At 45.5% G+C, this 60,948-nt stretch overlaps 1 protein-coding gene across 5 annotated transcripts; it reads right to left on the bottom strand.

Annotated features, from left to right (window-relative positions):
* Positions 1-8,430: 8,430 nt before the first annotated feature.
* UACA (uveal autoantigen with coiled-coil domains and ankyrin repeats) lies at positions 8,431-59,903 on the bottom strand. Of its 5 annotated transcripts, none has more exons than XM_079952999.1 (19): positions 59,604-59,903; positions 30,996-31,129; positions 28,304-28,392; positions 27,176-27,240; positions 25,879-25,936; positions 25,071-25,141; positions 24,867-24,973; positions 23,606-23,787; positions 23,069-23,109; positions 22,247-22,336; positions 20,440-20,547; positions 20,182-20,214; positions 19,452-19,550; positions 18,839-18,875; positions 17,807-17,859; positions 14,183-16,909; positions 12,628-12,720; positions 11,606-11,671; positions 8,431-11,092 (listed from the first exon to the last, which is right to left on the bottom strand). In XM_079952999.1, the coding sequence occupies exons 1-19, from the start codon at positions 59,724-59,726 to the stop codon at positions 11,021-11,023; spliced, it is 4,248 nt and encodes a 1,415-aa protein (XP_079809125.1). In that variant the 5' UTR covers positions 59,727-59,903; the 3' UTR covers positions 8,431-11,020. The 5 variants fall into 5 exon arrangements, with proteins under 5 accessions (XP_079809125.1, XP_079809123.1, XP_079809122.1 ...); XM_079952997.1 differs by having other exon boundaries at positions 12,628-12,780; positions 14,183-16,906; positions 59,604-59,899; XM_079952996.1 differs by having other exon boundaries at positions 12,628-12,780; positions 59,604-59,899.
* Between the last annotated feature and the right edge of the window lie 1,045 nt (positions 59,904-60,948).

Here is a 60,948-nt window from a genome sequence, read left to right on the forward strand (position 1 = left end):
GGTGAGAACTTCAGTACATAACATTTTCTATCTTATATTTTGGAAATATACATCCAAGTTTTTTTTCTTTTGAATTTTTTTGGGGCTCCCAAGAGAGTGGGGCCCTAAGCTATAGCTTGTTTAGCTTATACATAAATCCAGCACTGCTCATAAGGTGGGTTTGTTTTTCTTCCATCCTCACCTTTCTGCAAACACCACAGGGAGCCTTAAAGTTTTATTACAATCAAGCTGGATTTCATATTCAGTTGTTAAATAAAAAGTGAGGCTGAATCCATTTTTTTAAATAATAAAAAAACCCCTGGGGAAGGTGTCCAATAATAAAACAGAAGTAGAAAAATGCAAAATGGAAGGGGCAGGATTAAGCCTTGGAAGATGGACCTAGAAGCTATAACCTCAAGAGGCTCTAGTGCTGGAAGTCTGTGACACAGGAACATGTCTATTCACTCAGTACTGTAGCAGGCGGCTCCTTATAGAGACATAGGAAGGGATTGAAAATAAAACTCTTCTATGATTCTAGAATTATCATTACGCCCTTATACAGATCCATGGTATTCTCTCTCTCTCTCTCTCTCTCTCTCTCACACACACACACACACACACACACACAAGATAGAAGTGGGAAAACAGCGGGAAGCCTTTGGAATACCCTATCCAACAAGGTCCACCTGGAGAACTTGCTATTTTTATCATTATTATAAATATTTTATATTTATCGTTATTATAATCACCTAGTGGCTTACACACACAATTAAAAAGAAACCATCAAATTTATAAAACAATGTCCCCACTCCCGAAAGAATTCTTTTTTCCACTAGGCCTTTGTTGTTGTTTAGTCATGTCCAACTCTTCACGACCCCATGGATCAAAGCACGCCAGGCACTCCTGTCTTCCACTGCCTCCCGCAGTTTGGTCAAACTCATGCTGGTAGCTTCAAGGACACTGTCCAACCATCTCGTCCTCTGTCGTCCCCTTCTCCTTGTGCCCTCCATATTTCCCAACATCAGGGTCTTTCCCAGGGAGTCTTCTCTTCTTATGAGGTGGCCAAAGTATTGGAGCCTCAGCTTCACGATCTGTCCTTCCAGTGAGCACTCAGGGCTGATTTCCTTAAGAATGGATACGTTTGATCTTCTTGCAGTCCATGGGACTCTCAAGAGTCTCCTCCAGCACCATAATTCAAAAGCATCAATTCTTTGGCAATCAGCCTTCTTTATGGTCCAGCTCTCACATACATCACAACTGGGAAAACCATAGCTTTTACTATATGGACCTTTGCTGGCAAGGTGAGGCCTTTAAGAACTGGGAATTTGGCACATTTTTAACTTAGAGAAGTTTGATTCTCATGTCTATTTGGATGAACTGTTGCTGTTTTAATTTGGCATGTTAATAACAGTAAAATAAAGCATACACATTTTAAATTTACTGTGTTAATAAAATATCTTAAAATTGTTATTGCAAAAATGCACTTTTTGTTTTATGCTACTGCCTAGGGAACAAATTTATTTTTAAGGTGCAGGTTATAAATTATGTATAGTAAATAAATAAAGAAATCAGGTTGGTCACTCTGGGAAACGGGATATTCTTTCCCTCTCTCATATTTGAGCTATATTGTATCTTTTTAAAAAATAAAATAAAAATAGTATTACATCCCAATGAGTTTTAAAAGGATGTTCCCTAATTTGACAGGGAGATATTAAGAGGTGCCATTATATAAATGATGACTTCATTCATGTTTGGCAGAAGTGCTATGTGATTAGCTATTTCAGAAAGAACCCTGTTATAATCGCTTTCTTCTGTCATCAAGGAGATTATAGGGTAAATTTGATAATGAGTCCTTGAGTTCAAGAAAAGATCTCTTGCAGGTAACTTCTTAATAGCAGGAAATGACAGAACAAAAATAAATTGAATGACTGGTGGCGCTGGGGATAGGGGGAGAAGGTGGGATTGGTATATTATATTACCTACTGTATTTTTCGCTCTATAACACGCACCCGACCATAACACGCAAATAGTTTTTAGAGGAGGAAAACAAGAAAAAAATATTCTAAACAAAATAGTGGATGTATGATTTTTGTGGTTCGTGCTGTGGCCACAGACATGTGATCTGACAGTGAGTTTGGAGTAGCCCAATGCAAAAATCCTGAGGATCCATGTGGATCCGTGCTTTGTAACCACGTTTTAAGTGGGGAGGGAAGGAAAAGCACTCAAGGGACAAGGAGCACACATGGGGTGTGTGGAGAAGGATGCTGCTAATAATGAAGAAGAGGGGTATAAGGGGAGAAGGATCCTCTCCTCTCCCACTTTGCTTCTTTAAAGCAAGCAGGCTTAGCGAGCTGAAAAACTTTGCTGTTATTTAGCGAGCTGAGTGGGGAGGAGAGAGGGACAGAGAGCCTGCTTGCTTTAAAGGAGCCAACCGGACAGGAGCCGCTTACACTCGTGTAAAAGGCTCCTCTCCTCTCCCACTTTGCTCCTTTAAAGAAGCAGGCTCTCTGTCCCTCTCTCCTCCCCACTCAGCGGCTCTTCTCCCACTTTGCTGTTTCAAAGCGAGCCACGGAGGAGGGAAGGAAGGGGAACCATGGATCCTCTGCTCATGACTGCAGCAGATCCCCCCACCCCGCCACCCATAGGCATTCACACCATAACACGCACAGACATTTCCCCTTACTTTCTAGGAGGAAAAAAGTGAGTGTTATGGTGCAAAAAATACGGTAATTAGTGTTGAAGTTCTTAAATGCACCTGGAAAGGGAAGGTAGGAAGAGCCCATCAGTGGTGAAGAAAAGCGGAAACCTTGGATCGTAACCAATACCTACACAGAGCAGCCGCACTGATAATCAATGGGCAAGTCAGTAAGTGCACTGATTTCAAGGGGCTTACTCCAAGCATGACTTACAATGCAATCCCATGTATGAATCATTAGAAGAAAACTGAACTGTTATATGAAAGCCAGCATGGTGTAGAGGTTAGTGTGTTGGACTAGGACCTGGAAGGCCTGGGTTCAAATCCCCGCTAGGTGATCTTGGGCCAGTCGCTTCCTCTCAGCCTTAAGGTAAAGGGAAAGGACCCCTGGTGCAGCACTCATCTCCCTTTCAGACCAAGGGGGCTGGCGCTTGTCCACAGACAGCTTTCCAGGTCATGTGGCCAGCATGACTAAACCACTACTAACCACTACCGTGACAAATGCCAGTGTGCACAGAAATGCCGTTTACCTTCCTGCCGGAGTGGTACCTATTTATCTACTTGCACTTGAACGTGCTTTTGAACTGCTAGGTTGGCAGGAGCAGGGACTGAGCAACGGGAGCTCACTAACGTCGAGCAGATTCAAACCACCGACCTTCCAATTGGCAAGCCCAAGAGGCTCAGCGGTTTAGACCACAGAGCCACCTGCGTCCCTTTCTCAGCCTTAGTCTACCGCACAGGGTTGTTGTTGTGGGAATTAAATGAAGAGGGGGTGTAATGGTTCTAGGGGTTGCTCGTGCGTAAGTCGTCGCCACACCTGGCTGAGTCACCTGGGTGAACCCTTTCTGTCCGGACAGCCACTCATCCGTGGCTGTCTCAGTCGTGGGCAGAATCCGTCAGTGGGCGTTTCTTGAACTTCTTCCAGCAAAGAAGTTCTTTGACGCCAAGTCTCCGCCTACTCTCCCTGTGCGGAAGTCTTCTGCGCAGGGAGGGTGTGGGCAGTGGAGGACCCGTGCTCTCCCCACTGGTCATGGAGTCTCCTCACCGATTCCCCTATCTGCCCCCCTTCTCCGCTGGTGCTACGCTGATTTCCTTCCCCCGCAGAGGGGCTGCCTCTCTCCCTCCTGGGACGCTCTCCGGCATCCCTCTGGAGCCCTCCCTCCTCCTCTGGCTCCGATGGCAGTTCCCTGACAGGGGGTGTAACCACGTACACCACCATGAAAAGGGTTTAATTGCAAATAATAAAAACATTAAATGCTAGGGTCATACTGATGTGAGAAGGTATGCGAGGCTTCTTTTCCCTTGGGTTTCATAGTATTGCAACCACATCAAATTAATTGGAACTGGATCTTTTGTATTTTAAAGTTTCGGGTTTTGAAATCTAATATTGAGGAATATCACTTGGGGCACCAAGGGAATACAAATGCCAAATCCTCTTGTGGGATCAACAGGGATCCTGGAGATTGATCTGCAGTCTCTCTCAAGACTGTCCCAGGCAGGTGATTGTGCTGCTAAATCATTCCCTTTGGGAATGGAGGTAGACAGAGGAGCAAGTGGCCCCAGCAGAAGCACTTGGGCTGGTCCTGTGTTCCAGTGACACTCAGGCTCTCTTTTCTCTGGTACAGTGGTACCTCGGGTTAAGAACTTAATCCATTCCGGAGGTCTGTTCTTAACCTGAAACTGTTCTTAACCTGAAGCACCACTTTAGCTAATGGGGCCTCCCGCTGCCGCCGCACCACTGGAGCACGATTTCTGTTCTCATCCTGAAGCAAAGTTCTTAACCTGAAGCACTATTTCTGGGTTAGCGGAGTCTGTAACCTGAAGCGTATGTAACCTGGAACGTCTGTAACCTGAGGTACCACTGTACATCTTTCTTTCCATTTCCCCTTTCCCTGTTTCAATGTAGAAACACTGACCTCTGCTGGCCATCACATGTTCTTGCTCTGTTATTAATCCCTCTTGTTCAATTCTCCCCCACTTTGAACTGGCAACTGCAATTTTTTTTACAAGCGTCATTGGCTTTCTGGGCCCAGGAACACATTTGCAAGCTGGAGAAACTGTTGTGGGTGGCCCCCCCCCCCACACAAACCCAGCACTCCCCACGACCTATTCTATCACCTATCAGTATCACACCCCTCATGTAAGACTGAGGGCCAGGGACACTGATCTTCCCAATTTGCCTGCTTGGAAAAACAAGCCATAGAAGATTTTGCACAGAAATTGTCCAAGAGACGAGAGATGGGAAATTCCAAAGTCAGCTGAGAACATGTTGCAGGCGGCCAGCTCTAACACAGTGGGGACACGGGTGGCGCTGTGGTCTAAACCACTGAGCCTAGGGCTTGCCGATCAGAAGGTTGGCAGTTCGAATCCCCGCGATGGGGTGAGCTCCCATTGCTCAGTCCCTGCTCCTGCCAACCTAGCAGTTCGAAAGTATGTCAAAGTGCAAGTAGATAAATAGGTACCTCTCCAGTGGGAAAGTAAACAGCATTTCTGTGCACTGCTCTGGTTTTGCCAGAAGTGGCTTAGTCATGCTGGCCACATGACCCGGAAAAACTGTATGTGGACAAAAGTCAGCTCCCTCGGCCAGTAAAGCGAGATGAACGCCACAACCCCAGAGCCGCTCGCGACTGGACTTAACTGTCAGGGGTCCTTTACCTTTACCTTTTTTAGCTCTAACACAGAGCCACCTCCACAGAGAGCTGTTTGGAAGCCCTGTTTTTTTTTATGCTACTTGCCTGAGATAACAGATAATCACCACACACAACAACCAGGCAGGGATTGAAACTAACAGTTGCACATGTCCATAGTTGCAGGATGGCGTGTACTTTTATACAAGATGAAAACCGAATTTGAATCCTTTATTTGGAGTCTTGTAGTTCTCAGTGTTCAGTTTCCAGATTTTGTTTCTAAGACGACTTTAAAGAAAAATACGTCTTACTAATATTAAGGCAACATGGTTGAACAAAACTTGAATTCAGTTGTTTTCTGTTTAGGCAGAGAGCTGCATTTGGGATCCCAGACAGCAGTGTGGGAAAATATTAAACAAATATGGAACAAATATAATAACAAGTTTTCCCGCAAGCAAACCAAGAGGCTTGCTTCTAACTCTAGTGTGAACTTAGCTTACATTGTCACCAAGATATTGCTGTCATTCTCTGGTGTAGACATGCATGGACAACTCGGCTACTCTTCAAAGGTGATGACTTCATAGGCAAAAAACTTATAAGGAAGATAAATAACATAGAATCAAAATAGGAAGGGATACCAACCGTCAAACAGTTTTGACCATCATAAAGTTCTTCCTAATGCTTAGTTGGAATCTCCTTTCTTGAGAGGAATGAATGCATTTGAGAAATAGTCCATGTTTTGAATATTCCCACACTGGCAGTAGCTCAGGGCAAGGAGAGAGTGAGCCTGAAGAACAGGTTTAGTTACCAACCACCCCACCCCCCTTCTCAAAACACACACTGAACTCTGGGCAATTAGACTACCTCCATTTCCATTCAAATACAAATTAAGCCAAGTTATCATCAAAGAGCCGATGATGACAAGGATCAAAGCAAAGCAACAACTCTGGGAAAGATTAAAGAAAGTAAATGGAAGAGATTTTGAGAGAGATATTTAAAAGGCGTAAATGCAAATGATGAAGAGAAAGAGCAGGCCATTCAATTAACTGCGTGTTTGCACACCTCTCCCAGATCAGAGGGAGAAGATCCACTCTGTACTGATGAGAGCTTGCAGGGTGGTTAAAATAACACCTTACACTTAACACAGATCTAACAGCCTGGCAGCGAAAGCAGTTAAGAGGAATTATTTGGAAGAATCTTAAGACAGCCAACAGTTAGATATAAAGCCAGGCCAGATATGTGACGGTTTAACCCCAATGTGGCATATTTAAGAGTGAGCATTAAAAAAAAGACTTGCATAGGACCAGAGTTTAGTAGGATGACACCTGCTTTGCCTACAGAAAAGTCCCAGGTTCAAAGATCCCAGGAACTTCAGGGTGGGCTGAGAAATGCCATCTGTATGGAATCTGGCTGAACTGGTACCAGTCAGTGTAGAAAGCACTATAAAAGGAAGTCTAGGTTGCTCTGTCTGTATTCCACTTGGATTCTGCAATGCTGAATTCTGTCACTAGGAGCCAGCATTCACCCCTTTTCACTTATGGAATGAAGCCACGATCCAAGTATTTTAGTGATGTTTCCATGGATCCCAGGCCCTAATACCAATCACTCCTCTCTGCACGTTAGGCTGCCTTCTCATAATGTTTAATGCAAAAGCTGTATTTCCTTTGCAAATCAGCTTTTGCATTTCTAGTGCACACAGACTCCCTCATGCTTATTTATTGATCAAGCAAACCTAGGCCCCAGGGAGCTCTTGAATAGTAATATATATATTAAATAAGGTGAACAGCAACATCCAAGTGTTCCCACACAGGTTGACTGCTGAATGCAACAACTTTCATCTGATGAAAACTGCTTGCCAGAAACCTCACATTTCCATGACTGCCGACAGCTGTTTTCCAGCCTCAGCTGGGAAGGTGCCTTCCACAACCCAGGGTAGAATTGGGGCTGGCAAAGGTGAAGCCTAAAGCACAGCAACCAGATACTTTTCTGTGGCCAGGGTAAGGCCAGAAATCCAGAAGACACCTCATGTTTACACCTCAGGCCTGGCCCATCCAGAGACTTCACACTGCTGGCCAATGACTGCTTTTGCACAGTGGGTTCCTTCTACACCTTGAGAAGATGGGACACCTGGGCATGGACAGCCTGGTGTAACTCACTTAGAAAAGGTCCCAGCCTCAGGCCAGCAGATTCTTCTCATTTAAGCCCCAAAGGTTTCCAGTGAAATATGCCTGAAGGAGTGTCTCCACCCCCATCGTTCTACCCAGACACTGAGGTCCAGCACCGAGGGCCTTCTGGTGGTTCCCTCACTGTGAGAAGCCACATTACAGGGAACCAGGCAGAGGGCCTTCTCGGTAGTGGCGCCCTCCCTGTGGAACACCCTCCCATCAGATGTCAAAGAGAACAACAACTACCAGACTTTTAGAAGACATCTGAAGGCAGCCCTGTTTAGGGAAGCTTTTAATGTTTGATGTATTACGGTATTTTAATATTTTGTTGGAAGCCGCCCAGAGTGGCTGGGGAAGCCCAGCTAGATGGGCAAGGTATAAATAATAAATTAATATTATTATTAAATGCTACCAAAGGAATTGCTATGGGAACCACTGAATACTAGGTCGAGACATTCCAGCCTCAAAAGACACAAAGGCACTTAAAATAAATAAATCTTAAGGCTTCTAAAATCTTTGCAGATCAGCTTTCTTTGGAGTATTTAGATATTTTTATGTTGCTTTTCTAAATTCAGTTTTTCGGTAAGCTTAATCCCATTATGCTAAAACAGTTGGAGGCAGCAATGCTTCTGAATGCCAGTTTCAGAAGAGCACAGGAAGGGAGAGGGCTCTTGTGCTTGGCGATTCTGCTTGTGGGTTTCCCACTGGGGCATCTGGTTGGCTACTGTGAGACCAGGATGCTGAACTAGATTTCCTAATTCAGTAGGCTCTTATGTGTTGGATATTTTATGGTATTTCAATATTTCATTTTAAGCCACTCTGAAGTGCAGAGAATAAATCTCCTCCTCATCTTCATATGCCAATGCTCTATGGTTCTTCATTTCTTCTCCCAAATCCACAGTCAAACTCGCTTCCCCCAAGCAGCCCATAGTCTCAGTGAGGGATAGGAAACACTCAGCAACAATAACACAGAAGATAAAACTTTATTGATATGTAGTGTGGGAGAGAGAATAAAAATACACAAAATGCCTCCCAGAAAAAAGGAGAGTTACAATACCCAAACTGTCAGGATTAGTATATCAAAACCAATCAGTTACTGTCCAGTTGTTTTTGGTAAAGAAAATACTGCTGATAAAAAGAGCACAAAGAACACTTGGTGAACTGGGTTCCCCCACCCCAGGGCCCTTCTTCAGAAAGAGGCAGTGACTGGTAGTTAACAGCAGGGTGTGTTCACTGATGTCCTCTGCAGATTCTGAAGTCCTGCCCCAAGGCTACCCAGTTAATGTTCATGCCCTTCTGGGGAGTTCAGGACATAAGATGCCCCTTTTGGCCTCTCAGTGGAGACGGCCAGCTCTGCAACAAGGAGACAATCCTGCCCCTAGGAAGGGCGGCTTATGCTTGCAAGCCAATTAATGATGTTGAGAGTCAAGTGCCTGCTATCTGCAAATCTGGAAAGTGAAGGCAACTGGGCTTGGCTTGCTTCATGGTTGGAGGCACTGGTTTCTCAAGCATGTGCAACATGTGCTAAGAGGCAAGGCAACCTGCAGCAAGCTCTGCCTCCAGGAATGGATGTCAGGTGGGAATGGTGGAGGAAGGAGACACCACCCTGTGGGAGTAAGCAACGGCGCATGCGCTCTGCCTGAACAGTTTCCCAGCAGCAAGCAGGTTTGCCTGGAGATTATTCCCAGCTCTGCAAAGTACAACCGCCAAACTGGCATTTCTCTAAAACAACCCCCTTTTAAATATTTTTTCCGTTTCAAAAGTTTCCGTTTCTTCTTCCAGCAACCCAGGTTTCTGCTTTCAGAATTATTGCACATTTACTTAAAACAAACTATCAAGCCTTGTAGTGTTTATTTGTTGAAACAAACACACACACACACTAAGCTGAGTTACACCTCTCATCCTAACTACACTTCTCCCTGCATAAATAAAAGCCACCGTAGTGATTTATAGTACATAAATTTACAAAACAATAGTATTTAAAACGGAAGAAAGCATCTTAAGAAGTCACTACGAAATTGAATGTCAGTCAAATCCAGCTCATGAGGAGGCTTATTGAGTGATCTACACTTTTTGCATATAGGGAGAAAAGGTCTAGGGGCTCAATCCAACCAAGTCATACTCAGAGCAGACCCACCAGAGTTAATTGACTTCAACGAGTCCACTATGAATACATGACTGGATGAATACAAGCTCCTTCAGGCACAACACCCACCAGGGACATTATCTTGCACCCGGGGATGTCCAAAAGGATCACTGGGCTTTGCATGAGAACATGGGATTCTCATGGACTTGTTCCCTAGGAAGGTTGGCTGGGAGGTGCTGGCAGCCACTCCAAGAGACACAGGTGACGCTAGCCAGCTAGCTGCCAGGCCAAAGGGGAGGGGCCACACAATTTTCACAGAGAAACCAGTACATGGAGGAAAATTTGCTTGCTCCTATGTGAAGCTGCAACCACCAGTGGTCACCTTTCCAGGAGAGGCTGCCTCTTTCCTTGGCACGAGGTTCAATGAGCCTTTTCAAGCTCAGCCATTGGTAAGAACAAGTGACCCCTCCCTCCCAGCTTGCAAAAGACAGCTGGGCCAAATACACTAGGAGTAAAAAAGCAAATGGGATCACAAGGTCATCTTAAAAAGCAGGAGGCACGTGTGTTCGTCTCCTTGTTTTTGCAAATGTTTGCTCTGAGTTTTCTCTTTTTTTCCCGACACCACTACACCTTTTTTTTAATTGCAGGAAATGTCCTTTGCTTCTGAAAACAAGATGGAGAATTCTCTAAAACAAACGTGAGGCTGCTGCATTTCAAGATAAGGCAATAGCTTTTCATTCACGTCTTCCTCAGCCCTGCTGCTCTTGAAACTATGCGTAAATCAGTAACAAAGAATCTGTGAAAAAATATCTCTTATAAAAAACACGCAAAACCGTTTGTAGGAGATGGGTTTTTTTGCTCATGAAGACAGAACTAGAAAGGCACGACTCCTTCTTAAAATGATTTAAGAAGATGCAACTCGGCCAGCCAAGCTGCAACGATTCGGAGCGTGGCCCTTGCAGCCTCCTTGACCGCTTGTTTCGCCTGACTGGGCTAGAAATACAGTCAACCTGATACAGACCCCGAAAAATCGCCCCTGGGTATAATCCATTCAGAAAAGAAGAAGAGTTACAAGATTTTGGCCACACTGACTTGGTTTGGGGCCCCCACTTTTGTTCACACTTTGCAGTCGAGTGAGAGTGGGTTTTGTTTGGACAGGAAAAGAGCAAAGAGGGGTTTTCTTTCCCGATGTTTTATAACATTTACGTTGTCAATCCGACATTCAGAAGAACTTTGCTTTTGTCATCATTTTGACTACCCAGATATCTAAACCGCAGGCATTTCACCTTTCAAATTCTAAGTTTAGTAGGCAAACAATTAATAGCCCCTTTGCTTTGTTTAAAAAATCGGGACTGTGTAAATATAGCCCTTTTTTCTGGATCAAAGCAGGAAGGAAGGTGTGCTTTCATAGCTGTAGGCGCCTTCAGACCAACAGCATGACACCCCCTTCCCACCCCGACCCCCACCCCTAACAAACAAGCCCTTGCCGCATGCGGATGATCTGGAGTAAGGCAGCTTGGACGTCTTCATCCATGTGACCCTGAAAAACAAAGAGGAGAGCTGCAGAAAACACGGCAGAACTTGGAACTTTTCGGTGACTTTTCAGTTGCAGTGACAAAACCTGTAGATCCCAAGTGGGTGAATTTTGTTATTGTGTTACTATCTTCCTTAGTGAGTTGTGCAAACTGCTATTCTGAATAATGGTTTTTCTAGGGTAGGGCAGTACTGGGGATGAGTTTATGGAACCAAGGAGGAGCTTGCCCCAAAAGCTTTGGGAACTACTGTCCTAAACTATTCACTGGCTCTGGCTGATCACAGAAGGGAGCAGTGGGTAGCGAGAGACGTCCCTCCAACCCCAGTAAGCTGTTCCTACTGAGTAAGAGAAACTGTGGCGGAACAAACAACACAGGCAAGCTGTGGAACATGCCCCCCACCCCTCCATGCTGCCTCCCTTGAAGATTTATCTAAGGCAGGCTCAGCAGGCATCAGTCAAAAAGGGTGCGAAAAGATCACCGCCCAACACAGCAGGCGGCAGCAAAAGCAGAACACGTACCTGCACAGCACTGAGAAGGTGCGTCCGATATATTGAGATGACCTCCTGGTGCTGCCTCTCAGCATCCTAGGATAAAAAAGCACACCTGGTCATTCCCCGGAGTTACATTCTCAAAGTTTAGTCTGCTTCGCTAGCCCCCTTGGGGAAGGGCTGTGGTTTACGGCAGGCAGAAGGTCCCCAGCTCAATCGCAACGGCATCTCCAGGTAAGGGTGGGAGAGACTGCCTGCCAGAAACCCTGGAGAGCCACTGCTGCCAGTCAGTGTAGACAATACTGGGCTAGGTGGGCTGATGGTCTGACTCCATCAGGCAGTTTCCCATATTTCCTAGTCTTGGAGAGAGGCACAGCATTACAGGGATGCTGGCACCCTACTTCTAAGGCCAACAAAAACCCCTTCATTTCCTAAGACGCCATGCCAGGCATTGAGCTGGGAAGCAGAGCTCACGCCATCCGTTCTGCTCTATCAGGCCTCCTCTCCCCTCAACTGCCATCTGGGGGCAGCCATTGCCTCAGACTGCTGCCGTGGGAGAGCTTTGCTGATTGCCCAGCTCCATCAAGCACCTCCTGCCCCTGAACTGTGCCAGCCAGCCATTATAGGAACAACTGTTCAGAAACTGGTGCCAGAGTTCAGGGTTTTTGTTTTCCTCTTCCCTCCGTGTTCCTTTTCCCTTGTGTGTCATTTATTTTTTAGACAGTAAGCCTGCAGGTAGGGACTGTCTCGCTTTGACTTTATGTAAGGCTGAAGAGTCAGGAACAAAGGTTCTAAGTAAATGCATAATAAATAAATTGCCCGCACACTTTCCAGCTTAGCTTTGCAACCGCAAAGAACAGAAAAAACTTTTTTTAAAAAATGGAAGCAAAGGTTATTTGACCTTAAACTGTTTGCCAGCATCATGCAAGACCACAGCTCAAGGATGGTCACCACACCCAGATATGCTGTCCTCGCCTCGCCCCCAAGCACCAGAACCCTGATCAATGAGAGAAGTTTCAGCTACCACCTGACGGCTGCAGTTCACTACTTACGGCCAGCTGCTGCTGAAGGGTTTTCACCTGCGTCTGGAGCACTTCGACCTGCTGGCTCTGTCGCTTTGTGGGGAGGCCGCTGTTGTACGTAAGCTGAGAGAGACCGTTAAGGGCCTGTTTTAGCCGCTCCACATCATTAAGTAGCTCAGTTATCTTCAAGAGAGACATTGCCAAAGTTCAAACGGTAAGCCTTTCCTCTGCGGTTCCTCAGCAACATCTACTACAGGGATGGGGAGCTTGTGGCCTGACAGATATTTGGATGGCTACAACTCTCAACATCCCTGACCACTGGCTGTGCTGGCTGCAGGGGCTGATGGGAGATGGAGTCCAGCAGCACCTGGAGAGCCACAGAGGTTTCCCATCCCAGAATTACACTTGTGTGATCAAAGCAAAAAAAGAGGTTGAAAGCTGCTTGCTTCCAACCTGTATTCTGCCCTGCCTGGAGCAGAGCCAAGCAAGCAACAGAAAGATCACCAAAACCATGGCCCTTTGCTGGGGGCTGGGGCTGGGGGGGGGACAACAATGTGCTATGATACCCCAAAGTCCCCAAAATTCAAGTCACCAGTTTGCATGGAAACAAGGACTGTCTCGGGGCCAGGAGCTGTGCATGGATGCACATTGCAAAGGTCTATTAAGGAGGAAAAACCAGGGTTGTCAAAGCGCAGCACACACATTGTTTTGTCTGAGCTAGAGTGGCAAGAAGGTGGCTGTGCTTGAAGCAGTTCAGAACTTCACTACTTCTATTATCATTATTAATCTGCTCTTCCCCACCACAGAACACAGGCTGGTGCACAATACGATAAATGCAAGACGGCAAAAATAACTAAAATATGGATAATTTAAAACATAGGCTTTTGAACTAACCAACAGGAAAGAAGCCCGTTTTGAATTCCCAATGAGCTGAAAGCCACAGGCAGCACCTCATCAGATCAACCAGCTCTGCAGGTCTGCCTCTCATGCAAGGAAATCATGAATTCATTGTTATTTATTTTATACAATCATAGAGTTGGAAGGGACCCTGAGGATCATCTAGTCCAACCCCCTGCAATGCAGGAATATGCAGTTGTCCCATACAGGGATCAAACCTGCAACCTTGGCGCTATCAGCACCATGCTCTAACCAACTGAGCTATCATGTCTGAATCCATTTCCAATGCGGCTTAAAGGGTGCAGCCCACCCCCACTTCAACCAATCAGCCTGCATTTAGCTTCCAAGTTGATTTGGGCAGGATTTGGAGGTTGTCTGCATCTACTACAGGACCACCTTCACTAGCCTGGAGCCTTATGTTTTGGACTACAACACCCATCAGCCACAGCTGGCAAGGCCGTACATCCCTGGGGCTGATGGGAGTTGCAGTCCAAAACACTCAGAAGGCCTAGTCTGGCAAAGGCTGCAGTGCAGCAGTTCTTCCAGGCCTACCTGCTCCCCCAGCTAATGTCAGAAGCTAGTCCAAGCGCTGCCTCTCCCACCAAGGGATTCATTATCCTCTGCTTTGTGCCTTATATGATGCAAGCCGGCCTTTAGCCTACTGAGTCCGCCCCCGTGCCCAACTCACCTTGTTGTCTTTGGCTTCCACTTGCTTTGCGGACTCCTGGATCCTTTTCTGCAGCTCTGCGATGGTGCTCAGGGACTTGTCGCACCTCTCCTTCTGGTCCTTGATCTCCTGCTCAATGCTGAAGTTCCTGGACTGCAGGGGCTCCTTCTTGTCCTTGGTGGGCGCCTCCTCCATCCTGGCTTGCTGGGCTGCCTCCAGCTTCCGGCTGAGCTCGGCCAGCTTCTCGGCCATGCTGCCTACTTGCCCTTCCAGCTTGCTCTTCACCATCTTGTGCTCCGCCATCCCAACCACCTCTCGGCTCTCCAGCTCCCACAAGGCTTCTTTGGCGCTCTGGATTTCAGACTGCAGCTTGGCAACCTTCTCTGCCCTCTCCTGGCTCTCTCCCTCCTTCTCTCTTAAGGCGGATTTCGCAGCAGATGCTTCCCTCTCCAAGCCTTCCTTGATGCGGAGGTGCTCGGCTAGAGGCACAGAGGCGGCCTTGAGATCCGCCATCTCCTGCTGCAGCTCCTGGGATTTCTGCACCTCCTGCTGGCAGCTGGCCTCCTTGCTGCTCAGCTCCCCTTTCAGCTCTTCGATGGTGCGGCCGAGCTGCCTCTCCAGGGCTTCCACCTGCTCCAGTGGGACGTATTGGCCGTGGAGGCGGCTCTCTGCTTCGCGGGCCTCGGAGCGTTGCCGGGCGCTCTCCTCCTGAAGCCGCTCCTTCTCACACTGGATCTCGGCAAACTTCTGCTGCAGCTCGCACAACTGCTTGTTGAGGCCGTCCATCTTGCTGGCAAACATGCGCTCCATTTCGTGCGACTTCTCTGCCAGGACATAGTTCTGCTGCAAGTCGTTCTGGACGCTCAGGAGCCTGGCCTTCAGCTTCTCGTTCTCCTGGCTGTATTTCTTACCTTCCTCCTCTCTCTCTCGGCGCTGCTCCCTCTCCTTCTGCAGCTGGCTCCTCAGTTCTTTTGCCGTCTCCTCAAAGCAACGCTCCTTCTCTTCGAAACTGGCAAGGGGGGCATATTTGGACTTGATGCATTCCTGGATCATGTCAAGCTCCTTCTTCTGGGCCTTGATCTCAGCATGCAACTGGGCCACCTCCTCTTGCTTCGCCTGGTATTTTGCCTGCAATTTGGAACTGTTCTCCTGCAGCTCCTGAATGTTTTTGTGGAGGGCGGCGACTTTTGCCTCATGCTCCCGTGCGTTTATGTATTCGCCTCCTTGCACTTGGCTTTGCAGCATTCGCAGCTTCCTCTTCAGGGTCCCGTTCTCATCGCTCACCCTCACAAACTCTTGCTTGACACTTTCCATTTTGTCCTTCAGCTCCAACAGCTCTTGGCCCGTCCTTTCGAGAGTGCTGTTCAGCACCGCCTTGACCTCCTCGTGAGTAGCCACCGGCACGTACTGCTCTTCCATGGTCTCTTGAAGAGTGGCATTTTTGGACGCAAACTCGGATGCCTTGGCTTGCTGCTCCCTGTACTTTTGGCTGAGCTCGGCGAGTTGCCGCTCCAGGCCGGCCGTGGTTAGCTTCAAGGCTCCCATCTCCTTCTCGTGCTTCTCCCGGGGGATGTAAGCCGCCTGGAGCTGGCCAACCGTCTCCTTCAAGCGGAGGTTTTCCGCCAGCAGCTTCTCCGCCTCTGTGCTGTGCTTCTGACACTTCTCTTTGCTCTCCGCCAGCTTCTTGTTCAGCTCCCCAACCGTGACGTCGCTCGCCCGCTTCACCTCCTCGCTGATCTTCAAAGGCACGTACTGGCTCTTCATCTCGCTCTGGAGGGCCTCCACTTGCTGCTTCAGCAGGCTGTGGCCTGCCTTGGCCTTCTCCGCCTCCGCCTGCCAGGCCTGGTTCTGGTGCTTCAGCTCCGCCTGCACTCGCTCCAGCTCCCTGGCCTTCTGCTCATACCTGACCTTCAGCTGCTTGTGCTCCTCTGGCCTCACATACTGGGCAAACTGGCCTCTCTGGCCCTCCAGCTCTGCCCTCAGCCCCTGAGCCTCCGTGCGCAGCTTCTGCTGCTCCGCCTCCGCCTCTGCCAACCTCCGTGCCTTCTCCTCCACTTCGCCTGAGAGCGAGCTCTTCACTTTCTCCAGCTTCTCCGCCAGCTTGGCCGCCGCCTCCTTCAGCTGACCCTCTGCCTCGCAGGCCCTCCTCTCCCGTTTCTCATGCTCCATCTTCAACATGCTCAGCTCCCTCTGCAGTTTCTTGTTGTCATCCACCAGCCTGGCCTCGTCCCTGCGGAACTCCTCCACCAACAGCTCGTTCTGCTTCAGCTGGTTCCTCAGCTTGCCCACCTCAGCCGAGGCCCCCTCGTACTTGGCCTTGGTGTCCTTCAGCTGCTCCTTCAGCTCCTCCACCGCCTTGCTGCCGGTAGCCGCCACCTCGCTTGTCAGGTGGTCCTTCAGGGCCAGGAAGTGCGTCTGCATCTGCTTCACTTTCCCTTCCGAGTCAAACATCCTCTTCTGCACGTCCTTCAAAGCGTCTTCCAGCTGCTTGATCTGCTGGTCCGACTCCTGCTTTGTTCTCTCGCACTCCGCTGCCAGCGCTTTGCACTCTGCCACCTTGTGGGAGAGCTCCAGCTGCAGCCTGCTCACCTCCCCTCGGGCCGCATCGTAGCAGCTCCTCAGGTTGCCCAGCTCCCGTTTCAGAGCTTCTGCCTCGGAGGCAGCAGGAGACAGGCTTGGGCTCAGGATCTCCAGGGGCCTCACCATGGATCTACTCTGGAGGGCAGCTGGCGCTGAGGCAGGGGCCTGCTAGAAAACAAGGAGACGGACTTCTTAAGACTCCAGAGAGGGGCTTCTACCAACACACACACACACACACACACACCCCTCTTTAACTAGCTTTTATGTAGGGCAGCATTTCCCAAACCTGGGTCTCCAGCTGTTTTTGGACTACAATTCCCATCATTCCTGACCGCTGGTGTTGCGAGCTAGGGATGATGGGAGTTGTAGTCCAAAAACAGCTGGAGACCCATGTTTGGGAAACACGGATGTATGGCATTAGAGCTTCCCTACAGCTCAATGGCAGAGTACATGTGTCTTGTGTACGGAAGGCCCAGGCCCATTCTCCAACATCTCCAGTTCAAAGGTAAGTAGATCTCAGATAAGTGGGCTGCACAAAGCCTCTGGGGGGTCACTGCCATTTGACGTTAGGGATACGGAGCAGACAGACAATAGGCTCATCCCGGAAGATCCTTAAGGGCTTCCTCTGCTCCATTAACACATTTTGACTGTGTAATGGATCTGTCACAGATCACAGTAACTGAGTTACTAAGCTGAGGGCAGAAGCTCAATTTATCTTGCTAATGGGGCAATTGCAACAAGCCTCCCGCTTTCCGCTGATTCCCAGCCAAATAAGTGTGACATCCAAGTAATGGATGAGCCTGTTGTTCATTTCGCTGGCTCTGCCAGAGGACAGTTGCTGGCCCACACCTTCCATTTCTGTGTAGAACACAGCAAGGCTCCCACAGGAGAAGGGACACGGAGCAACTGGACACCATGACGGCATTGTGGAGCCCCAAGAGACGGCCCAGTGACCAGGTGCACCAAGGGCATTTTAACATGCTCAACATCATAGGAAAAGTAGCCACATTGCAGATGCCCACATGGCATTCCCAAATGCACGAACGAGCCAACAAATTGGAGTACCTGTGGTTCTGCAGAATACGTGGAACCCTGCTTCAGCAAAACATCTTCTTTCCCTACAGAAAGACAAAATAAAGAGCTTGTTCAATCTAACCTGACAAAGTACAAATCTGCTATATGTTTAGAAGGTGGAACTCAGCCTGCACTATTAAAAGTTAAACAGACAGCTGCTTCCTGCAAGGCCCTGTAGCCAGGAGCTGAGGAGCTGGGATGTCATAGAAAGCAGGGACACCCCCACTGCTGAGGGTCAAGGGAACCAGGCCTCAGGGCAGCATCTATGGAAAGGGAATGGAGAGGCAAGAGAACCACAGAGGCTGGAGGACCACAGAGCAGCAGGCTGATTGGGGCCAACCAAAACTATAAATCTCTCTGGTCCTGAAAGCACAAGATCTAAGGCAAGGTGGGGAATCTCTTTCAGCTCAAGGGTCACATTGGCAACCGTGTGGGTGGGGCCAGAGGAAAAAGCAGGTGGGCAACAGATGTAGTTGACTTTTGTACTGTCTGTTATCTGCATTCCACCCGCACAAAAGTCAAGAGATTTACTCACTGACACACACATCCCTCTCCAACCCTAATCCAAACAAGCAAGAGGAATTATCTCACACCAAGGTCACCTCCCAGCCAGACAAAAGCACTTGAGGAGGGGGCAGAGCATTGTCAGGGAGGGGTTGGCTTGGGTCAAAGAGTTGTGGCCAGGGGAGGGGGATGTCCTAAGGAGAGCCCTGTGAGCGAGGCAGAGAGGCCTGGACAGCCACATTCGATCCCTAGGTCTGAGGTTCTCCATTCCTGCTCTATATCATCATTATTATTAAATTTATGAATGGGACATATGTCCCAAGGTAATTTACACACAGGGCAGCTTACAACATTAACAGGTATGGTCAATGAACTTTATAGCCCTGCTGCTTCCGTATGTCCCCAAATTACCCACTTTCACTTGACTGCCACAACTGCAGATAGAAGGGCACAAAAACTCCACAATGTTAGCGCTCAATTCCCTTTCTAAACGAGGTATCAAGGAACAGCAATACTCACTGTTACCAAAACTGTTTCCAGATCCCCCGTGGTCACCCTGAAATCAAAACACACAGACTTTGGTTCAGAGAGATAACAGATTAACCGTTCACAAGGGTTCAGGTTTTCAGAATGAAACTATTTTTTTCATAGTCTTAATCCAGAGAACTTTCCTGAAATGGATATGATACTTAATACCTTCAAAGAATAACAGAATTGTAGATTTGGGAGGGATCCTGAGGGTATTCTAGTCCAACCCCCTGTAATGCAGAAATCTCAACTAAAGCATGCATGACTCATGGCCACTCAACCTCTCCTTAAAAAACAATCTTGCTCTATCTTCCACACGACAGACCTCCAGATATTTGAAGATGGGCAACATATCCCCTCCCCATCTTCTCTTCTCCAGGCTAAACATACCCAGCTCCTTCAACCATTCCTCATAAGGCTTAATTTCCAAACCCTGGATCATGGTCACCCTCTTCTGCAGACCTTCCAGTAGAGTCTGTGCAAGAGTGGACTGAGCCCTGTAGCTATAGCCTTGTCACCCAATAACACGGCTCCCAGTTCCTGCTAACTTAGTGGAGGGCTGCTTGAAACGGAAACTGGCTTCCCCACCAAAGGGTGAACGTACCTCATAGAATCTCAGCTTTGACTTCAGAGCTTCAAGCATCCGTGAACTTTCTTCCTGCTGCTTCTCCTTTGCTGTCAGCAGCCTCCTGAGCTCATCTTTCTGAAAGTGAACAACAAATCAACATGGAACATACTGGTAATGTTTAAGCACTAAGAAATATGAATATGGAAATCCTGCAGGACAGAAACATGACACTTTCCAGCCTACCGTAGCTTACAGAAAAATAGGAAGCTGTTTTATATAGAGTAATATAGGAGAACCATTGGTCCATCTAGCTCAGTGCTGCCTACACTGACTGGCAGCAGCTGCTCTCCTGGATTTCAAGCAGGACTCTCTCTCAACTCTACCTGGAAATGCTGTCAGAGGTGAACCTGGGACGTTCTGCATCCAAGACAGATGCTCTACCCCTGAGCTGCAGTCCTTCCCCTGTAGATCTGATCCATGCACACAAGCATACCCTCCTTTCTGGATTCAGCCTGCAAGGAAGGTTAGCCCCCATGACTCTTGCACTGGCTTTAGGGAGTGGTATGAGCAGATCTTATAGTGGGTACGGTGGATGCCAAACATGTTATCAGAACTGACCCCAAAAGCAAAGTTCCCTTCCTTCCTTTTTCATTTCAAATCAAATGTTCAGTTGTTGTTTAAGAGAGATGGAAGAATTTTTCCCCTCAGGTTCAGATTTCTCAACAAATAAGTTTAGGGTGGGGAAAAATAAAGATTTTTTCTTTACCTCGCTTTCGAGATCATCTGCGACCATTTGCTCCTGCAAAGAACAGAAACAGCCATTGGAATTGTATCTTGATTTATATTGTTATATAACATTGTCAGCAGGAAACCTGGCCAACCTCATTCAGTATACCAGTCTGTAAAATGGGGATAAAGGCAAACAAATGCACCGTAAACCCATGAACACACCAGCCCATAAATGCACCAGATCACCCTGGAAGGGCCCTCTGAGCTGCTGTCATTGCAAACTGTGTTCCATTACCTCATTCAGCTGCAGCTGCAGACCATTGATTCTGTCCAATAGAATCCGGTGCTCCTGCTGGATCTCCCTTAGCCTGCCTTTCAAGTCTTCATTCTCTCTTTCTAATTCCTTAAAACAGGGGACATTTTAAAACTGAGATCAGTTATCTCCTGCAGCATTAAAGCAACTGATGGATAAAATTAGGGAAATGGAGCAATTCCAATTTTAATGCACACCTCCCAAATTCACATACTCCCTAACCAAAAACACAGCTATCCTCTGAAATATACACTTCTCTGCATTCTGTGACACAAGTTTTCTTGCAAGATCACCTTACCCCATATAAACTCACTCAACCATTTTGATCTGCAGAACTGGCACTGTTATAGGTGCCACCCGTTCTGCATTTTTAAGAACTCCATCTTTAAGTGTGGCAGCACCTACACGCTGGACCTCCCTGCCTATTGACATCAGCTATGTGCCTTCACTGTAATCTTTCCGGTGCCTGCTGAAAGCATTTATACACAAGGCCAGGGTTTAGAAAGCTGGTGCAACTTTGTCTGTTTTTAGTTTATTGTTATTTGAACTTTCTGAAAGTCTAAAATTTTTCTTAATGCTTCTTACTGATAATTTTATTGATTTAGCTTTTTTACAAACCACTTTTAAGTTTTTTTCTTTTTACAATCAAGCAGTGTATAATTTTTTTAAAGAAAGAAAAGTCTCCAGTCGATCAGTGCGTACAGAAAAGTACATATTAGGGAAAACAACTTACAAAGATGCTTTATATCAAGGTGAATTGCTTGCAAAGATTTGTATATTAATAGAAACACACATGAACTCTCATGCAGACTTTTAAAAAAATTAATAAACTAATGTGGAAAATGGGGCAAACTGAACAAGACAACTGCTACTGACGGATTTGTCCACCCCTAGATGTAACAAATCAAAGTAAATTCTAACAACAACCACTAGTGGGCACCCTTCCTAAATATGGCAGGTGGCCAGTAACAGCCCTCTTTCCTTATCCACATACTTAAGAGGCCATCAGCACTTCAAACGGCTGCTTATCTCCAGCCTGTCAACAGCTGAAAAACCAGCTCTTAGAGATGCTTAAAGTGTTTTTCCTCTGACTTGGATATGCCAGACACTGAACTGCTCAGCCCACACACCATAGACAGATGTGCTTAGCTCAAAAACAGGCAGCTTTTCTTACACTCAAACAAAAAAAGGGGAAAAGCTATCATGGTAACCAGTAATGGACCATGCCAAGCATGTCTTCATATTTCATAGAGCAGCCTTCCCGAACCCAATGCCCTCTAGATATTTTGGACTGTAATTCCCATCATCCCTGGCTGTGCTGGCTCAGGCTGATGGGAGTTGTAGTCCAAAACATCTGGAGGGAACCAGGTTGGGGAAGGCTGGACCAGTTAAAGCTACAAACAACATGAGAAGGGTAGGAGGAGAAACAAGACAGCACCAAAATGGGTCCTCATCCAGATCTCACATTCTCACTTAATTTTCTCCAAGCGAGCATTTGTACTATGCAAACAAGAACCTAAACAGCCACGTTTTGCTCAGAGTAGACCCACTGAAATGGACCTAAGCTAGCCATCGCCATAGATTTCAATGGGTTTGCTCTGAATGATCCATGAGGATCCCAGCACAGCTCATTTACATTTACTTGTTCCTATCATCCATTTGCTTTTGTGCCACACCTCTGCAACTTTGAAAAGAACCTGAAAAGCTGGAATCCCACACTTCTTTCAGCGTTTTCTCAAACCTGCTCGCTTGAGAGCATCCCACACAAAGCCCAAATATCTCCCTTCACCTGTACATTCCGGTGTTCCTTCTGATGCGTCTTGAAGCTCATGTCCTCTAAGGCATTTGGTTGACTCCATTTTGGAAGCATGTTGGTCACCTGTTGTGCAGCATTGAAACACAGAATTGTCAGAGGAAGTAAGAGACGCATATGAACTGTGCTAGCAAAAGCAGCAGAAGTGTAAGAGATCCATCAGTCACATTAATCTCAGAAAGCTATCGAGTCTTGGAGGCAAACAGCAGCCCAGAAGGTGGCGAAGATGGCAGGCCTTGCTCATTTTGAGGAGGCTGACAAACATACCCAGACGCTTACATCTTTTCCTGAGGCCCTTCTCCAGGTCCTGCCTCTGAAGGAGACTCAGAGGGTGATGACAAAAGAAGGGGGCCTTTTCAGGTGTGGCTCCCCATCTGTGGACTGCTCTCCTCAGCAAGGTCTGCCTGCCACCTTCGTTGACATCTTTTCAGCACCAAGTAAAGACTTATCTTCTTTCCCAGGCTTTTAATGGACTAAGATGAAGTTGTTTTGCTACTTGTGTGCTGCCAAAGCTTTCTCTGGTGGCTATAGGGATTGGTTTGTGCTGTTTTCATAGTGTAATATATTCATATTTATCCTTTAATTGTGCTTTAAGTCACTTGGAGACCTTCCGGTAACAAGCAACTAACAAGTGAAATCATATTATTATAATTAGCATCATTAGGGATGGATGAGAGGTCAATAAGGCAAGACTTTTCCTAGAAAGCAGAAACTCCCCCTGAATAAATATTAAGTAGGCAGGACCTATCTTGGTTATGAACTTGCAACAACACATATGAAAATATGCAGAATCCTCACCTTGAGATGAGGCTGTCCTTTCTTCATGACTTCGTAACTTGCTAAAAAAAAAGAAAATAATAATTTGTTTTCTGTTTAGACATTCCAAGCAGATGATTAGACAAAATGCAACACTCTTTCCAAGGGAGTCCATTCCACTGTCAAACAGCTCTTACTATCAGAAAGTTCTTCCTAATGTGTGGTCAGAATCTGCTTTCTTGTAATTTCAACCCATTGGTTCAGGCCCTATCCTTCAGAGCAGCAGAAAACAAGTTTGCTCCATCCTCCATGTGACAGGCTTTCAGATATTTCAAGATAGCTACCACATCGTGTCACAGTACGATCCCCAACAATGGGTAGCAATTGAGTGCAGACTGTCACAAAGAGAGATCCCAAAGGCCAGTCTCCAGCCTATCACAAATAAAACTCAAAAGCTGTCCACTCCGGGCTTTACAGCAACTTCTCATGCCTCAAACTGGAACCAGACATGTGAGGAGATAAATATTCTTCATTTCTTTTCAATCACCCGCTCCTCAACTCCAAGGAAAGGTAACATACCTTTGTTAGACTCCTCCATGGCAGCCTTTATCAGAGCCAAGATTTCAACGCTATCACCAATCCTTGCATAGTAAGAGCAGTCATGGCCAAGGGCATCCACCAAAGTGACGTCCGCACCATTTTTGAGCAAAACCTCCACAGCATCCTTGCAGCCATATTCACAGCCTAACATCAGAGATGTCCTGAGGATGGAAGAAGAAGCCACATGGGAACATGAGGAGTCTTGTGGAGATGGTACATGCAATGGTGGGCTCTGTGGAACAATCACTATGCTTTTTCTTTTCATCCGCTTGCATTAATATCCCCAACTCTGCAAAACTGTGGGCAAAGAGGCTCCCAGTATGCAAACAGGCGCAATAAAACAGTTCACACAACAAACCAGGCATGTGGTGATGTGTAGTCAGTGTGGCGTAATGGTTGGAGACCAGAGTTCGAATCCCCACTCAGCCACAAAGCTTAATGGGTGGCCTTGGGCCAGAAACCATCTCATAGCCTAACCTACCTCACAGGGTTGTTGTGAGAATTAAATGGGGAGGTGGAGAACCATGTACACCACCTTGAGCTCCTTGGAAGAAAAAGTGGTATATTCATGTAATAAACAGTAGTACAAGTCGGGAAGATGAAAAATGCACCTGAAAAATTTCCATCAACTCAAAAACTCTCTCACATTCCATTGGTCTAATACTCCTACAGTAGATCATCCCACAAATGATCACAATGAGATTTTTCTTTTCTTCTTTTTCACAACACGTTTGAGACTTGAGATGCTTTTTTTTCTGAAATGCTATCTGCTATTTATTTACCAGTGGCTCGCTGACAGAGGTATCCTTGTTTAAGCAGCTGTAGTTTGAACAAACCACCATTTTCTACACTGAACCATAACAGTAAACTATGGTTTGTTCCACCCAGGAATGGAACCTTTAAACCTCTTCCCCCTTGGTCACAGAGGGATGCGGGAAGAGCATAGAGGTCCAAGATTCATCTAGGCTCATGTACGTAATATTAAACCATGATTTGCGGTGATATCTGAACCAGGCCAGAATGTGGGCAGGTTATCTGTCAATTGCCAAACTGATGGCACTGTATTAGTAAATAAATAAATGAAGCAGTCAGAATTTTGCTATCTTTGAAGAAATTCCACCACTTCGGATCAACACACCCCAAGCTTGTGTCCATAAGTTTCATTGTTTGAATTCCCAGAGAGTGTTCTTTGGAAAGCATACAGACACATCACCCACGGGGGGCTAAATGGATGCATTACCGGTTCTGTTTGTCTCTTGCATTGACATCAGCGCCCCTGTCGAGCAGAAGTTGACATATGGCTGGACGGCACATCTGAGTGGCTAGCACCAGAGGCGTCCTCCCGTCCTAGAGAGAAGGGGCAGGAAAACATTACAAAGGAAGGGTAAAATGAACTTGACCAATCCTGGGGAAGGACCCTGAAAGGGGTCTGCATGAGACTTACTGCATCTCTGGCATTCACCAAGGCTCCATGGTCACACAGTAACTGGATGCTGGATGAACAATCTGACATCGCTTTGGGAGACAGAAGGACATCACATCATTAGTAAATGGATCACTTCGCTACTGGTGGGCTATTTATACATTGTCAGATTTCTATGAATGGCTGCGTCTTTAAGATCTAGAAGCCACAACCGTTCTAACGACAAATGTCCAACCAGGGAACAGCAATTGCTTTTTAATTAAAAAGGGCCAATATGCCAGTATCTTCCATGCTTTACTCATTGCACCTGAACTCCAGCCCTGCAAGAAAAGCCTGTGTGTTGTTAGTGGCTCATCTAACCCAACTACACCTTTATCAGTTGCCTGAGGCGCAGAGATAGTGTGGAAGAGAACCTAGCCTCTCCCTAAAAGCTTCTCCTAACTGGTGGTCTGGAAGAGGAACATCAATCACTGGGGGGGGGTGGTAATTGGATTGTTTTTGTTTTATTGTGTATTTTGTGTTCTCATTGTGAATTTTTATGTTCGGAACAACTCTATGATCTTTGGGCAAAGGGCAGTAGACAAATTTAATAAATAAATATTAAAATAAGAAGTTTGCAGCTAGCCCTTCCCAATGTGGGGGGCGTCCAGATGTGTGCGTCATATGATGCTGGAGCTGATGGGAGTCATAGTCTAAAACATCAAGACAACAAATTGGGAGAGGCTGTCCCAGCCACATGTGGAAATTGAGCAGCTATTCATATGCCTTGCCAAACACGGTCCTTCTCAAGGCGTTAGGAGAAATTGCTCAAGGAAGGAAACTCCCTTACCTGCATCATGAAGAGCAGTGCGACCCTGAAGATCCACATTTTCTGTAGGGCAGTTGTACTATGGGAACAGCCAAAGACATTTCATGAATACTGTTATTACTATTAGTTATTATCGTTGTCGCTGTTAAATTTATTACCTGCCCTTCACCAGCAGGCCACAGGGCAGGTTACAACCATTTAAAATTCAGCTTTAAAAACAGCTAAAACAAATCACTGTCCCAAGAATATGGAAAAGACCTGCAATTTATTTATTCTAACATTTATGGTTAAGGGTTCCTAATAGTGGCAGCACTCTCATGATGAAAATATTTCAAGAAACATTTAAATGAGATTCAGCTCCAGAATGTTAAATGTGCTGTTCAGCTTTGCAGATCTATTATTATTATTATTATTATTATTATTATTATTATTATTATTAATTTATTAGGGTTTTTTAAAAAACAAAAATAACTCAAAGTGACTTACAACAATAAGTAAATCACACATGCATTAAAACCAGCATAAAACAAAATGGGGGGAATCTAAAATGCATTCATATTTTTAAAATAAAACATCCCATCTACTGAAGGAGGCCAGAGATAATTAAAAGAAAGGAGTCAGAACATATAGTGGCTGTGCTGTACTGTAGATATCATACCTAACCTAATAATCTGGGAGGCATAACAAAGGAAGCTTCCTTATATAGAGTCAGACCTTGATCCACCCAGCACAGTATTGCCTACACCAGCTTTCTCCAACTAGCTTCCCTTCTGATGCTTAAGATTCCCATCATTCCTATTAACAGGCTGGAGCTGATGGGAGAGACAATGTAAGAACACCTGGCTTTGGGAGCCTAGCCTACACTGACTGGGAGAGGTTCTCCAGAGTTTCAGAGAGCAACCTTTTCCCAGGAGATGTCAGGTGATGAACATGGGAGCTTCTGTATGCTGTGAGCTATGGATCCTTCCCCATAAATCTTTATGAAACAGAAAGCTTCATACACACAGAGGAATTACCTGCTTATATCTATCCTAGCACAAAGATTCTCAGTTTTCTGCTTGTTTCTTCAGATTTCTTCAACATCCCAATTTGAAAATAACAAGGTTCAGGGTGATCAAAACCTTATTAGATTTTTGGCCATTCCTGCACCAACATTTGGGTTAAGGTGTCCAAACAGCGGCAGCTATAACGTGATGGGAATATTTCAAGGGACGACACACACAGAGAAAGGAAAAAAGCTTTGCTGTCATGGTTTCCCCTCACCCCCTACCCTGCCTTTTACATGCAACACTTAAACAATTTGTCAAACATACAGTACCTGCAACAATTTTTGCAGACAGAGTGCATGCCCATATTTCGCAGCAAGGTGCAGACCGTTCCTTCCTAGAGAGGTCAAAGTGACAAGGAAATGCAGAATGGAATCATGAAAGACATGCCAGAACATTCATTCAGTGTCTACCACAGACCCATACACACAGAGATGGGTTGTGTGCTGCACATAGCTTGAGTTGAAATACTGACCATGATGTACCGTATTTTTCGCTCTATAGGACGCACTTTTCCCCCTCCAAAAATGAAGGGGAAATGTGTGTGCGTCCTATGGAGTGAATGCAGGCTCCTTGGCTTCAGCGATAGCAACGCCAAGCCTCCGAAGCGCAGAGGGAGAGCTCCCCCCGCGCTCCGGAGGCTTCGCGTTGCTTTCGCTGAAGCCACCTGAAGCCCCCAGAGTGCAGCGCAAACACCCGCTGCGCTCCGGGGGCTTCAGGCAGCTATCCGCAAGCCTTTGGAGCACAGCAGGAGTTCCCACCGCGCTCCGAAGGCTTGCAGATAGCCGCCTGAAGCCTGGAGAGTGAGAGGAGTCGGTGCACACCGATCACTCTTGCTCTCCAGGCTTCGCTTCGCTGGAGAGGCGCTGCCCAGTTTTCCCTCTCTGTGCAGCGCCCCTTCAGTGAAGCGGGAGGAGAAATGGAAGGGGCTCCGTTTCTCCTGCCGCTTCGCTGAAGGGGCACTGAGCAGAGAGGGGGAGAATTTTTTTTCCTGTTCTCCCCCTCCTATGGTCCGGTGCGTCCTATAGAGCGAAAAATACGGTAATTACTGTATTTTATACATCAATTCACAAGGGATGGAAAGACAATGGATTATTTTAAGTCAATCTACCTTGAAGAGTGACCCAGTTTAGACCCTTCCATGATGTCTCAACTTCCCCATGGCTGCCAACAGCAAACCCTCACCACAACCCCAGGGATGTAATCGGCAAAAAGGTGGCTGGGAACCCAACAGGGACACTGATACACATCTAAGAAGCTAGTTCACAACAACCCCTTTCCATATTCACTCAGCAAGTTTGAGCAATACATGAAAACATTGGCCCAACATCTTCTACAATCTCTCTTTAGGAGGATCTTATCAGAGAGACAACCCTCTTATTTTAAACAAGGACTCATACCTGCCGCATCAGTAGCTACAATGTCAACCCCGTGTACAAGAATGGCATTCAGACAATCAAGATTCCCTTTGGCAGCTACAACATGGAACCTAAACAAAGCAAAACAGGAAAATGTCTGTGTAATGTTTACATATACAAGGTTACAATTAAAATGTTGCAAGTGCACTGAATTTACTCTTAGCCTAACCTGCCTCACAGGAGTGTTATGAGGATAAAATGTGGAAGAAGAGAATTATGTACACCACCTTCACCTCACTGGAGGAAAGATGGGATGCAAATGTAGTAAATTATGATTATTATTATCATCATCATCAACACCACCACCACCACCACCACCGCTATCTATCTATCTATCTATCTATCTATTTCCCACCCTTCATCCTATGATCCCAGGGAGGTTATAACATTAAAACACAACTATAAATATAAATGGGATAAGTAAATGTGAGCTGAAAAGTCTCTTAGAGCCCTCAGGATCTATTAGCTTCTGGGGGTGAACCAATTTAATAGGCCACCACCCTTATAGAGAAACAAGAAGAGGCTGACAGAAATTTAAACCTCATCAGGAAATGGCCTTACCATGGCAAAAGCCTTCTTTAAACACACACACACACAGACACACACACACACATCCCACTTTCAGATCTCCCCATCCTCCTCCTGCCTCACACAGAAAACCATACCAAGCATCTCCTGCTATGTCCCGTGGGCCAATAACGTGTTGGGGCCATAAAGTCCTGAACAGCTCTGGATCTGGCGGCACCAGAAGGACACTCATCCAAGGGGTTTCTGGATGTCTTGGTCTCAATGTGCAGTGCAATCCTACACAAGTTTAGTCTCAATTAGGACCTTTTGGGATTTAATGGGATTTACTCCTGGGTTAAGCGAGTAAAGGACTGCAGTTCAAATCTTCCAACAGGAGAACAATCTTTTAGAACAAGCCTTCTAAAATCTTTACCCCAGTTTGTATCTGGGATTTGAATTGGTTTTATGTATGTACTGTTGTTGTTTTAAACTGTTTTTGTATTTATAATTGGGTGATTTCTAAACTGTTCTTTTTATTGTTGCGAATTCTTTAACTGTGTTAATATGCATAACTGTTGTATATATGCTATATTATAAATTGCTTTGGGATACCTCACATAAAACAATTCATAAAATGAGTGAAGAAGAAGAAGAGGAAGAAGAATGTGCAACAGTTAAACCCTAATGGAAAGGCAATCTTTGAGCAGCCAGATAGAATGTAGGTTAACCCTGGATTTCTGTTTTTCAGTCTGCTGAGAATGCACAAACTCAGAGATTTCTGTAATTCTCAGCAATCCTTACAACAGCCCTGTGAAGCTGACCATTGTTATCTCCATACAGTGGTACCTTGGGTTACATACGCTTCAGGTTACAGACTCCGCTAACCCAGAAATAGTGCTTCAGGTTAAGAACTTTGCTTCAGGATGAGAACAGAAATCGTGCTCCGGTGGCGCAGCAGCAGCAGGAGGCCCCATTAGCTAAAGTGGTGCTTCAGGTTAAGAACAGTTTCAGGTTAAGAACAGACCTCCGGAACAAATTAAGTACGTAACCAGAGGTACCACTGTATTAGAATAAAGGGGCTGAGGTGCTGGCTTGCTCAACACCAACGAGTGAGCTCATGGCTAGGCTGAGAAGCCACATCTCTGGATGTTGGTTCCAGAGAGTGAGAAGCTGTGCCTGAATGCCTCTGACCTCTGGCTTTCATCTTGGAAACTCTTGGGGGTATGCAGGCTGTGACCTACAACCACCCAGACAAGTCACTCACCACAAAGCATCCAATACAAGGCTCACAGAATAACCCTAGCATTAAATGTCCTCACCGCTTACCATTTAAGACAGCAAACAGCTTTGTGCAGTAACTTGAGACTGCCATTCAAACCTTCTCCGGATTGGCTCCTGAGAAGCTTCTGAAGTTACCACAAATATCTCCCCTTTTATTATGTGCGCACACAGGAGTTCAGAGAGTGAAACAAAAAGGGACCCAGGAGTGGGACAGACACCACACAAGTAATACAAACCGCATGGGAAAGACCCAGGCCTTTTATTCTCGTCTGGAGCAAGTTTGGAACCAAACCACAAACACACCCTGCAACCTAGACAGATTTTTTTGAATCAACCAGGCAGAGACCACCCAATTACTTGCTTCTGGATCAGCTGCATATTACTGTGTCAAGGAAAACAATTCATCTCAAACAGCTTTCATAGTGCCTTCCAGTTGCTGTTGGACTACAGCTCCCATCAGCGCCAGCCAGCATGGCCCAAGGTTGGGGGTGGTCAGAGCTGTAGTCCAGTAACATCTGGAGGGCCCCCAGGTTTCCCCTCCACTAAACCACATGTTTACCCAGTTCAGCATGACATCCAAACATGCCCTGTATGTGTGGAAGCATAAAATGCTCTTCCGCAGGATACAGGTCCCAACAGCTTTCTGTTTATTTAAAACATTTCTATGGCACCTTTCCAAGGCTCAGGGAGGCTTACAGGAAATAAGCACTAGGCAGATAAGAGCCAACAGAAACAACAGTGCCCCTCTCAAAAATTTGGAAGGGGCCAGGAAGATCAAAGGCAAAAAAGACACATCTAAGCAGCCCTCCTCCAAGGGGTGGGTGGGCTACAAACTTGGTGGGAGGTGGGCAGAGCAGCTGAGGTCAAAACCCCGACTTCTACTCACGCAGATCTTCCTTCCACATCGAGTTTGGTGGGGTTTACGCCCTTCTTGGCAAGGACAGACGAGATCTTTTCCACGTCGCCCCGTTCAGCAGCTTTCATCAAGCGATCATCGTACTTGTTCCAGTCTGCAGTTAACTGTTCAAAGAATGCGGGAGAAATGTTTTCAGTGTACAGTGGTGCAAATCCCTCAGAAATACGAGCAAAAATGCCTGTTTCCCATAGAGGATAAAGTGGGGGAGGGGGAGAAGTGTTATTCATCTGCCATCCATGTAGCTGGAAGGGAAAATCCCTTAAGAAACGGAAGCCAAGGAAAGCTGCTTCTGGGCTTTAACGAAACAAAAAACTGAAGGAGCTTGGTTTCACATATTATTGTGTCAGTTTAATACGGGAAGTACTTAAGAAAAATCCAAACACTGAGAAAACCATGAAGGATTCATGCCTTTTGCATCCCATTATTAACTGGCATGCAATGTTATTCTCACGAAATAAGATAATAGGATATTTGCAGCACCTTTCTGCAGTTCAGTGTATACTTGAATGTGCTTAGAGATGCAGAAGATCTCAGCTCAATGGGCAGCTTCACTTAAACAACGATCAGAGGAATGGGTTACCTTAAACACAATCAGGCTTGGTGTGGAGAGTGTTTTGGCTTTTCCAAGCCTAATAGCTAGAGGGGAGAGGTGACCTTCTTGCAGACTTCAGCTGGGGAGGCAAAGTTAGCCCTCCAGCCAACCACCCTCACTGCACTCTCTCCAGAAAGATCACCTCTCCTGCAAACACAGTTAGGCTTCAACAAGGCTTTCTTTTTTGAACTGAATTTTACATAGCACACACACCAAGCCAGCGGTGGTGCAGTGGTTAATGCTGGACCTGGGAGTCAGGGGTTCAAGTCTGCACTCAGCCTTGAAGCTTGCTGGGTGCCCTTGGGCCAGTCACTCACTCTCAGCCTAGTCTACGTCACAGGCTTGCTGTGGGGATTGAACGAGGAGGGGGAGAACCACATAAGTCACCTTGAGTTCCAGGGGAGAAAAAGGTGGGATATAAATGCAAAAAATAAACAAACATCCCAGTTACAACTAATTCTATACATATACACATGCACTCACATTTAAAACTCTCTCATGCAATAAATAGGTTTTTCCCCAAGCCTAATTCTGGTGCAGAGGAAGTTTTCAGAAGAGGGGTCACAGCTGGGGAGAAGACAGTCAATGCTTCCCAGCTGCAACCCACTTTGAAAATGCTCACCACCAAATTCTATTGCTTCTAAGGGCAGTGTGTGTGTGTGTGTGTGTGTGTGTGTGGAGAGAGGCGGTAAGGAGGGAGATTTCAGGTGGTGTGGGGAGGGCCCAGGGCCTTCATTGCACCCAGCCTGAGGGCTGGCAATTCACCATCCCTGGTGTAGATAGAAGCTGATAGGAAAAGCATCTTCCTGCCCAAGATCATGGAGAGTTGCTGCCTGCCACAGCTGACAATGTGCTAGGTCAGAGCTGGGGAAGATCAGTGGCCCTTCAGTTAGTTGCTGGAGTCATGAGGGTTGTTGGAGGGATTTAATGAGGAGGAGAACTATGTATACCACCTTGAGCTCCTTGGAGGAAAAATGGGATATAAATGCAAATGAATGAATGAATGAATGAATGAATAGGATAATAAGCCAGACCTCCCACAAAACAGCTTTTTCCTCTATTCCTTTGAATTCTAGCTTCCGGTAGAACTAATTACAATTCTTCTAAAACAGAAGGAGTCTATGATATCACTTGCACACCAGTTTAACCATCAAGAGGCCCTTTCTGTTTCCAGAGCCTCCTTGCTCTGCTTTAATTGCCAGGAGCGTTCTGTTTGGATTTCCAGTCAGGCCACCTCGGTGCCTTCTCAGAATAGAAACAAGGTTCTCCACCCTACTTGGCATTTCTTGTTTTCAAGATAGACAGAAAGAAAAAGTACTGAAATCCAAAACACTCTCTTCCCCTACTTCAGCCCACCAACGCCCAAGTCCTCGTTTCTTGCAAAAGGCTTGCATTTCTACTCAAAGGATAATGGCTACATTTGAACTGCACAGGAATGTGTTGTTTTTGAGGTTCTCCCACTTCCCATCTCAACTGGGTGTGGGCCTATTTCATGTGTTATTCCTCTCAAGCTGCAGATTAAATCTCTGCCTGAAATGAAAGCAGTATCTTCCTGCCTATGAATGGCAGCATGTGTGGTTTGCTCTGGAAATGTACAGAAGAAGCCAAAACTAATGCCCACTGCAGCTTCCTGGCAGGCACACCTAGACCACAAAAAGAGAGAGAAAGTGCAATCCGTAGTGTCATTCAAACGCTGAAAGGCACCTGCTTTTTTCCAGTCATTTCTACGGAAAGACAACTTGCAAAGTGACCCAAATGAATGTGGAAGCAATAATTTTATTTTATTTTATTTGCCTCCCACTACACAGCAAGCAACTGCATTCCAAAGCAGGGTATCATGTTTCTGTCTGTAGTGTCACGAAACCACAATAGCACAATTTGGGTATGCACCCCACTAGCTAGCAGGAAATCCATTACCAGAGGGAGAAACAGCAGTTGCCATACCAGCAGCAAACGCTAAACTGGTACCAGCAGGGAGAAAATTCTAGCCACTCCCCCCCCCCCGATGTGCTAGCTTTCTACATACAAGAAGCTTCCAAATACATGTTGCCATTCAATGGTCCACCAAGCTACCTTGTTCCATGTATTGTACATATAGACCAGGCTTTGCTCAACTCATTACCTTGCAAATAAGAAGCTACTTCCAATTAGGGCTGGGCAATATCTGATTTTCAACATCACAATATATCACCAGCTAAATATCACGATATCTCGATATATATTGTGATGTTGTTTCAATACTGCTATTTATTGCACAGCCCTATTTCCAATGTGCAACAGTAGTTTAAAAAAATCTATGAACAACAATATTTAAATCTTTCACCTCCCAGCAATCAGATTTAAAAACTTGTGCACACAAATATCCCCTTGGTATCAACAGCTTCAGAAAGGCATATTTGAGGGCACAGTGACCACAAGTTGGTCTGCATGTCCAGGTATACCTTTCCATCTAGAACTGGGGCCGCAGCAGGACTCCACGTTTGCATTTGCTCCAAGTCAGTAGGCAAAAACTGCACAAAAGCCAATGGACGTCATATTTGATTATCCCACGGCTAATTCTGGCCTGTATGGGATTATAATGGTATGGGGCGAGCCTGCTTTCATCTCTCAGCCCCTCAGTCTTCAGCCGCTCCCTTCTAGGGCTCTTCAAAGGAGCAAAGGCAGCACCACTGACCTACTGAACCCTTTCTGGAGTCATCAAAACATCCAGCATCTGAAGGCCAAACAAGACATTTCAAAAGAAACAAGCATGGAATTAAGGATGCTTATGTTACGCTGATTTTAATGCATGTGATTTTGGGGGTGACGGGGGCTTTTGCAGGGAAGCATCGGCAGATGAGTGGCACTTAAGCTGTTCCCAGGTGGCCAATTCTTGCCTGCAAAACCTCTCCCAGAAAATTCTCAAATACCACCACCACTGCGACTCTAAAGCCACAACTCAGTTTGGATGGGGAAGAAACAGCCTCACCTGGACCACCTACAGGGAAGAAATGGCAAACACCTGAAGAGCTAAATACCACAGGCTCTCCAATACAAGTGCCCCACATTCTCTATTTCAGGATTGGGACCAAGCACTTGCAGCAGAAATCAAGTCCTATTTGACTTTGAAAAAGCCTGATAAATCTTTTCAAGGAATCCCAGGCAGGCACATTTCAAAAAGAAGAAAGCAACTGGAAGCACCATTTCAGTCTCTTCACTTTCTATATTCCTGCACATCTGTGTCATTGACAAACTAGCAGAATTCTCAATGGCAAGCATTTCTACCTAGCATAAAAATATACTGGGCAGTGCTGGTGCAGAACGCAGAAGTGATGCATCCCTTTCCAGGAACTGAAATAAATGCTTTTGACCTCTACCCATTCCCTAAGCATACTTGACATTTTTAAGTTTAGGCAATTAATATTTCCTTTCATTGAAAACTTAAGAGCCCACAAGTGCTCCAGCATGCTAAGTATATAGAATAACTAGAATGGTTTGGTTAAACATTCCCAGTTACAGTTAAACAGATACGGTAAATACACCAATAGAAGCTCCTCTCAAAGCGAATACCTGGAGGGCTGCAAACAGTGTGTCTGTCACAGGTGTAAGCTTCCAAGATCGAATAAAGGTGGGATATAAAGACAACAGGATTACAATTTAAAGGATTTCAAACATTAGAAGCCCAGCAACTCCTTCTGAACAGAAATCTACCATAAAGAGTGCAGCACCGAGATCATCCATCTCTTCAATTCACCTGCTGTACTGCACAAAAAGGCATAAATTAAGAGAAATTCTCACAAAGAGTTCTAAGCGGAAAGAATACTACAACAAGCAAATGCTGCAATTCAGGCCACATTGAGAAGGAACAATGCAAGCTGTGGCAAAAAGTTGGAAGCTGCTCTGCCGTAAGACGATACCTACTGTGTTTTTAAGGGCACAGGAAAACCAGCAACTCATTCTAGAGTTCCCGAGTCCTGGCTGCCAAGAGTGAACAGCAAACCCGACATTCAGCTACAGCCAGAGTCCAAGGGGGCTGCCCAGTGCAACCTGAATTTCTGCTGCCCTTCTGCATTCATCTTGGTCCTTCTTCCCTTAGCTTGGATCCCCTGACAGGCTGTCTCCGTCTTCGGGGTCTTCTTCAGACTTCATCACTCTTGAGAAGACAACTGGGCAGCTTCTAGGGGCAGGGCTGTGCCAAGTGGCACCGTCCCTTCCAGCGGGCTGTGCCAACTGCTGCAGCTGCCCCCGCCTGGCACTGGAGGAGGGGGATGCCCAACACCAACGTGGCTTTTGTTTTCACTCCTCCTGCGCCGTAGCGCCAACTACTGCCTCTGCAGTTCAGACACAGTAAATATTGCCCCGCTCCAAAATATCCTGTAAACAATATGCAGACAGTCTCACACCAGTCCAGAGCTATTTTTTGATTTGCCCGGTACTTGATAGCTGAGCGATCGAAAGAAATAGCTAATAATATATCCAGTGCATGCTCAACCGGTGAGTAATACGTGACGGCCGCTGCCGGCCAGAGAGGCAAGAATGTGCACAAACTGCTCACACCACGAGCGGGCGACATGTGCTACTGACCCAGGCACTGCACTCCCTCTAAGAAGCAAATGCAGTATGTTGTGCCCAATTAGCTTTCAAGTGACACTTTCCAAGGGAAACTAAGCCATTGTAAAATAGGGCATGATCAGTTCTACCAGGGACCCGTCATTAACCAGTACGGGCTCCCAACAGCTTAAGAGCCGATCGCGGCTTTGTAATCATATGACTGCGTCCAGCAGAGAGGAATGCAAGAGTCTATTTTGACAAAAGTATCTCAGATGTTTATTTAGAAGACACACGTGCCCCTGCTTTTCTAAAAAAAATTAAATAAATAAAAAGAACTCTCCTTTTACAAGCACGGACCCCATTCTGAAAGCCAAGGAGGTTTCAGTTTACTTTTGCTGCCAGGCTGTCTCCTTGCTGGCTAGTTGAGAAGCCCCATGGAGGTTTGTCCATCAAATAGACAACACAGTGATTAACAGGGCTAGGGATGCAGTACTCCCTTTTCTCCTTTTCAGTTTTAACAAGGAAGGCACACTCTTAAAATGCCATCTTTAGCACAGTTGGATGACACCAGCTTTGAATCTTCCAGATCAAATGGTCCAAAGGGAGCCCATGAAATATGCGGGGGGGGGGGGGGGAGAGCCCTCCAGACTATTAAGACAGAGGGACTGAAAATACAATTTGCTGAGGTGACCCTTCTTAGAAAGTTCTAATGGTGGCTCAGAGGTCGGTTGGTGGTCTACCAGAGGACATTTGTCCATTCAATAGGCAAACTCCAGTTCCTCCTTCCCCCACACCCCCATAAAAGACTCATGGACAACAACATTCAGCATTTTAAAATAGAAGGATCCCCTCACTCATTCCCAGTCACAAAATGCTTGCCTAAATAAGGTCTTGCATTGATACCACTCTGGTGATGCTGAGTGGTTCAAAGCTGGGAGCAGCCATTGACAGCTTCTTTGGTTTGCCTCAGTGCTTGGGCTCAGATAAGCTGCACCAAAGAAATAACATTCGAGAGACTGCAGCAGTACTCAAGAGATCTACCAGGTATGGGCAGGTGAGCTAACATTACTGCTCCTTTTTCCTGAGTGGGTATGTATGCATACTTGATGTCGAAAACACTTGGAGACATAGATGAATTGTTGGCCTTGGATCTGGCAATGCAAGACACAGGCGAACTGTTGGCCTCAACCAGCGCTCCCCTCAGCCTCCATTCCACCCATGCAAAACTGCATTGTTGCAAAGGTTGTTGGTCATTTTCTACAATTGAACTCGCTTCCCTGGCAAGGCAGAAGTGCATCCACTTCTCATAACGCTGGAAAGTAGAAGCTGAATTGCTTCCTGCTTCCTGCTTTAACATTAGAGTGAACTTGGAAAACGGTATATTCTAGGAAACCAGCTGTGCAATCCAGCAGCTTTCCCTCACGAAAACAACATTCCAAGAAAAATGACACTGAAATGGTTAGCAAAATCTCATATGAACGGGACCAGCAAGTCATTTTGTAAATCCACCACAATTTGGGTTTATAATGTTAAGAAAGTTCAAGGGCAAATTAAACTAGCTTCAAAGATCTTAAAAATAAGTTGTTTACCTGACTTGCCACATTATATCTTGCTTCCTTCTGCCTACAGCAGGTGCCAAATGAATTTCACATCCAGGTTCCAACCTGGTGAAAAATATTATACTCCCAAGGAATTGGTGGGCTCTTTGCCACTTTGGTTCCATAAACTCATTCCCACTGACCCTGCTCCTAAATAAATACATGATTAAATATCCCTTCTGGGGTGAAATTACGTACTCACGTCTTTTCTGCTTTCTTTGAGTGGGTGGTCTGTGTGTGTGTGTGTGTGTGTGTGTGTGTGTGTCTGATAATGATTTTTTGTGATAGTCTCAATGTGGTCTTCATGATATTCACATGTTTATTTTTGGAAGTTTTATGGTATTAGCTGTATTAATGACTGTGAATAACATTTAGAAATACAGAACCTCAGCTGTGCAAATGGTTGACCAAATAACCTCAAACCCGATTCCAGCTGTATGGATTTTGGAATCCTGGGCTGGTGGAAGCAAGATGCTTGGATTGAAAAATGAGGTTGAATCAGGTTCCTGTAGGCCAGAATAAAGAACTCAAGGAATATTTATAGCGAGAGGAGTGAAGAAAGTCTGCAGGATAGATAAACCAGACACAGTGTAATGGGAATAAGGAGTAAAGGAATTGCTGCAGACCGAGGCAGTGATTTTTTGGGAGGTGGGGGATAAATCATAAGATATGCCTCATCCTGACCAGAATACAGCCTAAGTTGCAAGTCTCCTGCAAGTTTAAGTTCTTTAACCACTCAAGCCTGAAAAATGTGAAGGACGACACAAGATCTACCCACTCTGGAAGAATGGCAGATGCAAGTAATAGACTATATGGAACTGGCTGAAATGACCGGCAGAATTCGAGATCAAGGAGAAGAGCAGGTGGAAGAGGACTGGAAGAAGTTTAAAGTCTATTTACAAAAACACTGTAAAATCTTTGAATGTTGAGGACATTGAAAAGGAAAAGAAGGGGTTCTAGTGACTGAGTTAAATAAGAGCACAAAGGGAGGGATCAAGAATTAAAACGAACAAAGATTGAGCTTGCTGAACTAATTATTACATAGAATACAAGATCGGGAGGCGGGTGGAAGTAAGGAAAATAAGGTTTTGAAGGTTATAATTGGAAAGTGAGTTTACTTTTATTTTAAAATCTCCTTTTTTCTCTTCTTTTTTTGTTTATGTCTTTTTTTTTCTCTTTTGTAATGTTTGTGAAAATTTTTCTTTTTTGTAATGTTTGTGAAAATTTGCTTTTTTGTTCCTTTTTTGTGGAAAATGCAATAAAAAAATTATTTATAAAAAAAAAAGAAAAATGTGAAGGAGGTCATTAGTCTTGTTTAAAAAGGCTTTTAACTACCACGTCCAATGGAGCTTACACCTAAGACAGTTAGTTACTGAAACCACCTCACTCCTGCTGGTGGGTTTATTCTCCTTTTAATGCTTGACAAAGCATTATCTGCTGCTGTTTCTTTTCTGCCAGTTGTTTTGTTGCTTTTATTACTGTTAGACATTTTCAGCTTCTTTTTGAAGAGAGTGAGATTTAAAGATAATAATAACACAGAAAATCCTAACTGCTGACAATGCTATACATTTATACTATATATAAGCAGTGTTAGAAACTCAGGTATACAAGCTAGGTATACCTTAAACTAAGGTCACAGTCGCCACAACGGAATGTCTATTCACCAAGGGGTTGGATGATCCTTAGGGTCCCTTCCAATGCTACAAATTTATGATCTTAGAACATGTCATATCACCAACATGGCGGTCAACTTTTCCCTTTAAGGGAAATTCCCTTATTCCGAATAGGATTCCTTGCAAGAAAAGGGAAAAGTTGACAGCTATGCACCAAAAGCTAACATGAAACAGATTATAAAGTTTTGCAGACACCCACAATACAGTACATCCAATGCAGCCCCTGTTGTTTAAAAGGGGTAAATCCTTCCTAACTTGTTTGGTTTTTGAGAGCCTACATATTAAAAGACTTACAGTACCTTGCAGTAAAGGTAGAAAGAGGCGTTTGTGGTATGTAATGTACCAAGAGCACGGATTACTCCTGCAGATCAGGGTAAAATGAGACAGGATGTTCTTAAATTACCAGCGGAAAGGGCATACAGCTGCTGTGAACACAGAGAATTGGAATCACTGGGTGCTACCAGCAATAAAGGCTATTAATAGTTTCTGCTGCTTCTAAGGAGTTTGAAGTTTTCCAGTTTCTAGATTATCCAAGCAGCGAGGATCAAGGCCGCCACTAGACTGGACCCATTTCTTCTTTCATTCTGCAGAACTCAAGTTTTTGTCAAGTTCTCTTACAAATGGAGCTGGCCACAGGCTAATAAATCCTCAGCATCTGCTCTCAAATTGAGAAAAACAGCACCTGCCTTACAAGGCTTACCAACTGGACTGGTAAGGTGATCTCTCTTGCAGTTAATGACTCATGCCAAATGAGAGATGGTGGTGATCACTGAATGCCAAAAGAAAAGGGTGACAACAGAAGTGTAACCTCCGCATACCCAATCAAGTGTAAATTTCTGGCCTGCAGTTAAGGTAATGAGAGGTCTCCCTCTCAGAAAAGCCCCAACACAGATGCACCCCAGTCAAAAGGAGCTACTTGGCGAGGGCTTCTGAAGTCCTCTTATAGTATTTGAAAACTGACATCTCTTGCTCTATTCCTCGGTCACAATCATTTATCTCTGAGCCACATACACTGAGCACTTACGGCTCCAATTCCAATGGAACCTTATATAATCACAGAACTGAAGTGTTGGAAGGGACCCCAAGGGTCATCTATTCTAGTCCAACCCCCTGCAATGCAGGAATCACACAGCTAAACAATCCCTAAGTGATGGCCATTTCACCTCTGTTGAAAAACCTCAAATGAAGAAGCGTCCACCACCTTGCGTGTTTCTACGTCACAAAAATCCGCAAAAGTAGTAAGAAGCATAATCTGCCAGCACAATTAAGTCACACTAATGTTTTGATATATTTTCATGGGATTTTGGCTTAAGTGGTGGTACTTATGCTTTGCCACCACATTGTTCCAAGGATTAGACCACACTTCAGAATCAGGTTTTTGCTCACTGCATGTTATTCAAAACTCTGCAACTGGAATGTATCCTGGCACCAAGTTATTAGCCCATGCACCAGAAATTGCCTAGGGGACAATTCTAATGCTGGAAACTCTAAGTGGAACAACTGTAAACAGGAGAATCATGGGACATTCCCAGATTATTCCAGGGATTTCTATGAAAGATACATAGTGTACTTCTTACTCTGTAATTCTCTCTTCCAGTCACTCACTGCCCTGTGAATTCCACAACTGATTAAGTTTCTTTTAAACTGAGTTACCGTACTTTCAGAGTTCCTGTAAGAGACATCAGACTCCCACAATCCTGGGCCAAGGAGCTGATAGTCTCTACAAGGTCAGGATGATTAAACAGATAACTGATAAAAGTGGCGTTCTGTGGGATCTCAAGTAACTAAAGCGAGGGGTGATGATGAGGGGTGATGCAGCCGTGTGCTAATCTCTTCAATGACCTCTTGCCCTCAAAGCCCTCTCTTTTCATCAGCTTTGCAAATTTAAGCAAAAATTCAGATTCAATTTTATTAAACATATTACTGTTCTGTCTTCTGATCACACCCAGGCAGCCAGTCTAACAAGACACACATTATCCAAACACAATAAAATCCTAAATCAGGCTGAGCAACATGACCTAGGAATGAGTGGAACATGAGTACTCAAGGGCTTACAATGAAATCTGTCATGGAACTTATTTTTGGGGTAACATTTAATAAATCATACCCCAAATCTCCAACATATTTATTATTAAACAGAATGTACATCCTACTTGATTCAGTGGGAGGGGACTCAAACCTCTAAGCAGTTTACAACCAAATAAAATTAAGCATTTAAATCATCTATAAAAAAGTTAAAAATAGGTATTAAAAATATTTAAAAGAGGCTTAAGTTCCATACTAGCTAAAACGATATTAAAACACATGTAACTTCTATATTTCTGGAAAGGCTTGCCAAAACAAAAGAGTTTTAAGCAGGCACTGAAGGAATACAATGAAGGCACCTGTCTGATGTCAATATGCAGGGAGGAACATTACATGGCCCCTTGCTGAAGCTAAGCAGGTCCGGTTCTGGTCAGTTCCTGGATGGGAGACTACTTGGGAACTGCAGGCATACTACCTTGGGTTCTAGGGTGGGTGGAGGGAATAGGATATCAGCATAAGGAAATATATACAAGGTGCAACCCGAATCAAGAATATTCAAATAATAGTGGGAATTGACTAGAACTAGCCATACTGACAAATGCCACTGTTTGTGTCAAAGATTGGGAATTTACTGAGATCCGATGGAATGCTTCCATGCATTTTGAAACCCACTATTCCCAAGATTCTTCATTTGGAAATTTGCTAAATTGATTCATTGCATTTCCACCCCATCATCCCTCCAAGGAGCTTAAGGTTCTCTTCCTCCCCATTTTGGAACCACAACAGTCCTGTGAGGAAGGTGAGGTTGCAAGACAGTGAGCTTCACGGATGAGCAGGGATTTGAACCCTTGTCCAACACACTAATCACTGCACCACACTGGTTCTCCAAATGCACTGGCTGTACTTGTTTATGCACGTCCCTAGCCTGCCTCACATGATGCCAGACTACACACAGAAAGAATTAGCAGCGGGGGGTCCCACACTCATGCATTTGGTAACCACGCCTTGCCCCAACTATTCATCCTTAAGCAGCATTTGCTGCCAAAGGGGAACTCAGTATAAAGTGTGTATGTGGGCCATCAAAATCTCTCCCTCTACCGTCGTTTTTGCCACAGATGCTCATGTGAAATTAGTGATTGTTTGTTTACACACACACCCTCCCCTTTTTGCTTCTTCCTGCCTCATGGCCCGGACTTGTAGCACGAGAACAGCAACACTAGTGATTCTCCTGCCAAGACACACAGAGGCACAGGCTTCCAACCACACAGCAGCTTTTATTTTAAAACGGGCTACCTGCCAAAGCGAGTGCCTCTGTAGATGGCACCCCACCTTGATGACACTCTGGAAGCCATGCAGAAACACACACAGCACTCAGTCCAGACACATTTCTTTATCATAAACACACCCAGTCATGATTTCCAGTAGACCCCACCTACTGCTGGTCGTTTGCCTTCCTCATGGGGAAAACATAGGAAGCGGCCATATACTGAGTCAGACCATTGGTCCATCTAGCTCAGTTTTGTTCACACTGGCTGGCAGCAGCTCTCCGGGGTTTCAGAATGGGGTCTTTCACAGCAGTACCTGGAAAAGCTGCTGGGGAATGAACCGGGGACCTGCTACATGCAAGGCAGATGGCTCTTCCTCTATGGGTCTTCCTCTGCTATACAGTCTCTCATGACCTCATTTAACATGATAAATAGCTTTAACACTATCAAGCGACCAGTGGGGTGCGGTCAGTGGACTAGGGGGACTAGGCTAGTTCCCTAAATATTCCCCTGGCACCTCCTTCCCAAAGCCTGGGAAGCTTCTGCCTGGCTTAGGGAGGGAGGTACGACGCTCATGTGTGCAATATCATGACGTCACATGCACATTGTCATCCCCGTCCTCCCCGTCCCTACAATTGTCCTTGCAAGCTGACACCTCTGGCCTTAACTGTTCCCCTACAAAAAAAATCACTGCACACCACTGCAAGCAACATATTGGATACCAACATTGCTCACAAAAATAAATATTTTTCTGTGGAGTGTATCTAAGAACAGATTTGCTCTTTAAGTCACAAGTCTGCATACAGTAGCAACAATTCTGAGAATTTGAGGGTAAACTGGGGCAGTGGGGAAGTCACTGGCATAGCAGCAACTGGGCACAGTTAGCTTGGAGTCCCAATACATGGTCCTCAATATGTCAGCATCACTGACAGATAAACAGATACTGTGATATTCCATGCTAGCTCTTTTCAGACTAGACTCTCTGAAGTTAGTAACTTAGATTAGGATCTAAATACAACCCATATAGTCCTAGACTGTGCCACAAGTGGAGATGAGGGATGAACAAGCTATACCAGCCTTCGTGAAGCTGGCTCCCTCCAGATGTTTTGTACAACAGCTGGTGGGAATTGTGGTTACAAAAGATCTAGAGGGCACCAGCTTGGCAATGCCTGAACTACACCAAAGTGTTTGCAGAGCAGATAAATCCAGAATGGTTTAAGCAAATGAGTAAATCTTTACAAGTGGACACAGAAGGTGGGGTGGGGAGGAAATGGAAGGGTCACAAGCCAATTGGCCTTGAGGAAAATTTGCTTACACATCTGGAAAAATAGGCATCAGATCCTGAGAATGAACGAAAACTCTCCCATGAAGTTTCTTCAAACTCAAGCCTGCCTCACCCAGCATAGACACATCCCCTTGGAAAAATATTTGGGGAGCTGCTTTTTTCTTATCATTAAAGCTACATTCACCCTAACTCACGATTTAGCCAAAGGAGGAGAGCATTCCAGAAAGATTAAAACATCACAGGAAGAGACTGACCTTCCTGTTACATGTGGGAGGGACAGCCTGCTCCTTCACAATTAGCTGGCAGCTTTCTCAGTTTAATTGCCCAGCTCATAAAGTGTGTGTTTTACAAATGTCAGTGTCTTCACCAAAGTGGGCTGGAAAGAATAAGTCTTGTGGCACCTTAATGAATAAGGACAGTCTGCCATCAGTTATGAGATGGCTTCTCGAGGGTAGAATAAATTCCAAGCAAACACCCACAAGCAACAGGAGGAAGCACTTTCACACACTTCTACTCTTCCCACAAGGAGTTTGAAGCTTATGTTTAGTTTGGAAAGAAACAGGACCCCACTGCCACCTCCATATACAGGCACCCCCCCCCCCAATCTTACACACAGTCTGAGGGACAAACAAAATTAAATCCAGCTGATGTTTACATGCCATCACTCACACTGGCAAGAGTGCTTTATTTCCGATTATGAAATGGAAAGACAAAATGGTAATATCCCTTTCAAAGGGAAACCAGCAGAGCTTAGCTGACAGATTTGGAGGTGCCTGTGATTTGCGCAGGCTGGAATACTAATGCAAGCAATCCGACCTAAGAGCCTCACTCAAAAGTAGGAAAGTTAAGAGAATTTCCACAATGTGCATGTTTGTAAGAGGTCAGGACTGAAAATCATGCAAGCAAATAGGAGTCGTTTTCACTAGGGCTGTCTTTTAAACCCACAAACATTATTTAAATTGCATTATTCCCTGCGTTGTTTTTGACATTTTACTTCCATTGACATGCACTGAAATTAATTGTGTACATTTCAGCCACAGCTGGCAGCAAGATGAATAAGGTAGGTTTTAGTGGAAGCAAAGCTGTAGTGGAATAGAAACAGTGCTTATTGTTTTTTTTGTTTTTTTTAATGCAAATTTATTTAAAAAAATTTAAATACAAATGCGTAAATATTAAACAACATTACTTATATCAAAACATAATTTTGTCGCTTCTTTAGACTCCCTCACATCTCCCGCTCCCACTTACATCATTACAAAAAAGAAATTTTTCAGGCAAATTACCCACTTGTTTACAATCTTATCTCCACTCATTTAAATAAAATCTAGCAATTCTCCAAAAAGTTTACATTTTCCTTAATCTCACTTATCGTCAAAATCAGATCTAATTCAATGGTAGGCAATTATTTATGATCTAGCATCCTTCTTAGCATTCAACCAAATTACAATATTTTTGTAAATAAATCTTGAATTTCCTCCAGTCCTCCTCGACCCTCTCTTCTCCCAGGTCACGGATTCTACCAGTCATCTCGGCCAGTTGCATATAGTCCATCAGCTGCATCTGCCACTCTTCCAGTGTGGGTAGATCTTGAGTTTTCCAATTCTTAGCAATAAGTATCCTTGCTGCCGTTGTTGCATACATAAAAAATGTTCGGTCCTTCTTTAACACCTTCTGGCCGACAATACCCAGAAGGAAGGCCTCAGGTTTCTTAGTAAAGGTATACTTAAATACCTTCTTCAACTCATTATATATCGTTTCCCAGAAGGCCTTCACTTTAGGGCAAGTCCACCAGAGATGAAAGAATGTTCCTTCATGTTCTTTACATTTCCAACATTTATTATCAGACAAATGGTATATTTTGGTAAGTTTAACTGGGGTCATGTACCATCTATATATCATTTTCATTACATTTTCCTTCAAAGCATTACATGCAGTGAAGTTCAACCCAGTGGTCCACAACCTTTCCCAGTCCTCAAACATAATATTATACCCAATATCCTGAGCCCACTTTACCATTACCGATTTAACCATTTCGTCTTGTGTATTCCATTTTAACAGCAAGTTATACATTCTTGATAATACCTTAGTCTTTGGTTCTAACAATTCTGTTTCCAACTTCGATTTCTCCACCTGGAACCCTACCTTTTTATCATTCTTAAAGACTTCTTTAATCTGAGCGTAATGTAACCAGTCTCGCACTTTATCCTTCATAGAAACAGTGCTTATTGGGCCAGTCACTGCCTCTCAGTCTAACGTACCTCACAGGGTTGTTGTGCGGATTAAATGAGGACTTGGAGAAAGAACTATGTATGCCACCTTGAGCTCCTTGGAGGAAAAAGGTGGGCTATAAGTGCAATTTATTACATTTATTTTTATTATTTTTACTATTTTTATTGTTGTTGTTGTTGCAATGAATGCAGGACAGGATGGAGATGGCTGCCGCCTTACATCCCTATGCAATAGTCAGGTAAACCTGAATGTAGTGCAAGCGCAGGCCAAAGAATCACAGGCCTAAGCCTGCAGCTATCCACTGAGTGTACAAAACTGTCTTACAGGAAGTCAGGCCTGTATCATCTTCTCTGGCTAGCAGGGTTCTCAAGTAGAGGAAAGTCATTGCCAACTGTGCTACCTAAGGCAGTTTTTCACTGTGGATCAGCATTCCTTAATCTGGTGCCCTCCAGGAGTTTTGGATTATAACTCTCCAGCCAGCATGAATACGGGAGTCCTATTCCAAAACATCTGGAGGGCATCAGGCTGCCATGATGTTGGGGGGCTGAACCTGGGACTTTCCCTATGCAAAGCAGGTTCTGCTCCACCAGTGAGCAGCACTGGCCCCTCCCCTACTGGAAGAGCAATGACTTGACAGTGTACTCTAGAACTGTAGAACAGCAGGTTTTAGATTAACCCTCCACCCTGTAATTACGGTAATACAGGCAAGTCTTGACACATTTAACCACTAATAGCATTTCATTCAAGGCACACATTTTTCTTCTCAGAAGAAGTTGCATAAATGTCCACTCCCTATATATGAAAAACACACAAACACACATCAGTAAACAGTTCAGTAAAGTATGCTTCTGAGCAATAGAGCATGCTGAAGTAATTCTGAAGCATGGAAACATGCCGTTGCAACACTCAGTTGAGACTCCCAAGAAGAAATCTACAACTTGGCCATAATGATTTCGTTCATTGGCAGATCTCCTCAGTTCTTTTAAGCAAAGCTGAAAATCCAACATTCTCTTCGGCTGCAATCGCTGGACTCTGCAGGGAAGCTGCCACTGATCTGCCTTCAGTTGGGTTAAGACTCCTGAGTTTGGAACAAGGAGGGTTATGTCCACTATCACTTGTTAGTAAAGTAATAGCTGTGCAATTTGGCACAGAATATCACTGATCCAGCCAACAGCAATCAAGACCCCACACATATCCGCATAAAATCCATATTCCCATGAGCAGCACAGAGTAGGGAATGCTGGAGGAACTGGAGGAAGGGGGTGCAGTGGTCTGCATTCCACAGCTAGCTCTTTTGACCTCTCTGAAATCCACACTCCACCAAATTCTAGGTGGTCCAAAATCCATCTTTAAAACATATGGTTTATTTCTCCTACAGGTAAAAATAGCTTGGAGCAGCTAGAAAGTGTGCAGCTGCTCCCATCTGTGATGCAAATGGGGCCACAAGTTCCCCTAGGATTGATGCAACACGGTAATGTCCCTTCCTATGAAACTGTATGGAAAGTTTCCAGTTTCATAGTGAAGTGGTAGTCCTCTAATGCCATCTTATTTAAAGCAAGAATCAGCATACATTTGTTTTTTTGAAAACTATTGCTATCACACTGAAGTGGCTTATGTCACAGAAGCAAAACAATAAAAAATAAACACTTTTTTGAGGCTTGTTTTAAGAAAATAAAATAAAAACCAATCCCAGGTGTTACAAAGAACAACAGTGTTACAAAGAGTGTGGCCATTGCATGAGGTTTCTGGCCCTTGAAGTAAGCAACTCCTCCTACAACACCACCACCTTAACTGCTACTCTCTTCCAAGAAGTTTTAAACCAGGATGGCAACCAAAGTGCAAACCTATGTAAACTGTTTGCAGGAAAGCTAAGGCTGTCAGAATAGCCAGTATCAGATGCTCAGCATTCTGTTTGCTCTCTCTCAAGAAAAGGGCCACCTTTCCCTTTCATCTGATCACATTAAGGGTCAGCAGAGTCTCCACAAAGCTGTTTGTTGAATGCAAAATCTGAACAAAGGAAGGAAGCTGCCCACTGAATGTGCTGATAACCCTGTGCCCCAATTCAACTCCACAGCCTCCACCCCACCCCACCACCCCTAACTGATCTGGGGAAATTTAAGAACAGAGCTGTGATCAGCATTACTGTAAACTTAATAAATTACATCAAGGGTGAGTAGAAGGCAGATTTGGATCTACTGGTAGATCTCTTGGGAGACTTGCAATAGATCTACATGGGTTGCTGACTCCAGTAGCAATAACAAAAGGACCTTTTCCACCCAAATTAGGCTGCCAAAATGAAGAAAGTGAATTAGGAGCAGCATTTTGTGTGTGTGACAGAAAGGAGCTCAAGTCTGGTACTGAAAAGAAATTTCTATGCTTGGAGGCACTCTGTTCTTTTCTTCCAACCATCTTTTGCACCCAGCTCTGGTTGGTGGATCTTGGGGTTGTAGCAGGCAAGTAGTAAATCTGGCAAAACAAACCTAAACTGCCCATTTCTCAGTTACATTATATTTATATCGTCATGGAGCAAGCATGCCAGCTAATGTGAAGGCTGCTTTTAAATTCAAGGAGTACAGAATGGGAATCTTTGTTTCAAAAAGAGGAGGTAATAACAGCATTCCCATAGTTACACACTGGGCCTGGCTTTCTATGACTACAGACACAAATGACCTCGGATTGCCTCAATGTTGCTAATTAATGAGTGATGCAAGCTTATGACCAGTAATTAATCTAGGCACAGCAGAAATTGCAGCATGCAATAGCCAAAGTCTGATCAATGAAATGGAAAACTCACACAGCAAGAGCCCCTCCTTGTTTCTGCTGCTGTGTAAAGGCTGTATCAGGCGGGTAGAGTCATGGGTCTCAAAAAGTACTTTTCCACAAGATACAATTCATGGGGCAAAATCCAGTTGTGATTAAAAAAAACTGCCCAGAAAGAAGATCTACATTTGGAGCAAAGTTCAGCAACTGACAGAAAGGTTAATTTCAGTGTGCAGTCAGATACTGCCAAGTCCGATTGCGATGAAGAGGCTACATTTCTCTGAGTTGCTGGCATATTCTAGGAGGAAACTGTCCTCCTCGAATTTGTCCTCTGTGTTCCTCATTTCTGGCCTAAACACACAACACTTCATCTTTCACTGTCCTGAGTATATGCAGATTTTCAGCAACCATCTCAATAGGCAAAGCTCTGAGTTCTGCCTACATGAATCTCAACGTCAATCATTAGCCCTCATCAAATCAGAGTTACAACCATTTATATGGTTTATGACAGTTCTGAATTTTTCCCTGTCCGCCTTCCTTTTGAGGGAATCCATTTTAGCCAAAATAGGCGTAGCAAGCCAACTTGATTCCTTGGTTTGCAGCCTATTCCAAATTCAAAAGTAGGCTGAGAGCAAGAGTTGCTTGACTTGAGATGTTACGAAATAAGTGAATTACCTTCCTAATGCAACAAAACCCAAGCACTTCCTACACACCTCATCTTCTCACTTTACACATCCAAAATGTGTGTTCTCACAAACACACAATGGGCACAACCCTAGCACTGTTTCATGTGCAAAACATGCAGACACACAAAAAAATGTGCCACCCTCCTTAAGTGCTCATATTTTCGACATTTGAATCAAAACAGGAGATAAGTCTGAAGAAAAGAATGCTGAGACAATATCTAATTTCATGGTACAGGTTGTATGTCTACAGTACTGGCTTGCATTGGTCTGGATGCCTTTGGCAAGCAGCAATAATTTCCAGACAACAAAGCAAATGAGTTTTTGTAAATAAGAATTTGTTCTTCCAAACAGCTTATACAGCACTAATGACTGATATATGTGGTCAGGTAAGCTAATAATGGGCAAAGGAGATTCCACCCATTTGGAGTCTACACTAGCTATGGTTCAGTGGGCATGAATGTGTCAAAACAGCCTTGACCAACAGGTTCCATAGCAAAATAAGTCTGGCAAAATCTTTAAAAAATGAGCTGCCTCTAAAGAACAAGTTTGTGTGTACACAAGTTCTTTTAATTTATTATCCACTCTTCACCCTAAGGGTCCCTGAGCAGGTTAGAAAGTTCCTCCCTCTAGCATATTTATTGACTCACTCTAAAAGTCACAAATTTCAACAGCTTGCCAAAAGCCATCCATCACCTTCCCGAAAGGGATTTGGTCAAGGGTGCACAAGTGGCTTTATTTTACTCTGACCATAATCTGATGAACATTTAAGGTTCTGCCTCAGTATAGAGATTGATATGTTTTATACCTCATTTTAACTTAGTATGTATATGCATAAGTCTTAATCTAAAAAACATGTTGTCGGTGGGGAGGGTAGCTTGCTCGGCTCTACTGTTGCTTTCACAATCACAGTCAGCCCAATGTTAAGGTTCTCAATACAATACAATCCATAACACCAAGAAGCAAAAACATGTTCTAATTATGAATGCACTTCAGTACAGAGGCAATACACCTTGTTCCATTTTCACACCTTCATTCATTTCCATATTATTATTACTTATTATTATTTATTGAAGTTATATACCACCGTATACCCGCAGGTCATATAACACCTTTTGCAAGAGAAATGAATTCATTTCATCAAGTTTGTGAGAGAGGTTGCTCTATTCCTATTTTATAAGAGCAGCAGGGAAAAAGAACTGAGACGTGGACTTATATGCTGCCTCACAGCAAGAAAGCAACAGAGCTGCAAAGTTCCCCTGTGACATGAGCAGCCCCAAAGCCTCAGCATCAAGCTGTTCCAATGATGGATGGGAGCATCATTTTCTGGGGATTGGTCAAAGACTACCAACAATTTGAGAAGATTTTACTGAAGGAGAGACTGACACCAAACACAGCACACTAAAGGTGTGTGACAGCCACCAGCAGCATCTAATGAAAAATAGTGGAGGGCGAGGGGAGATGCACTCCACAGTTATGGAGCATGAAGGAATAATTATAGATTATCTGTCATGTAATCAAAGCAAAAAACCAAGAACCAAGTCCTCAAACAAATTATTCAGTGCCTTCCTCTCAGACCCCAACACAACACATAACCTCAATCTCTTCCCATGTGAATTCACCCTGAGCTGCCTCCCTTCCTGGTAACAAGAGTGTGGTTTTCCGACATGCCAAATTAAGGATGACTAATTTAGCATGTATCTTGTCAAGTATCTCAGAGTCTTGTCACTGTGATGACAACCAAAGTCATTAACAGGTACACAACTCTACCATGAAATTCCAGTACTTGCCCTGAAGTCATCAAGCTTTGCCTCACCTGCCTGCTTACTTCACTTCCCACAGACGTTAATGTGAAGTAATAGGCACACAAATGGATTCAGGCCTGTGGATCAGACACATCAGAGGTTCTCAAACAGTGGTCACAGGCCACTGGTGAACTGCAAGCTCCCTTTAGGTGGTCCTGGGAAAAGCTGTGGAACAACTGGATTTCTTCTTCTTTTTTGATGACTGTCAAGACCATTTAGAGCAGGGACCAGATTACTAAACAGACTATGGCCCATGATTGTCATACAACAGCACTAGCGTAATATGGGATTTTCATCACTCCACCTCAAGTCTAAATACAGAAGCAGGAAAAATGTTGCAACTGACAAACCCAACTTCAAATAACTTTTGTTCACAAGAACAGGTACATTCATCACATTAGAAAAGACAATACTGTGGTTATTAAAATGCTAGTTAAACATGTGCTTTGCTTTACAGAACAAAAAAAAAAAGTTTCTTAAGTGGTTTGCTGAAAAATGTTTGAGGACCAACAAACAACTTAAGTGAACAGGACCCTTTCCAATGTATATTCAAATAAAGCATAATTAATCATTTTATGGCTGTTGTCCCAAATCTACATAGTTCGAAGTATGTTTGGCTGGAAAAATGAAACATATTTCCAACCATACACACTACTGCAACAGTTTGACTTCACCCCCAGGGACACACTCCACTGTCTCTTGAGACGGAAGGATGACAACAACACACTTTGGGCTGAGATACATTAAATCTTCATCTTTTGTGAAGTCATGTCAAAATTAATTAAGATAATGTTCATCATGCCTGTATCCATATTTTTAAAAAAAGCTCTTAAGAAATTTTCGGGGAGGGGGGGATTGAATACGCAAAGTGTTCAACAACTCACTTTGGTGCTTTCAAGGGAAGCAGTTTAACCAAGAAGCCTTTTTAGTTCACTTCGAGAGCGGCTGAAGTTTCCCAGATGAACTTATTTTCAAAAACATGACACGCAGCTTTCCATCTCTTTTGCTCTCACAGAACATTTCCTGGGTGCTCCTATTTCAGCTTTGCTCAGCAAGTGCAGAGGATCGCTATGCAGGGGAGGCCTTGTCAACTGCACGTAAATTCTGCCAGCACCAGCATGAGGAGGGCCAAACTCATTCAGCTTTTTATTTGTGTGTGTGTGACAACAAATGCAGAGCTTACGTTGCCCTGGAAAGTGCAACCCATGCAACAGTGTGTGTGTGTGTGTGTGTGTGTGAGAGAGAGAGAGAGAGAGGGAGAGAGAGAGAGAGAGAGAGATCTGTGGCAACTGGATTAAGGGCGAAAACTTTCCTACCTCGGGATTTGGATCTCCATCCTCCCCCACAAAAAAAAAGAGGGCGAGGGCGGGGGCTTTGAGAAAAATATGTCAAAACAAGGAAGAGCGTGACTTTGCTGCTGCTCCTATTGTCCCTCCCCCCCATTCCGTTTTGTGGGTCACACATTACCCCATTTCCCTCCCTCCTCCAGACGACCCTCCAACTACCCACCTCGCTGTATCCCCTGGAAAGGCGGGAGCTGCAGGCCAGAGCCCCCCCCAGTTCTCCCCACTTTCCCTTTCCACCCCTCTGCCCCCACTTGCCCTGAGGCTGCCCCTCCCCCTCCCTTGGCCTGAGGCTGCCCCTCACTCTCGCCCCCTCAGCGCCCTCCTCACCTGGCCCTCCCCCCCAGCCACTCACCCCCCCGAGGCTGCCACCGCCTCCCGCCACCGACACTTCCTGCTTCCTCAAGCGGGACTTGAGGCTCTTCATGATGTTACTGCCGCCGCCGCCGCTGCCCCTCAGACTTCGGGACGGGACGACGCTCGGCGCCGGCGCCCCTTTCCTCGCCCCGCCCCTCCACCCACACCCGGCCAATGGGAGACGGCCAGGCCCCCGCTGCAGCCATTGGGGAGGCGGATCCTCGGGGGAAGGGCGGGACTTCCTTGGTCTCCTTCGGCAAGCGGCTCCGTGAGCGAGGACTCCGTACCTGGCTCGGTAGAGGGGCGGGGCTGGCCAGGTGCCTGTGGGGCCACGCCCCCTAGGCGGGGAGGAGGCGGGAGGCCGGGCAGCTTTAAAAAGGGCGGCGCGGGTCCTGCGCTGGAGGAGCGGCAGCTACAGCCGCCCGGGTGGGAGGCAGGTCGGGCTGCCCTCCGCGCCTGGCATAGCGCGGGCGAAATAGCCAGGGATCAGTGGCGCATCTAACGCTCGCGTTGCTAACTATACTTGATCTGATAAAGTTGACAATCTTTTCTTGGGCTTTGCTGTTTTAACTCATGTCCAATTCATTCTACGTGCCCATTTTATAGTTTTGTTTTTCATCTTTTTTTGTCTTGTTTTATATACATTATAAAATGATAAATAAATTTGCCAAAAAAACACCCCCCACTAACCTTGCTGAAGCTGAGCAGGCCTGGTTGTGTGGCCTGCATGGCCATCCTTGCAGGGAGGGCTTTCCTAGGTCCTGAAAGGGCACCAGCCACAAGCCGATGGGGCATGGGTGCAAGTGCTATTGATAGTTATGGGTCAAGGCCCAGGATGGGCATAGCCAAAGGGGGCAGACTTATTCATACAGCACATGGTTAAACTCTGCAACTCAGTCCCTGAAGTGGCAGTGGGTGGCCACCAATCGAGATGGCTTTAAAAGAGAATTAGACAAATTCATGGAGGAGAGAGCTATGGATGGTGAAGCTGGGGAAGGTGTTCTCTGCTGCCAGAGTTGGCAGCAGAAATGCTTTTAAATACTGATTGCTGAAAACCACAGGAGGGGAGAGGGCTTTTGTGGGTTTCCCACAGGCATGTGGTTGTCCACTGTGAGGACAGGATGCTAGACGAGATGGACCAGTGGCCCAATCCAGGCAGCTTTTCTTATGCTCTTAAAAGGATGGGTGGCTGGGTCCTGACCCCACCCAATCCCAAAAAGAGGCTTTTAACAGGGAGGGAGGGAAACAATTTTTTTTCAGAGTACCCAATGGGAATAAGAGTTTTATGTGGAGGGGAAAAGAAGATGCAGAAAGAGCCAGTCCCCTGCTCCAGACAATAACCCTACTTGGATTGCAATAGGACCCATAGTGGTAAGACTGCCAGCTGGCTGGAATTGGCATTAATGTAACCCAGCCTTCATCCAGCCTGATGCCCTCCAGATGTGTTGGGCTACAAACCAGCATGGCAGGGACTGTCTGCATGCAGAGCAAATGCTTAGTCCTTTCTGGGCTGCAGCTTCTCTTTCCAAAGGGTTAAATGCTTTCCACAAGATCTGATGGCCTATCTCATCAGGGTTGTTTACCATGGGGAAAAAAACCCAATTTCCCCCCACACTGCAGTTAGAAAGGATCCTTCCATGTGGGCTCAGGAAAGAATCTCAACGGAGAAGCTTAATGTCTGGGGGACGGGGAACAGATGCTGCAGGCAGGAGGAGTTTAGCTCCCAAGAGGCGTCATCAGATCCCTTCCACCTGGGCACTCTCCCTACCAGGATCTCCACACAGCTGGAGAGCTTCTGACAAAGGAGAGGAGTCAAAGAGGCAGTGACTGTGAATCATAGAATTGTAGAATTGGAAGAGGTACCAAGGGTCATCTAGTATAACACCCTGCAATACAGGAATCACAGCTAAATAAAACCTGACAGATGTCCATTCAACCTCTGATTAAAACCTTCCAAGGAAGGAGAGTCATGGTCCATTCCACTGTTAAACAGTTCTTACCATCAAGGAGGTTCTTCCTAATGCTAAGCCAGAATTTTCTTCCTTGTCATTTGAATCCACTGGTACGTGCCCTAGCCTCTGGAGAAGCAGAAAACAGGCTTGCTCCATCTGGTCATGCTGGCTGCTTAGGGAAGGCTGATGCAGAAGAATTAAAGTCACATATGGAGCTGAAATCTAAAATATGAAGCCATTAGCAAAATGAGACAAGACCCCGGGGAACAGCTTAGATCATAACTGACTTATCAGGGCCCGTCTGTTGCATCTAAGCCTCACGATGCTTTGCCTTGAGAGCATCCACTTCAGTTGCCACAAGACTGTACACAGGTGGGCCGGTGCTCATTCATACTTTAGCTGTGATTCCTGCACTGCAGCAGGTTGAACTAGATGGCCCCTGGGGTCCCATCGACTACATTTCTATGATTCTAGCATGCGATTGCAAGCATAGGTCTGTGTAACAGGAGGAGACAAGAGAATCCGCTGGGATGGGGGGAAGTTGGAGTTCTTTACAAGCTACAAAGCCATCGCTGCAAACCCTCTGAATGTTCCAAGATCTCTCCGTGCCACTAAACAATTCCTGTTCTGAGCACAGGAATAGCCAGCAGCTCCATGCCATAAAGGCTGCTAACCATTTATTTGCACAAGCAGAGACTGGTGCCAGCAAGAGGTGTCTAGACGAGGTGCATTATGCATGATGAGCCTGGCCCAAAAAACCATGGAAGCACTCACAGAATCCTCTTGCTAGAACCAGTATGGTATAGTGGTTAGAATGTTAGACAAGGATCTGGGAGACCAGAGTTCAAATCCCAACTCAGCAATGAAGCTCTCAACTGGGTGACCTTGGGCCCATCAACACCTCTCAGCCTAATTTTGCAACACAGTGGTACCTTGGGTTACAGACGTTTCAGGTTACAGATGCTTCAGGTTACAGACTCCGCTAACCCAGAGATAGTACCTCTGGTTAAGAACTTTGCTTCAGGATGAGAACATCCAGGTGGCAGCGCAGCGGCAGCGGGAGGCCCCATTAGCTAAAGTGGTGCTTCACGTTAAGAACAGTTTCAGGTTAAGAATGGACCTCCGGAACGAATTAAGTTCTTAACTCGAGGTACCACTGTATTTCAAAAAGTGAAAATCCGAACACAAAACTTGCTGAACTTTTTTTAAAAAATGCCCAAAGTTGTTTACCTTTTTTTTTTTTTTTTTTGCAAAATCTCAAAAAAGTAGTAGTTGTTTTTGAGCCTTCTAGACTTCTGACATTGGTTGCCATACATCTGGATTTTCCTGGACATTTTAGCAATTTCCACCTGGACATTGCTTCCAACTGCAGCATTCTGGCTATGTCCAGGAAATTCCGTATGTATGGCAACCCTATCTCAGCCTAACCTACCTCACAGGGTTGTTGTGGGAGTGAAATGAGGAGAACCATGTCTGCCACTTTGAGATCCTTGTAGGGAAAAGGTGAGGTATAAATGCAAGAAAGAAAAAAAGGACACAATATGATCATTGCAAAGACAGGGACTAGCGATGGGTTCCTACTCTCAACTATTCCAACAACTGCAATTCATGCCAAGATGCAGTTTGTCTGTTTTAAAGTGCTGCACACGGGAAGAAAAGCTGTTTGTTTTTTTTGAATACAAGATGCTTGGGGAAGACCCCCCACTTTTTTTTGCAGATTTATTGCCATATTAAACCTCCCAGGATTTGACAACAAAATCACCGAGGGCCAACCTTGATCAGAGTGTAGCTTTCTGAAAAGCCCCGCATTCAAGACCCCCAACAGAGCAGCCACAATCTGAAAATAAATACTCTAATTTTATACCTGCCCCCATGCCAGGAATTCAGGCCATGCTTGCGGGTGACCTAAAATTATAGGAGGTTACAGACGTGATATTTATCATTTTAAAAGTAGCACTACGCTGGTGGCTGAGATGCCCCATGCCTCCTCCTCCACCCCCCCAACCCCGCCACTGTGGGCTATTTGTAGTTTGGGGCGCATCAAGAACATACCAGACAGCTCTCCCGTCTCCTGCCTCGTTTGTTTTCCCTCATCCAATACAAATAAGGCAATTGCACGACATGCTGTAAACTTAACCTGCCGGGTGACACACGGCCACAACAATCCGAGGCATGCTCCTTTGGGGTCAAAACCTTCCCCCCGTGTTGCCTGAAATCTGCCTTCAAACGGGATGGAAAGCAGCCTGCACTGCTGCTCAAGTTAGAAAGCCAGTGGCATTTGGAAGGAAAGATTCCAGAGTCCAGAGGAAATGCTTTTACAGTTTGGACATTGAGAAGGCACAACTATGTTCACCCTGGCCTCGCGCCCTCTCTTTCCCCACCACCACCAGGACGAATTAGGAGCAAATTGGCCCGTCATAAGCAACAAGAAGTGTGCAAGCCAAGGTTTAGTCACAGGGACACTTATCCAGCTTATCCTAGCACACTTCAGCCAGTAATCCATCCTTGCACAGTTCAAGTGTTAATGAGAACCTGAAGAAAGAGTTGGAAGGGAGGGAACTGTCCCCCTTCCACAAACTGGGGCGCCCCAGGCATTTTGGACTACAACTGCCAACAGCCCCTCCCAGCATAGCTGTAGGAGGCTGGGGCTGATGGAGGTGAAGGGCACCTAGCTCTATCTCCAACGTCAAAGCAGTGAGTGTCTTTGCTGCTATAGCCCCAAAGCACCAGTTAATGTGGAGGAGATGTCCTTTTAGCAGTAGGAGAACCTCCCCACTTGCAACCTTGCATACGCTGTTGTATGGCAAAGCCATATTTGTAACGCCTGTAAGAAACCTGCAAGCAGGATTCAGGGTAAGAGCCCCCTCACTTCCTGCGGTTTCCAGCAACTGGTACTCAAAATCCTTGCTGCTGCCTCCAACATGATGGAGCAGATCCATCATGGCTAGTAGTCACTGATAGCCTTATTCTCCATGCATCTGCCCATTCCTCTTTTAAAGCCATCGCTGACCATCAGCGCCTCTTGTGGGAGCAAGTTTAATAACTTTAAGTATGCACTGTGTGAATAAGTCCTTTGTATCTATCCCAAATCTCCCAACAGTCAGTCAGCAGAGCATGAGACTGTTGACCTTGGGGCCATGGAGTCGAGCCCTATATTGCACAAAAGATTCCTGCATTGCAGGAGGTTGGAATAGATGATACCTTCCAGTTCTATTATTCTGCTTGCTGATTCAGCATGACTGGATGTCCACGAGTTCTAGTGAGATGAGAGAGGGAGAAAAACCATTTCTCTATCCCCTTTCTCCATGCCATGCATTAGAATATTAGAATATTCTATTCTAATTCAATCCCATGCACAATTTTATAAACTTCTATCCTATTATCTCTTACTCGCCTTTTTTCTCTACACTGATGCTGCAACCTTTCTTCATAGGACAGTTGCTCCCTCCGCTTCATCACTTGGGTTGCCCTTTCCTGAACTTTTTCTAACTCTTCAATATCCTTTTTGAGGCGAGGCAACCAGAACTGCACACAGTATTCCAAATACAGAGCAATAGCACTGACCCTTGCTTCAGAACTGGAATCCAACTAAGGCCACATCCTCTCTTGCTCTGCTGCCAACACTCGGCCTTACCTTTTGTGTTGGCCTTGGGAGTGGCCTGCACAGTCATGGCACGAGGCCACTGTACAGATTCCTCGCTGATCTCCTCCAGCAGAAAGGGAACTTTAGCAGCAATGTCAGATTGAGACTAACACTCTTAAGTAGCACAGAACAGCCTTTGTCAACCTGGTGCCCGCCAGTTTAAACGCAGACTCTGCTTCAGGACACCTTCTGGCCTCCCCAACGCAGCATCTGAATCAGGTAGGGGCAGAACCCGTGGCCCCCAGAGGTTTCTGGAGTCCATCAGCCCAGCTAACACAGCCAATGGACAAAGATAAGGAGGGCTTCAGAGTCCTGCAACATCTGGAGAACCACAGGTTCCCCATCCCAGTTCTAAGAAGATTTACCGGTAAGTAGAAATACATTATGAAAGCAAGCCCAGCCTATTGTAAGAGTGAAACAGACAACCTCAGAAGGTGTAAACGCTCCTTCATTGAAATATCTAAGCAAAGGTTGGGTGGCCACCTGTCAGGGATTCTTTAGTCCTGATCCTTGCAGTGCAGGAGTTTGGACTAGACGATCCTTGGGATCCCTTCCAATTCTACATTCTATGATTCCATGACTTGGTCATGCTGGCTGCATCAGCCAAAACAAAACACACACAGTGAGGGGGGGAAAGGAGGATTTTCTTTAAAAAGTCACAACAGGACAGACAATCTTGGGCAACCCCCACCTTCACTCGCAGTTGAGCCCCTCCAGAAAGCGAAGTCAAGGCAAAGAAAGAGCTCCGACTCCTATCTGCTTCCACTTCCCTGTCCCAGCCCCCAGCCCAGTAAAGATTCAGCATAAAGGCACAGCGAACAAAGAACAGCAGCCTCACCCAGAAAGAGGCCATTTTTGAACTCTGGCGGACGTGGAGGAGGAAAGGATGGGCGATGCAGAGCCCTGGGACGGCCAAGACGGTGCCTTCGGTCCTCCACTGCAGCTTGGTCCGCCGGATCATTAGCTCCAATCAGCCAAGAGAGCAAGAGGGGAGAATAGGCGGGCTTCTCAGCATGCAAGCTTTGTGGGTATCATAGAGCCAGATGGTGCAGGAAGCTGCTCCAACACGTACCACCACCACTGAGCATGGGAGAAAAGGTCGAGCAAAAAGTGGTGGACCATTTGATGTATTGCAACGGCAAAGGATATGGATAGAGTGAAAAGAAAACAGCCCCATTGGAGGCAGGAAGCTGGAAATCAGATTGCTAGGAGTTGGAAAGGAAGGAAAGGGCTGGGACAATGGAACAGCCCTGAAAAAACACAGCTCTTTCTCAAACATGTACCAGAAACAGCTAACTGTGGAGCCAGAGTTTGGGACGCACATTAGCAAGGAAGGCTTAGGAGCGGCTAGAGAGAACCTGCCCCAACCTTCTTCAAGTTAAGAGAATAAGAACCTAAGATAAGAGCCTGCTGGATCAGGCCCATGGCCCATCTGGTCCCGGTTCTCACAGATGCCTGCAGAAAACCCACAAGTAGGATTTGACTGCAAGAGTTATCTCCCCTCCTGTGGCTTCCAGGAACTGGTATTCAGAAGCATTGCTGCCTCCACTGTAGAAGCAGAGGAGATCCATTGTGGCTAGTAGCCATCCATTGCCCCCCCTCCATGAATTTGACTCATCGTCTTTTAAAACCATCACGGTCTCCTGTGAGAGGGAGTTCCAGAATTTAGCTACGCGCTGCTGCCCTCCTGGTGTTTCGGACAACTCCCACCAGCCCCAGCCAGGTTGGGGAGGGCTGAACAAGAGCATGGCTATGCAAGTGGGGTCCGGGAGCAGAGGGCACTGCACCAGATTCAAATCTCCATCCAGTCAAGCAGCTGACTGATGGCCTTGGGCAGCAGGGAGCCTGGCTAAAAGGCCATTTCACAGGGGTAAAGGCCCCCAGTCCACCTGCAGAGGATTTTGTACCACCAAAGCCTCCCATAACCCAACGTTTTCATTCCACACTCTAGTGCCATTAGCCTCAACCACCAGAGACAGAGACAGGTCCAGGCGACAAGCAATGCCTATTTCAGAAACATCTGAAGGATACAAATGAGGAATAGGGTTATTTTTGTTCCAGTTATATAGGGCACTGCCAGAGGACAAAGGGCCAGTAAGAGGCGGGAGAAAAGAGGCAATGGATTTCATGGCCATCTCACTCTCCTGGGAAACTGTAATTTATTTATTTAGGTGATTTCTTTG

The sequence above is a fragment of the Podarcis cretensis genome (assembly GCF_951804945.1).
Source record: "Podarcis cretensis genome assembly, chromosome: 14".
NCBI classification, from domain to species: domain Eukaryota; kingdom Metazoa; phylum Chordata; class Lepidosauria; order Squamata; family Lacertidae; genus Podarcis; species Podarcis cretensis.

Bases quoted from the DNA above. Each gene is read 5' to 3' on its own strand.
- UACA (XM_079952996.1), bottom strand. From the start codon at position 59,726: ATGATCCGGCGGACCAAGCTGCAGTGGAGGACCGAAGGCACCGTCTTG. The intron at 23,788-24,866 runs GTAATGCATCCA...TTCCATCCTCAG, and splicing joins GCAAGAGACAAACAGAACCG to GACATCTCTGATGTTAGGCT. The intron at 16,910-17,806 runs GTACTCCAATTT...CTTGTTTTCTAG, and splicing joins CGTATTCTGCAGAACCACAG to CAGGCCCCTGCCTCAGCGCC.